At 40.9% G+C, this 71185-nt stretch overlaps 5 protein-coding genes across 8 annotated transcripts in view; all 5 read right to left on the bottom strand.

Annotated features, from left to right (window-relative positions):
* The window catches only part of LOC120112160 (mitochondrial proton/calcium exchanger protein-like), a 13035-nt gene extending 11837 nt beyond the window's left edge, over positions 1-1198 (bottom strand). The window contains exons 1-2 of the mRNA XM_039130843.1: positions 937-1198; positions 1-320 (exon numbers count right to left, since the gene is read on the bottom strand). The exon at positions 1-320 is cut by the window's left edge and continues 340 nt beyond it. Of these exons, the coding sequence (XP_038986771.1) occupies positions 1-259 (259 nt within the window). The 5' untranslated portion in view covers positions 260-320; positions 937-1198. The remainder of the gene's footprint in view (positions 321-936) is intronic.
* Positions 1199-5805: 4607 nt separating this feature from the next.
* Positions 5806-10478, bottom strand: LOC103708608 (2-alkenal reductase (NADP(+)-dependent)-like). Of its 3 annotated transcripts, none has more exons than XR_005513655.1 (6): positions 10204-10478; positions 8512-8689; positions 7723-7889; positions 6987-7069; positions 6639-6729; positions 6358-6448 (listed from the first exon to the last, which is right to left on the bottom strand). XR_005513655.1 is itself a non-coding variant. In XM_039130840.1 (5 exons), the coding sequence occupies exons 1-5, from the start codon at positions 10435-10437 to the stop codon at positions 6070-6072; spliced, it is 1041 nt and encodes a 346-aa protein (XP_038986768.1). In that variant the 5' UTR covers positions 10438-10477; the 3' UTR covers positions 5806-6069. The 3 variants fall into 3 exon arrangements, 1 of the variants encoding a protein (XP_038986768.1); XR_005513654.1 differs by having other exon boundaries at positions 6359-6448; positions 6575-6711; XM_039130840.1 differs by lacking the exon at positions 6639-6729 and having other exon boundaries at positions 5806-6448; positions 10204-10477.
* Positions 10479-12826: 2348 nt separating this feature from the next.
* Positions 12827-19864, bottom strand: LOC120112158 (2-alkenal reductase (NADP(+)-dependent)-like). Its single transcript, XM_039130839.1, has 5 exons — positions 19590-19864; positions 15448-15625; positions 14677-14843; positions 13912-13994; positions 12827-13324 (listed from the first exon to the last, which is right to left on the bottom strand). The coding sequence occupies exons 1-5, from the start codon at positions 19821-19823 to the stop codon at positions 12946-12948; spliced, it is 1041 nt and encodes a 346-aa protein (XP_038986767.1). The 5' UTR covers positions 19824-19864; the 3' UTR covers positions 12827-12945.
* A 9024-nt stretch (positions 19865-28888) lies between these two features.
* On the bottom strand, positions 28889-45713 carry LOC120112159 (2-alkenal reductase (NADP(+)-dependent)-like). Of its 2 annotated transcripts, none has more exons than XM_039130842.1 (5): positions 45470-45713; positions 44083-44260; positions 43284-43450; positions 42519-42601; positions 28889-29400 (listed from the first exon to the last, which is right to left on the bottom strand). In XM_039130842.1, the coding sequence occupies exons 1-5, from the start codon at positions 45686-45688 to the stop codon at positions 29022-29024; spliced, it is 1026 nt and encodes a 341-aa protein (XP_038986770.1). In that variant the 5' UTR covers positions 45689-45713; the 3' UTR covers positions 28889-29021. The 2 variants fall into 2 exon arrangements, with proteins under 2 accessions (XP_038986770.1, XP_038986769.1); XM_039130841.1 differs by lacking the exon at positions 28889-29400 and adding an exon at positions 41480-41931.
* A 3325-nt stretch (positions 45714-49038) lies between these two features.
* On the bottom strand, positions 49039-54803 carry LOC103724332 (2-alkenal reductase (NADP(+)-dependent)-like). The gene is made up of 5 exons (XM_008815559.4): positions 54511-54803; positions 51720-51897; positions 50915-51081; positions 50173-50255; positions 49039-49601 (listed from the first exon to the last, which is right to left on the bottom strand). The coding sequence occupies exons 1-5, from the start codon at positions 54748-54750 to the stop codon at positions 49223-49225; spliced, it is 1047 nt and encodes a 348-aa protein (XP_008813781.2). The 5' UTR covers positions 54751-54803; the 3' UTR covers positions 49039-49222.
* Between the last annotated feature and the right edge of the window lie 16382 nt (positions 54804-71185).

Raw genomic sequence — 71185 nt, 5'->3', positions numbered from 1 at the left:
TTCCACCTGGTGGATGCTTAAGAAACCCTTTTGCATAAAAGCGCAACAAATCCTCTTTGGCTATTGCCACTGCCTCCTGCTCCTTCTGACAGTCAGCATTGTCGGAATTCTGCTCGGAGACTGGATGCATAATCCTTGTATTTGCATCATGTGCAAATCTGCCGTGTCCAAAACTTGAAAAACTAGAATACGGACGAGCAGGTACATTCAAGCGCTCCAGCAGGTACTTCTTCCCTCTGGCAATCGCCCTCGAAGCCATTCTTGATTTCTTTTCCCTTTCCAAAAGGAAAGGCTATGGTCATATCTTCTCAAGAAAACCCCTGTACCAACTAGCTCTCTTCAACAGAATGATCAACAAATTACAAACATTTAATAATAGCTAACAGATTTTCTTTTCACAAATCAGCACCAAGCCCACTTGTTCTCGTCCCCGCATTAACAAAGTCAGTAATCACTTCCTATAAAAGTGACAAAATTCCCAATCCCCCCCCTCCTCCTCCTTCTTTCGCTAGTGTCTGAACAAACATTTTATACATAAATTCCAACAAAATGCATCCAGTTATCAAACATTAACTTTCCGAAATCAGAAGGTTTATCACTTCCAAGGGGCAACTAAAAAACTTAAATTAACAACTAAACATTCAGATTCTCTCTTTTTTTAAAAAAATCAGAAATATAGAAGAAAGCAGAGCAATCTTCTAACCGATCGGAACAAAGATCCAAATATTTTAATAAATTTATATAACTTTTGTCATGAATCGGTTAGCATGAATTCTACTTCAAGCCGAAGAGAGAGTAAAAAAAAAAACAATCACATACGAATGTTGCGCCAGAGCTCAAATTAATCATTTTCCGACGGATGCCCAAATCCAACACAGACGAAAAAAACAGCAAACTCCAGTCAAATAGAATCGAAACAAGCAGCAAAAACCTTACCGAAAGAACTTTGCCGCCTTCCGACGGCTCTACTTGGAAGAAGGCTTCGATTCGGCGGATCAAACTTCTCCGGCAGAATAATATCACCAAGGTGCTCGAATTTAGCCTCGAACGCTCCAACGATTCGAATCCTCGGACTCGTCCGGGATCGGAATGGATCGGCGAAGAAGTAGAAGATTTAGGGTTTTGAAGCAAGAAGAGAAGACGGAGATTAGAGGAGGGAAGCTAACGGGAATAGCGAAGGGCATCATATAAGAGGGAGGGAGCGTGCCTCCGTCTTCTGGGCTCGCGTCTTGGAGGGGAAGAAAGGGCCTTCCGATGGCTTCGTGTAAGACCATCGGAACCATTGTGTGTACAGAATCTAATCCGGATCGTTTGATCGGTGTGCCCTCGCTGTTCAGAAAACGTGACTAATTCGCATCATCCCATTTGGGAATCTGCCGGTTTCCATTCATTTCTATTTTTCCAGCTTTTTTTTTTTTAGCAGCTTTAGAAAAAAAGGGCGCCCACCAATGTAGGCATGTAGCAGCCCATACGTCATTTCAGCACCACCTCAATACCGGCAGACTAGATGGTAACTCTACCAAGCAAATCTTAGTCTCGTTTCAACCGTACTGCCACCTCAATGGTTTCTATTTTTCCAGCTTCCATCTAGTCCTGTAATTTTTGTGTAGAAAAATTTATTTATAGATTTTACAAAAAAATATTAATTTTTTTATAAAAAGTACATAGGATATTTAATACACTCTTAGGATATTCAATACATATATATGGGATATTTAGTAAACGTATCTTATACCCAAGGGCAAAATTATCCAAAATGTTCTAAATATGTAACTTTTTGCAACAAAAAGTAATTTCTTTTACAAAATCAATAATTAAGTGGATATTTTGTATATATTTTTTTTTTTTTGTCTAGTTCTTATTTGTTTAGGTAGGGGAGGTTCTTAGGTAAAGTAACTCTATTTTTCATATACCCTAAGCCTCGATAACAATATGTGAAATCAAATGGTTTAATGTAGAGGCTGCTTGATTATCTAGTTTCACTTTTTTTCACTTTTTTTTCCCTCTTTTTTCCTTTTGCACAAGTAGTATAGTTGATGATTTTTAGTCGATGTTTTTTTATCTTTATAGTGAATGCATGTATTCTTTAAATGAGCACATATATTTTTGATATGAAATGTCACCAGATCCTAGGTGCACGCACATATTATTTTGCATCAAATGGGCCAAGCCAATGTCCCAAAATTTTCAAAACTGAATTATTTTTTTCAAAAAGTAGCCAAAATCTGAAAAGGTGAAAATAAAGTGTTTTATTACTGCAAAAATCCCAATATTATTAGTTGTGCACTGTAACGTTAGCCGTAAATTCGGTGGTTCAGATGTAATCATCAGATAAGAGAAGTTGGGATTGTTTCAGGATTGCGCTTAGACTTTGTGTGGAAAAGCCCAACCTGATCCTGAGCCTGCCCCGTTGACTTTGGCGTACATCGGTTTACTTATCCTCCGGCATAACAAGTTATTCCAGAGATATTCTAAGTCCTGTCAATTATTCATTAGATTTTAATATATCTATGTATCAGTTTAGTGTATACTATACTTTCCTATTGTCAAAAAGGTAGGGATAAATGAAGTTAAGAAAACCATATTTGTTTGAAATTTACTTGGCGAGAAACTAGAAAGAAAAAGAAAAATTTCACAGAAGGGATAGACATTTTGATAAGGAAGAGGATAGATGGACAAACTGGATAGGCAAGAAAAAAATACATATGGTCTCTCTTCATGGACGATCTTTTTTGGCGCGTGTAGTTTTCTTTTTTCATTTTTTTATGTTATGAGATTAACGAACTCCGTCAGTAGGAAGAGTTCTATTCTTATTCGACTTTTGGGTTTTCTCTTTAAGATGGGCACCAGAGAAAACATGGCAAAATAAGAGTCCCGCCCTATATGATATCTATAGCACCTGCCTTATATGATTTTTATTCCATAAGATTTATTTAGTGTATAGCCAATAGATCGCACACACTACGATCAGCTCATGATCAATCCAAATAGATCGTCTTACATTATTCTCTAGTCCATATAGATAATAGACTAGATCTTCTCTAATATAATTTGTAATAATCAAGAATTTTATCAAAAAAAAAAAAACCCTACCTGAACAAGACAAGCTTACCATATGTCGGAGAGAGTATAGTATTGAACAAAGTCTCTTGTATCAATAAAGAAGACAATCAAGGCCAACTCCGAGTCTCTTGCATCAGATTTTATCAACTCAGCTAGCTGAAATGTGCATTGGGCCGGGCCAGCCCCATGGCCTGCTAAATGCAACCCGTACTGCAAGTAGCTTGGGTTAAAGTTTCTATGGGCTGAGCTTCGTTGTCAACATCTTAGCCTGATCTAGAATTGGGCCACACTTGGGCCAATGTTTCACAAGCCCAATAGCCCAGCCTGGCTTGGCACAATATTTATTTATAGTATATGCATGCATCTTAGGCATATATCTTGCACATGTATCAGTAAAAACATATGAGTATTTTTTTTTAATTACGTAATTAAGGGCTATTAGGTGTTTTAGAAAGCATTCTCCCAATTAAGCTTTATACTTAAATTAATGATTTATACTTAGAAATATAAATGTAATTGAAAAGAGGAAATGAGAGTGTTCTTTGTTCTGAATTTTGATTTAATTTTTAAAAGAAGGATCCTAAAATTCTTGCATTTCACTTTATAAACTTCAAATTTGTCAAAAGTTTGATATATATTTGGAATAGCCCGATGTGCCCAAGAAGCTTAACCCATCCAAGTTACGAACTAGCCCAATTTCAGATGGAGCTCTACACCATTTTAGGCTAAGCTGCTCATGCTTGCTCATTCTTGACCCTAAATAGGGCATGCTGCAGAGGTAAAGATTCTCGACCAACGCAGTCGTTGATCCTTTGGGAACCTTGAATCAGAAGGTGTCCAATGGGAGAAATATTGGACACCTCGATCTTGAGCCAAATCTACCTTAGTAACTTCGGACATAAACCGAAGAGAACAACTTCAGCTCCAGTTGAGTAGGCAACCAACTGATGTGAGCGACTTCAGTTTCGACTGGGAGGAGCCATTAGCCGAGGAGAACAATCAACACATGTTGACAAGGATTGACAGTTCTAACAACCGACAGCTCTACCAGTCCGTAGTTGTGGCAGCACCACGGCCTGTGCCCTACCAGCGCCGCCCACCGCCCATGCAAACTAGCTCCCATGCTGCAGCCATACTTCCAACCATTACCTAGCCATCATTGCATGCTACGTCAGGTCGTAATGACAAAGTGAGCTCCCCTATATAGAGGGATAGCCCAGGAACCTTAGGTACCCAACATACAATATATATGCAAATATTACTCATAGAATCACCCTCTATCGAAATCCTCTCTTTCATACTGTTGCCTCGTTATTCTGACTTAAGTATTAGAGGATCCCATGCTGAAAACTCTTCGACAAGCAGACTTTTTGTAGGCCAACAGTGGAGGAGACTAGCATCCGACGCATCAACCAGCCTTGCTTGGCTCACCTCCAATCGACCTTAGGGTCGACTGAGCTGCGCTCCCACCTCGGTTCGAATTTGGCAAAAACAGTGTCCATCATCACAACTTCCATGTTGCTTTCCTTACACAACCCTGTTATAAAGTTCATAAACTCCCCCCCCCCCCCCCCCCCTTCTCTCACTCAGTTGCCCGCGTATTAGAAACCTTGAGGCAATCACTTTTAATTTTTTTATTTTTACTTTTAAAAAATAAAATCACAAAAATTATGATAAAAAATATGTTTGGTTCTATTATTATTATTTTTTATTTTTAAAAAACTATTTTCATAGTTTTTAAAAAATATAAGATTTTTTTACTTTTTTAAAAACAAAAAACTTATATCTTTTATCATAACTATCGACATCCTCTCCATCGTTGCCACCACTATTGTCGTTGATCGCCGTGGCCGCCACCATCACCGTCATCTCTGCCATCATTACTGCCATCATTACTACCGCTATCGATATCCACCTCCACGGTTCTATGGTAGCCACTTCTATTGCTAGTCCACTACCACCACTTTAGTCTCTACTATCTCAACTACCACTATCATCTTAGCTACCATCATAATATTTATATTTTAAAAATAAATATTTTATTTTTAAAAGAATTTAAAAATAGAATAAAAAAAATTTCTTAAAAAAAAAAAAAACTGATCCTAGAAGCCGCCTTACCTTACTACTGGCTTTGTCAGTGTTGTTAGGGGAAAAAAAAACCAAGAAAAAGGGGGATTCACACTATAAAAAACAAGAAAAAGGGGGATTCACACTATATTTACTCTCATTTTTTCGGTAGACACTGATATCTGATATGAACGAAGGATTAGAAAAGAGAGGGAATTAGGGAGTGCATTTTGTGGACAAGCGGGTCGCGCGTATCAATATCCATAGGGAGGCGGCGCGGCGGCAAGAACACGGAGTTAAATGACTAATGTCATCAACTGTTTGCTCCGGTGAGCACGGACAGTCTTGCCCGAGCAACAGCTAACAATCAAAGTCGACCACCTTTTAACAGAGCAATGCTAAATAAACATTGATCAAGATTGGAACCATACTACTTTTTGGTTATACAAAAGTTTATCTCCATGACACCACACCCAAGATTTTTTAATCTCCAGACTGAAAGACCCCTTGATGAAAGATGGGTTGTCTTCGAAGTGTGGAGAATAATACAAGCTCTTCTATACTTTGAGAATTCCACAAGACTAATAGACTCCACAATAACCTGAACCAAACGCATTCTCCAAAATCCAGATATGCAACTCTAAAGAAAATATGCATGTCATCATGCAAATTCAGTATATGAAGTTCAAAGTCCTTTATTAAGGCACAAACAACCTCAGACTTCCATAGATACAGATGACCATAAGAGCTCTATGGACATGATTATGTGATCAACTGGAAGGAAGCAGATGGTTATTTTCCAAAAGATTGAAGTGGTCTGATGCTGACATAATTGTTCATTCATGAGAAAGTACAACCAACATGATTATGTAATCTACTCAAAAGGAACAAATGGTTATTTACCAAAAGATTGAAGTAGTCTGATGCTGACATGATTGTTCATTCATGAGAAACTACAACCAACTGTTTACCAACATTGCGGCCTGCAAAGAGCCCCACCAGTGCTGCAGGAGCATTCTCAAGTCCTTCAGCTTTATCCTCCACATAAGTGATCTTCCCATCCTTCATATACTGGGCGATAATCTCCTCAAACTGATGATATTTATGCAAAAAATCGCCAACCAGGAACCCTTCCATTCTGATGCGCTTTGTGATGAGGTAAAATAAGTTGTGCACACCCTCAGGTTTCTCGAGGTTGTATTGAGAAATCATTCCACACACCGCAATCCGACCATGGGTCCTCATGTTGATAAGAACAGCATCCAGCATCGGACCACCAACATTCTCGAAGTAGATGTCGATACCTTTGGGAAACAACCTGAAAAGAAAGACTTCATTAGATTGTTGTTGGAAAGAAATTGCGGCTGCTCTTCTTCACACTGTAAAATTAAATGACCTAACAAACTATACTCAGGGGACAGCTATCTATCTAATACCAGCTTACCACTATTTATATTACTATAACAACAGATTCTCTTTGGTCCAATATATAGAGAAATATCCACAACCTGGGTATATGACAGTCCAAATAATTTGAAGGCAACTCCATGTTCTCCAAACGACAATAACTAGATCATGGGCCTGCATTATGCAAACATCCTACATAAAAGCACCGGCCGATCACGGATCATCACAAATTCCATTGCAAAGATTTTCAGAAATCAGGACAGTTGGAATTGAAGCTAAGATGCACAACATACACAGGCGAGACCCATGCAAGATACTTGTCTGGGTCATGTAATTCCATGTATCACTAAGAGTTTAAGGCTGGATGTAGAACACTAGCTTCAAAAACCATCAGTTCCCTTGAGATATAGAAAAAAAAAGTCAGTTAAAAAAAAGAAGAAGGAACCAACCTCTTTAAAGCTGCACTCAAGTCTGGCTCCTTCTTATAATTAAAAGCCTCATCAAAACCAAACTTGTTCTTCAATAAGTTGACCTGAGTAGACAGTGCCAAAAAGGAAGTTGAGCAATCTTAAACAGCAGAGGCATAAGTAAAATGCAATGAGAACACAAAATCTCTCTCAGGACCATAGTGCCAAAAAAGAAATTGAGTGATGCTTAAACAGAAGAGGCATGAGTAATATGCATATGAGAACACAAAATCTCTCAGGACTGTTGCTTGGTTTCACTAAAGCTGAATGTGTACAATTTTCTTCTCTGCAACCACAATTATATCCGTTATACCTCTTTGATCTCATGTTAGTCATAAGAAAACAGAAAAAGAAAACATCCACCGTGAAACATTTCAGGTTATCGATGGTGCATTCTTCTAATAGGGATTAGGGACCTACAAAATTGTAGCATTTTTCAACATCTAAGCCCCTGAGGTTGCTTGCATATTAAATTGCAGCTGAAAAGGGATCTAGGGGCATTTGATGTGAAGTGCTCCCAGAAACACTCCCATTATCTGTATTCTGAAAAACAAAATTTGGGTAACCTGAATCCAATACATGAAACCTTCCTTGCCCATTTTAAATGAATCTTCATGTCCAGGTTCTAACCTCATGCCTGTTCAATTTTTGGTATTTCTTATGTGTTTCAGCAATTCCTCTTCCAAAACTTGAGAACCCGAGCCACAGTCATACAAACCTTGTCATCAGAGCCAGCACTTCCAACCACGTAACAGCCCATTAATTTGGCAAGCTGCCCAACAAGCTGTCCAACAGCACCGGATGCAGCAGACACAAAGACATATTCCCCTTTCTTTGGCGAGCAGATTTCATGAAATCCCACATAAGCTGTGAACCCTGCCATGCCTGAATATGAAAATAGTGATGTCAGAAGCCATATGACAAATTGTAAGAGAAGCATGGAAACTAAGGAACAGAACTATTCTACCAAAGTTCAGTGACATTCTTTTTCTTCACCATAGTAATTACTCGATCTAGGTCTGGTTTAGTACACTTGTCGACTCTCTTGGCTTGATGCACAAAGCTGATAAATAATCATTGAAAAAATAGATCTAATTTACACTGAGCTTCACTTGTTTGACTTTTTTTTTTCGAACATGGTTTCAGGTATCTGCCTCAACAGGCAATCCTTGATCCAGATATAATTCACACATGGCCTTACTTATCCCTGAACATTTCCATTAGCAGTAATAGGTAGTACAAAGGAAATCAAAAAAAAGAAAAAATAACATTAATATTCCATGCATGTCATGTTAGATGTTAATGATTTTCAGGATCATTTTGCCATTGTTGCAAGATCTACAACCACAGTTGTTAAACAATCATGTAATACAACTGTCAAATCAGAAAAACCTTAAAGTAATATATAACGATATCAAAGAACGACTACTTTTTAATGGTTATGTTCTCAATATATTCGGATGGCGAATACCAGATTTGTATCCATTTTGCTGAACAAACAACTTACCAAGAAGGCCGGTGTAATAGGAAAGGGGTACATCAGTGTATCTGATCTTGAAAAGCATCGCTGTTTCTGTGATGAGGCTATACTCTTCCCATCCAGTCATGCCCCACACAAAGTCACCTATCTTGAAATCTGGATGGCTAGAATCCACCACTTTACCCACACCATACCCAGTTATGACCTGTACAACGAAAGAAGAAAAAAGATGAACATGGAGAAATAGGGAACCTTAAAAGGTAAGCCCACATAAGTAGAAGTTCCATGATGGTAATATTGTCTGAAACAGCTTTAGCTTGATTGGGGAAATGGATGGCCTTTTACTTCAACAAGTTCACAAATACTAGCTACTATTCGAGCTCTAATGATGTAGCAAACATGAATTACACAGAATATGACTCTTTAACACAATGTAGGATCCATATGTATTATTTCTACAATGATAAAGATGAAGTTCTAACCATTGCTTTTCAAATTATATATCTCCTTCCACATAAATTTACTACTGACATGTTTTTCCTTTCTTGATTTGCTATTTTAGCCTTATATCTATGATTTTCCTAACCATTCCACCATAGTTTCCCATCGATCCTATTGTCTCTCTCATTCATTCTTCCAATATTCTTCCAATATTTTTCAACGGATCATCTCATGCTTTGCCATCAAACGTGCAACATGGCAACTCCAAAAAGAAAAGGAAACCCACTCTTGGATACATGACAACCTATCTTTCTCAAGTTTATGACTCCCTGAGTGCTCTATCAAACCACTGAATGCCAAAAACTGGCATCTAATCAATAGAATGACAGAATCTGCACTGTTAGACATTAACCAATCCTGATGAAAAGGGATGTGCTCTGCAGCCTCTTTTGAACCCTACACACATTTCTCCCTCCCAAATACAAGTAAACTTTATACCAAAACAAGTATTGCTGCATCCAGATCAAAGCAGTCCAACTTTCGGACGGATCGACCATTGGGCTGCAACATAGCATTCCTCAATGAATTAAAACGATCGTAAAAAACACCTAAAGACGTGCTTAAATACGTTTTATTACAGAAGGGAAAACACACACACATACACATGCACATACACACACTCCCTTCCCCCAGGACGACACGTAGCAAACAAATCCACAAGAACAAAGAAGGACTGAAAAGAACCATCAAATTCTCGGTAGTTTTGTGATCATGATTTACACTCATTTTCCTAACATTTTCCATGATTTTTTTTCCCTATAAACTTCTCTACCCAGCGCGCTCTTGCCACTTCTTGTTCAAATAACATATTCAATTGTGCTTTTTCTCAAAAGTCGTACCTACTGTACAATAGAACGAGTCGATCAGTGCGTGTGGCAATCGTAAGAAAAGCTTCATAATCCTAATCGTTACATCTAATTTAAGCAAAACTGCACCGTAAAGTTGTCCGGATACTACTTAATGTAAACAAAAATAAATCACTGGATGTTCTGACTTCGAACCTTGTCTCCGCCTCATCCACTAAAAAAATCCAATTATTTTTTTTAAATATAAAATATATAAATAAATCTGCCTCATTCTACCTGATCATGACATAAGCACCAATTCAACCCAAAAAAAAGAGAAATAAGAGAACATAAGAGAAATAAATTGCAGAAAAAAAAAAAACTGTGGGTGAGAGAGAGGGGTCTTATTATATATTATATTTATATGGTATACCGAGCCAGGGACGAAGTCGGGGACGTAGGAGGGCTCGTCGTGCTTGCTCATACGCGACCGCATATAAGGGTCGCAGGAGAGGTACAGGTTCTCGAGCAGCACCGCCTTCGATCCCTCGGGGACCTTCAATCGGACGGTGTCCGTCGTCACGACCTCCATGTCGCTCTCCTTGGGGAAACCCGCCGTTATGAAGTCCTTCAACACAACCTTCTTGTTCGCCCTCACCTCCGCCATCGCGCTCTCTCTCTCTCTCTCGCGCTCCCTCTCCCTTAGCGGGCTTTAGAGAAGGCCTATAGACGAGGATTCCTGATATCAAGTACTTCACGTAGAAGTCTCAGAAAAATAGCAATTATATGCATTTATTATTTTATGCAAAAGCTAGATATTTTTAAAAGTCAGGTTGGGTACAAATTTTTCTTAAGAAAATTACATCATCTAAAGAAAAAAAAATTAATTGGTTATAATGCCATTATAAATAGTCTTTACTATAGTTATTGCTATAGTATTAAAAGTTTAACAGTAACAATATTTATTATAACTATTGTAATTATGGTTGCTGTAAATTAACATGATTTTTTTTTTAGTATGAAAATAGCGAGATCACTTTGTCAAAGGAGTGGATAGTTTGTGTCAATTTCCGCGTTTTTCCTACGGGAGGAGGCATAGTCCATCACGACAATTGGAGGGCAACGCCTGGACGGCAAAGCTCTACGTGAGACGATGTCGTCCAAGCATCATTTTTTTTTTTTTGCAAGAAATAATCATCGTCCTTTTCTGTATGGAAAAGAAGGAATTTTTTTTAAAAAATTTTCTCGAGTAAAGAACTTTGAGCCAAACTTGACTCTCAACTTCACATCTATTCTGCATTATTTTGGTTGATGGCTGAGAAAATCGAAGTGATTTGGTCCTTTCCAAACTGTAGTCACCGCCACGCGCGAGTGACATATATGCAATTCTCCATGCATCCTTCCTAGCTCTTGCACCTTCTTTGAAAGATCCAATCCAAAGAAAAACTTTGCCACGAAATTCCACCAAGTAGCCCCTCTCAACTTGGCCTTGAAGGTTCCAAGAATCATCAGCCAGGTTTTTTACGTCAACTCTCGACACAGAAAGGCCGAGAGAAAGAACATTGATGTCAGAAGTGACATCAAAATGATGCACTTGCAAGGCATGCATGCGCCACATTTATAAGAAGTATTCTTGGCGTTTTCCAAATTAAAATTCATCTATATGTATTTTCACAAATCATCACATGCTAGGTTCGGTTTTGGTGCCAGACAGTTCATAAAACAACTGGAGCTGGGATCATAACAGGTTTTCTTCAAGATTGTTCAGCCAAAAATTGCCAAAAAATGAGCCAAGCTCATGCATCTTCTCAAGTTCCACACATAACTAAGCCAAGTTTGAGAGTTTTGGAAATGCAAAGACATATAGAAGCTTAACTTGGTGAAGGCCAGACTAGTGGCGGCTGGGGGGCAGCGTATTTTTGACCAGACCTCTGTCGAGGCCGAGGTTAGGGCCGCTTGGAAGGGTGTTTTCTATGCGAGATAGGTGTTGGATGCGGATCACATCATTCTTGAGGAGGATTCTGCCACGGTGATCGAGGAGATCCTGAGCTCTGGGTGGTCTAATGGGAGCATGCGGTTGATTCAGGATACTCACCGCCTTCTAGGTGACTGTATTGTATTCCGAGCTACTCATGTGTACAGAGAAGCCAACTGTGCTGTGGACTGGGTGGCCTTCTATACGGCCCAACATTCCGGAGATATTATCTGGGATGGACGTGGCTCGGTCCCAGACTTTTTGCAGTTTTTGCTTCTTTCTGACTTTTTGGGCTATACTCACACATGTTGTGCGTGAGGCGCCGATACAAAAAAAAAAAGAAAAAAAGAAAAGAAGAAAAGAAAAGAAAAAAAAAAAGAGGCCGCGGTGGCCGCTCCAGAATAATCCCGTCCTGTTTTTAATCATTTATTTTAGGGGAAGCCACTGCTGTTCGCAAAGATCACCCGCAGGGGAGACCGAAATATAAGAAGGGAAAGGCGAGCCCGGATTGTAATATAGAAGGTGGGCTAGACTCCTAGTTTCATTATCACTGGTCCTGGTATTGATTGATGCCGATCAGAAGACTCTTCATGAAATTGTTCCCAAATACCAATGAGAAGAGTATTAAATGAGGACATCTCATTTCAGTCTTTCATCATCTAAGCGTGAGAGTTTACATGGCTCTTATCTACATCGTCAGCTTAATCTCCATGAATTCCTATCTTCATGATAAGAGGTTGATTTCCAAAAGCTCAACTTTTGTGGGATAGCATGTCAGTCAAAGAATCCCTGATCTTTCATAGCAGAAACAATGGCATTTTATGCTGATTTTAGCCAGTACTATTTGTTGGTGCACTTTCCTTGACAAGGATGAAAAGGGTCATTCATTGAAGATGGGACTATTTATAAGAACACGGAGGGAAGACATCCAAAAGTATAATTGTGACAGACCGGACCAGCTTGCAAATATCCAACCAAATTCACTTCCTGTAGAATGAGCAGCAACATTTACCCCAAAAATGTCTTTCTAAACGAAAGACCTCAAAAAGAACTTCCCAACCAAAATATGACATCATAGCAATTGCGCATATAAAATTCAGTCGTTCATTTCATAGAGGCACAATACAATCTACTCGAAAAGAGCAGATGGTTATTTTTTGGGAAGGTTTACAGAAGTAGTCTGATGCTCACACTGATTGTTCATTCATGAGAAATTACAACCAACTGTTTACCAACATTGCGGCCTGCAAAGAGCCCCACCAGTGCTGCAGGAGCATTCTCAAGTCCTTCAGCTTTATCCTCCACATAAGTGATCTTCCCATCCTTTATATACCGGGCAATGATCTCCTCAAACTGATGATATTTATGCAAAAAATCGCCAATATTGAACCCTTCCATTCTGATGCGCTTTGCAATCACGCACAATAAGTTGTGCACGCCCTCAGGTTTCTCGAGACTGTATTGAGAAATCATTCCACACACTGCGATCCGACCATGGTTCCTCATGTTGATAAGAACAGCGTCCAGCATCGGACCACCAACATTCTCGAAGTAGATATCGATACCTTCGGGAAACAACCTGAAAGGAAAGACTTCGTTAGATTGTTGTTGGAAAGTAATTGCTGGTGCTCTTCTTCACCTTGCGGCAATGGAGCATATATGGTTCACACTGTAAAATTAAATGACCGAACAAACTATACTCAGGGGACAGAGCTATCTATCTAATACCAGCTTGCCACTATTTATATTATTATAACAACAGATTCTCTTTGGTTCAATATATAGAGAAGAAATCTCCACAACCAGGGTATATGACAGTCCAAATAATTTGAAGGCAACTCCATGTTCTCCAAACTACAATAACTAGACCATGGATGGACCTGCATTATGCAAACATCCTACATAAAAGCGCCCGCCAATCACGGATCATCACAAATTCCATTGCAGAGATTTTCAGAAATCAGGACAGTTGGAATTGAAGCTAAGATGCATATCATACACAGGCGAGACCCATGCCACATACTTGTCTCAGTTGTCTGTGTCATGTAATTCCATGCATCACTAAGAGTTTAAGGCTGGATGCAGAACACTAGTTTCATAAACCATCAGTTCTCTCGAGATAAAAAAAAAAAAAAAAGTCAGTTAAAAAAAGAAGAAGCAACCAACCTCTTTAAAGCTGCACTCAAGTCTGGCTCCTTCTTATAATTAAAAGCCTCATCAAAACCAAACTTGTTCTTCAATAAGTTAACCTGAGTAGACAGTGCCAAAAAGGAAGTTGAGCAATCTTAAACAGAAGAGGCATAGGTAAAATGCAATGAGAACACAAAATCTCTCTCAGGACTGTAGTGCCAAAAAAGAAATTGAGTGATGCTTAAACAGAAGAGGCATGAGTAATATGCATACGATAACACAAAATCTCTCAGGACTAGTGCTTTGTTTCACTAAAGCTGAATATGTACAATTTTCTTCTCTGCAACCACAATCATATCCATTATACCTCTTCGACCTCATGTTAGTCATAAGAAAACAGAAAAAGAACACATCCACTGTGAAACATTTCAGGTTATCGATGGTGCATTCTTCTAATAGGGATTGGGGACCTACAAAATTGTAGCATTTTTCAATATCTAAGCCCCTGAGGTTGTTTGCATAATAAATTGCAGGTGAAAAGGGATCTAAGGAAATTTGATGTGAAGTGCTCCCAGAAACACTCCCATTATCTATATTCTGAAAAACAAAATTTGGGTAAACTGAATCCAATACATGAAACCTCAAGTAAACAACTAATAGGTGTACTCTGTTAAAAATTCCTCTTATCAATTTTTATGTGCAGGTTCTAACCTCATGCCTGATCAATTTTTTGTATTTCTTATGTGTTTCAGAAATTCTTCTTATCCAAAATTTGAGAACTCAAGTCACAGTCTTACAAACCTTTTCATCAGAACCAGCACTTCCAACCACGTAACAGCCCATTAATTTGGCAAGCTGCCCAACAAGCTGTCCAACGGCACCTGATGCAGCAGAGACAAAGACATATTCCCCTTTCTTTGGCGAGCTGATCTCATGAAATCCAATATAAGCTGTGAACCCTGCCATGCCTGAATATGAAAATAGTGATGTCAGAAGCCATATGACAAATTGCACGGGAAGCACGGAAACTAAGGAACAGAACTATTCTACCAAAGTTCAGTGACATTCTTTTTCTTCACCATAGTGATTACTTGATCTACATCTGGTTTAGTACACTTGTGGACTCTGTTAATCATTGAAACCACCTTAATCATTGAAAAAATAAATCTAATTTACACTGAGCTTTTCACTTGTTTGACTTTTTTTTTCCTGAACATGGTTTCAGGTATCTGCCTCAACAGGCAATCTTTGATCCAGATGATATAATTCACATATGGCCTTACTTATCCCTGAACATTTCCATTATCATTAATAGGTAATACCAAGGATTTTTTGATAAAAAAACTAACATTGATATTCCATATTCCATACCATGTTAGATGTTAATGATTTTCAGTATCATTTTGCCATTGTTGCAAGATTTACAACCACAGTTGTTAAACAACAATGTAGCACAACTGTCAAATCAGAAGAACCTTAAAGTAGCATATAACGATATCAAAGAATGACTACTGTTTAATGGTTATGTACTCAACATATTCGGATAGGCATTTTGCTGAACAAACAACTTACCAAGAAGGCCAGTGTAATAGGAAAGGGGAACATCAGTGTATCTGATCTTGAAAAGCATCTCTGTTTCTGTGATGAGGCTATACTCTTCCCATCCAGTCATGCCCCACACAAAGTCACCTACCTTGAAATCTGGATGGCTAGAATCCACCACTTTACCTACACCAAAACCAGTTATGACCTGTACAACGAAAGAAGAAAAAAGATGAACTTGGAGAAACAGGGAACCTTAAAATGTAAGCTTACATAAGTAGAAGTTCCATAATGGTAATATTGTCCGAAACAGCTTTAGCTTGATTGGGGAAATGGATGGCCTTTTACTTCGTCAAGTTCAAAAATACTAGCTGTTATTTGAGCTCTAATGATGTAGCAAACATGAATTACACAGAATATGACTATTTAACACAATGTAGGATCCATATGTATTATTTCTACAATTATAAAGATGAAATTCTAACCATTGCTTTTCAAAGTATATATCTCCTTGTCACGCCGCCACCTCTGCGAGGCACGTGAGGCACCTAGTGCCCACGTGGGGGCCATATGAGGGGGGAACACGGGGCTCCCCTGTCCGATATTGTCCGGTTATGGGGCTTCACGCAAGCTCCTTCACCCCTCCCCGGTTTTGTTTTCCTCCCAAAATGCGTCTGCAGGATTTGGAGACACCCGCCTCATATGCCCAGGCTCTAGAACGAGTCTTTCCGATGTGGGACTATTGGGCCTCACACCCTTCCCACCATCGGACAAGAGCCGTCCTCGGCTCTGATACCAAATGTCACACCTCCACCTCTGCGCGGAGCCTGGGCATATGAGGCGGGTGTCTCCAAATCCTGCAAACGCGTTTTGGGAGGAAAACAAAACCGGGGAGGGGTGAAGGACGCTTGCGTGAAGCCTCAGAACCGGACAATATCTGGCAGGGGAGCCCCGTGTTTCCCCCCTCATGTGGCCCCCACGTGAGCACTAGGTGCCTCACGTGCCTCGCAGAGGCGGCGGCGTGACATTTGGTATTAGAGCCGAGGACGGCTCTTGTCCGATGGTGGAAAGGGTGTGAGGCCCAATAGTCCCACATCGGAAAGACTCGTTCTAGAGCCTGGACATATGAGGCGGGTGTCTCCAAATCCTGCAGACGCGTTTTGGGAGGAAAATAAAACCAGGAAGGGATGAAGGACGCTTGCGTAAAGCCCCAGAACCGGACAATATCTGGCAGGGGAGCCCCGTGTTTCCCCCTCATGTGGCCCCCATGTGGGCACTAGGTGCCTCATGTGCCTCGCAGAGGCGGGGGCGTGACATTTGGTATCAAAGCCGAGGACGGATCTTGTCCGATGGTGGGAAGGGTGTGAGGCCCAATAGTCCCACATCGGAAAGACTCGTTCCAGAGCCTGGGCATATGAGGCGGGTGTCTCCAAATCCTGCAGACGCGTTTTGGGTGGAAAACAAAACCGGGGAGGGGTGAAGGACGCTTGCGTGAAGCCCCAGAACCGGACAATATCTGGCAGGGGATTCCCGCGGTCCCCCCTTATGTGGCCCCCACGTGGGCACTAGGTGCCTCACGTGCCTCGCAGAGGCGGGGGCGTGACATGCCTCGCAGAGGCGGCGGCGTGACATTTGGTATCAAAGCCTTGTCCGATGGTGGGAAGGGTGTGAGGCCCAATAGTCCCACATCGGAAAGACTCGTTCTAGAATTTGGGCATATGAGGCGGGTGTCTCCAAATCCTGCGACGCGTTTTGGGAGGAAAACAAAACCGAGGAGGGATGAAGGACGCTTGCGTGAAGCCCCAGAACCGGACAATATCTGGCAGGGGAGCCCCGTGTTTCCCCCTCATGTAGCCCCCACGTGGGCACTAGGTGCCTCATGTGCCTCGCAGAGGTGGGGGCGTGACACTCCTTCCACATAAATTTACCACTGACATGTTTTTCCTCTCTTGACTTGCTATTTTAGCCTTATATCTATGATTTTCCTAGCCATTCCACCATAGTTTCCCATCGATTCTATTGTCTCTCCCAGTCTCTCTCATTCCCTCTTCCAATATTCTTCCAATATTTTTCAACTGATCATCTCATGCTTTGCCTTCAGACGTGCAACATGGCAACTCCAAAAGAGAAGGAAACCCACTCTTGGATACATAACAACCTATCTTTCTCAAGTTTATGATCGTACAAGACCACACTCCCTGAGTGCCCCATCAAATGACTGAATGCAAAAACTAACATCTAATCAAAAGAATGACAGAAGCTGCACTGTTAGACACTATTTGCTTTCTTCCTGCTCTGCAGCCTCTTTTGAACCCTATACACATTTCTCACTTCCAAATACACGTATTGCACGTTTTCCATAGTAAACTTTATACCAAAACTAGTATTGCTGCATCCAGATCAAAGCAGTCCAATTTTCAGACGGATCGACTATTGGGCTGCAACATAGCATTTCTCAATGAGTTACAACTATCATAAGAACACCTAAAGACGTGCTAAAAATACTTTTTATTAGAGAAGGGAAAACACACACATATACTGTCACACTCCTGACCCGAGATCGCGAGCCAAAGGTCGCGTCAACCGCCGCATACTCATAGAAAACTCTCCTCACAAATATGCATGCCATCTCAACACAATATCATAAATATGCAGCAGAATTAATTTAACTAATTATATGTAAACTTTGTTTTATTAACTAACTTAAATTACAATGTCTCGCAACTCTAACATTACTTTAAGGTAAAACATTAATTTAAATAAACTCTAATTTAAGATAACTTGTGCCACATTTCTTCTAGTCGCTCTTCCATATTGAAAATCTCGGTAGGTTAGTTCTCTGAATCTGTTAAAAAAATAAAAAATCGTATAACGAGCTAAACAACCCAATAAGCAATGATCACTTTAGCTAAGTAAATCAGGTAATCAGATAGTTAATAATTTGTAGAAAATAAGCACATATACAATATCAATATATGAATCACATTCTTCTTAAAATTTTAAAATTCTTTTCATGGATTCAAATTCTTTCAAATATTCATTTTATTTTATCGATCCTGAGCTATGACCACGTCTTTCCAGTGGCAGGGTCATAACACCGATTAATCTTTTTGCGGTGAGCTGCGTATTATCTAGCAGCAAAGTCCTTCAGCATTGCTTGTCTGCCGACGGTACATCACTAATCATCTTGGACACAACCTTCAGGACAAATCATATGCCAACGTAATAGCCCCTATTGGCAGAGTTCTTAATACAGTCAGGTCGAAATTCAAATAGTTTTAGGTTTCATATTCCAATTCCAAAATTATGAAGTGTCAAATTCATCAAATTCATAAAAAGATCATATATTGTCATAATATTCCAAAACAATATATTATCCATCAAATTTATGCATCATGAATAATACTGTTCAAAATCATGAATATAAAATATTTAATGATTCCTGATAAATTTAGAAAAATAAAATATTACTTGTCTTGCAAATGCAATCCAACTAACAGATCCAATTAATTTGGAAAATTCTTCTTAGAGCCTAATATCCAAAAATTGTATTTTCAATCAGAATTTATCATGATTATTCCAAGAATAAAACTCTATTCTCAATGCCCTCATAGGACTGACAAAGCGGGAGTGCCCGACACCTCGGTCGGTCTGATCAAAGTAAAATTCATCGAATCATGCTTGGAAAAGAACCATCAAATTCGCCGTAGTTTTGTGATCATGTTTCACCCTCATTTTCCTAACATTTTCCATGATTTTTTTTTCCTATAAACTTCTCTACCCAGCCCTCTCTTGCCATTTCGTGCTCAAATAACATATTTAATTGTGCTTTTTCTCCAAAGTTGTAACTACTGTACAACAGAATGAGTCGGTGCGTGTAGTAAACGTAAGAGAAGCCCCATAATCTTAATCGTCGCATCTAATTTAAGCAAAACTGTACCATGAAGTTGTCCAAGTTCAAACCCCAAGCCCCCATAAAATTTCCGACCCTATCAGCTACCGTTCCATCTCTTCACCCTCCTCCGAAACCAGGGCTTAAAAACTTAGACCGAAGACTCCATGAACAGCTACCATAACTCCTAAGAAAACATAAGAGAAATAAGTTGTAGGAACAAAAAAAAAACTGAGAGGGAGAGAGGGGTCTTATTATATATTGTATTTATAAGGTATACCGAGCCGGGGACGAAGTCGGGGACGAAGGAGGGCTCGTCGTGCTTTCTCATACGCCATAGCATATAAGGGTCGCAGGAGAGGTACAGGGTCTTGAGCAGCACCGCCTTCGATCCCTCGGGGACCTTCAATCGGACGGTGTCCGTCGTCACGACCTCCATGTCGCTCTCCTTGGGGAAACCCGCCGTTATGAAGTCCTTCAACACAACCTTCTTGTTCGCCCTCACCTCCGCCATCGCGCTCTCTCGCTCTCTCGCGGGCTTTAGAGAAGGCCTATAGACGAGGATTCCTGATATTAAGTACTTCACGTAGAAGGCTCCGAAAAATAGCAATTATGTGCATTTATTATTTTATGCAAAAGATATTTTTAAAAGTCAGGTTGGGTACAAATTTTTCTTAAGAAAATTACATCATCTACAGAAAAAATAAATTGGTTATAATGCCATTATAAATAAGCTTTACTGTAGTTATTGCTATAGTATTAAAAGTTTAACAATAACAATATTTATTATAACTATTGTAATGGTTGCTGTAAATTAACATGATTTTGTTTTTAGTATGAAAATAGCGAGATCACTTTGTCAAAGGAGTGGATAGTTTGGGTCAATTTCCGCGTTTTTCCTACGGGAGGAGGCATGGTCCATCACGACAATTGGAGGGCAACGCCTGGACGGCAAAGCTCTACGTGAAACGATGTCGTCCAAGCATCATTTTTTTTTTTTGCAAGAAATAATCATCGTCTTTTTCTGTATGGAAAAGAAGGAAATTTTTCTTTAAAATTTTCTCCAGTAAAGAACTTTGAGCCAAACGTGACTCTCAACTTCACATCTGTTGCTGGAAATTGGACCCGGGGGCCGTCACGAAGCCAGGGGAAGGAGGGGCTCCGCCGCAGGGACGGTGGATGACCGTGCGCCGGCTGGTGGCGTCCTCCTGGAGGGGTGCAAGTCCGCCGTAGGAGCGGTGGTCGATGGCGTGCCGGCGGGTGGCGTCCTCCTGGGGGGCGTAAGTCCTGCAAGAAAACCGGTGGCCGGGCTCCCCGGCGCCGGCCCTCCGATGCTTAAGTCAGAGGGGGGCTTAACTTTGAAGAAGAGAGAGGGATTGTATGTGGAAGTCCGAAAAAATCCCCTTGGGAGGAAGAGGCCTCTCCCCTTTTAGAGGGAGAAGCTCCCCTTTTATAGGGAGAGTGGCAGGGTTACATGTGATGTGACTGGGCGAATTAATGGGTTACCGTCACTGTCAGGGAGCTGTCACGATTGATCGGACCCGTTGGGGTGGTTGAACCGCCGGCCGTGGTGGGCCTGGGGTCCGTAGATGACAAGTGCATTGATTGCTGAGTGAACCGGTGGTCAGAAAGAGCCATACGCTTTGATGGTTCAGTGATCCGGAGATCATATTGAGCCGTGTTCATTTAATGACTGAGTGCATCGGAGGCCTGAGGGTGTGCCGAATGCCTGCGGAGATCTTGTGCCTTAATGACTTGGGAATGGTGGCAGATTGAAGTGGAGTCATATATTTAGTTGTCAGATCCTTTGGAGGGTTAGGCGGAGATTGGATATTTGGCTAAGGCATGGGCTCGGCGGGGTTGCCTTTCTGGTCGGCGCTCTCTGGTCTCGGCCTTCTGGCCTCGGCTCTCTGGTCTCGGCTCTCTGGTCTCGGCCTTCTGTGCTCGGTCTTCTGTGCTCGGCAGCCTTCTGTGCTCGGCCTTCTGTGCTTGGCCTTCTGTGCTCGGCTCGGCCTATGAGCTCGATCACTTAGATGAGCTCGAGAGCGGAAGAGCTCGATCACTTGGATGAGCTCGAGAGCGGAAGAGCCCGATCACTTGATGAGCTTGAGAGCGGAAGAGCTCGATCACTTGGATGAGCTCAAGAGCGGAAGAGCCCGATCACTTGATGAGCTCGAGAGCGGAAGAGCCCGATCACTTGGATGAGCTCGAGAGCAGACGGATTTGGGTGCTATAATTGCATTTGTGGGGTGGTCCATTTTCCACCAACACTACCCCCCGACTTCCGAGTTCGAGCTGCCTTTTGGCTCGGACGAAGGAAGTAGTCCAGTCGTCGATCATCCTGCAATATAGCCAAATATATATGGAGATGTGCGTGCCAAGCAGGATGTACCTTTCATGCAGTTAGAGTTATAGTGCTTTAGGTCGACTCAGCGGCCTTCTTTGGCTTGTGGTCAACTCAGCAGGGTGCCCCCACTCAGATCGGGGCGTGTTGTCGTAGGAGGCGTCGAATGGCGTTGAAAGGCGTCGAATGGCGTTGAATGGCGTCGAATGGCGTCGAAGTGTCGTCGAATGGCGTCGAATGTCGTCGAATGGCGTCGAATCGGCGTCCCGAGCTTAGCTAGAGCATCATTGGAGACGCATACAGGAGACGGACTTCGTCCGTTGGCGATCGTGCGCCCTATTCGGGGCGACGTTGGTCGTTTTTTGGATTCTCCGACCTGAAAATAGATAAAATATTGAAATTATTTGAAGCCAAAGTGGCGTCCTGTACCTTTTGGAGATATTTTGATGGCTTCCGAGCTTCGAAGTCCCTTAGGACTTAGCTTGGCACTAGCTTTCTTTGGCTCGATTTTCTGGGGGAGGTGTTCTGCATTCGGGCTTCGGAGCTTCTGGTGCCTCTAGTTGCCCGCCCTCTGATGGTATTGATGATGCCCGTGAGAGGTCAGTTGTCATTCTGCTCCTTATGCGGCACTGGATTTTGTTCCTCGGGCTCTCTCCTGTAGGCATGATCACGGACAAAATAACTCAACCGACCTCGGCGGACAAGTGCCTCGATCTCATCACGAAGCTCGTAGCAATCCTCCGTATCATGGCCGCGATCTCGGTGGAAGCGGCAGTACTTTTTTGAGTGCTTCCGCGACTCTGTCGGACGCATTCTCAATGGAGGTCGGAGGTAGCCCCGACCCTCAATCTCCATGAGGATTTCTGCTCGGGTGGATGTGAGAGGAGTGTATGTCTGAAATTTTTGGAGGGGAGACCCCGGGCGAGCTAGGCTCTTGGGCCAAGGAGGCTCTTTCTCATGCCAGGGGAATCTGCTACTTGGTTGGGAGTGCTCCTGGTGCTTCTTCTGCATCTTGGCAGGTCGTTCGGCTTCCTCCCGCCGAGAGGCCATGGCTTCCTCAGCCTTGGCGTACTTGCGAGCTCGGGTCAACATTTCGGTGAGGTCCGCAGGAAAGTTCTTCTCGATAGAGAAGAGGAACCTGTAAGACCGGGATCCAGTCTTTAGTGCCGACATGGCGATTGACTGGTCCAGCTCCCGGACTTCCCATGTTGCGGCAGTAAACCGATCCAAGTACTCCTTGAAGGACTCTCCCTCCTCTTGTTTGATGTCAAGGAGGGAGTCCGACGTCCGCCGCTGGGGCTGGCTAGCGGCAAAATTACTGGCAAACTGCCTGCCGAGCTGCTCAAAGGAGGAGACAGTACTCGGCTTCAACCCGGTGAACCAAAGCCGGGCCGGTCCTCGGAGCGTTGCTGGAAAGGCTTTGCACATCATGGCCTCCGAGGCTCCTTGTAGGGCCATTAAGACCTGATAACTTTCCAGGTGGTCAAGGGGGTCAGCCCTGCCGTTGTAAGGCTCCACCTGGGGCATCTTGAACCGCGGTGGGACTGGTTCGTCATCAATTTGCTGGGAGAAGGGGGACTTTGTGGTGAACTCAAAGTCACCATCACGTCCCGGTTTCCTTCCATGGAGTGCCTGGATCTGGCGCTCCAGCTCCTCGACCTTCTTGTCGAGTTCATCATTCTGGGGGATCGCTGCAGCGGTCCGTTCTGGTACAAGTTGCCCTGGAACTGACTCGGCCTCTGAGGGTTGGGGCCAGCCACCAGGGCCTCTAGCTGGGTGTTCTCTCCAGAGGGAGGCCTGGACTTGAGAGTCCTGACCTCGAAAGGGAAGTCCGCTTGTAGGAGGCTCCGGTTGAACTGGGGCCGGAGGGGGCGGTACCGTCGGGGCGCCCCTAGGTTGCAAGCCTTGGACAACGGTAGCCAAGGCCTGCACCTGTTGCACCAGGGCATGAAACTGCTCCGGTCAAACTTGAGGCGCTGACTCGGCCGGAGGTGGTGAGTTCCGAACGGAACGTTCTGGACTTGATGGAGGACGTCGGGAGGCGTTGGAAGCCCCTTTGCTTCTTAGCTTCATGGCAGCGAACTCGGGCCCTTCCTCTAGCGCCAACTGTTGCTGGAAATTGGTCCCGGGGGCCGTCACGAAGCCAGGGGAAGGAGGGGCTCCGCCGCAGGGACGGTGGATGACTGTGCGCCGGCTGGTGGCGTCCTCCTGGAGGGGTGCAAGTCCGCCGTAGGAGCGGTGGTCGATGGCGTGCCGGCGGGTGGCGTCCTCCTGGGGGGCGTAAGTCCTGCAAGAAAACCGGTGGCCGGGCTCCCCGGCGCCGGCCCTCCGATGCTTAAGTCAGAGGGGGGCTTAACTTTGAAGAAGAGAGAGGGATTGTATGTGGAAGTCCGAAAAAATCCCCTTGGGAGGAAGAGGCCTCTCTCCTTTTAGAGGGAGAAGCTCCCCTTTTATAGGAAGAGTGGCAGGATTACCTGTGATGTGACTGGGCGAATTAATGGGTTACCGTCACTGTCAGGGAGCTGTCACGATTGATCGGACCCGTTGGGGTGGTTGAACCGCCGGCCGTGGTGGGCCTGGGGTCCGTAGATAACAAGTGCATTGATTGCTGAGTGAACCGGTGGTCAGAAAGAGCCATACGCTTTGATGGTTCAGTGATCCGGAGATCATCTTGAGCCGTATTCATTTAATGACTGAGTGCATCGGAGGCCTGAGGGTGTGCCGAATGCCTGCGGAGATCTTGTGCCTTAATGACTTGGGAATGGTGGCAGATTGAAGTGGAGTCATATATTTAGTTGTCAGATCCTTTGGAGGGTTAGGCGGAGATTGGATATTTGGCTAAGGCATGGGCTCGGCGGGGTTGCCTTTCTGGTCGGCGCTCTCTGGTCTCGGCCTTCTGGCCTCGGCTCTCTGGTCTCGGCTCTCTGGTCTCGGCCTTCTGTGCTCGGCCTTCTGTGCTCGGCAGCCTTCTGTGCTCGGCCTTCTGTGCTCGGCCTTCTGTGCTCGGCAGCCTTCTGTGCTTGGCCTTCTGTGCTCGGCTCGGCCTATGAGCTCGATCACTTAGATGAGCTCGAGAGCGGAAGAGCTCGATCACTTGGATGAGCTCGAGAGCGGAAGAGCCCGATCACTTGATGAGCTTGAGAGCGGAAGAGCTCGATCACTTGGATGAGCTCGAGAGCGGAAGAGCCCGATCACTTGATGAGCTCGAGAGCGGAAGAGCTCGATCACTTGGATGAGCTCGAGAGCGGAAGAGCCCGATCACTTGGATGAGCTCGAGAGCAGACGGATTTGGGTGCTATAATTGCATTTGTGGGGTGGTCCATTTTTCCACCAACAACATCTATTCTGCATTATTTTGGTTGATGGCTGAGAAAATCGAAGTGATTTGGTCCTTTCCAAACTGTAATCACCGCCACGAGTGACATATATATATATATATATATATATATATATATATATATATATATATATATATATATATATATATATATATATATATATGCAATTCTCCATGCATCCTTCCTAGCTCTTACACCTTCTTTGAAAGATCCAATCCAAAGAAAAACTTTGCCACGAAATTCCACCAAGTAGCCCCTCTCAACTTGGCCTTGAAGGTTCCAAGAATCATCAGCCAGGTTTTTTACGTCACTCTCAACATAGAAAGGCCGAGAGAAAGAACATTGATGTCAGAAGTGACATCAAAATGATGCACTTGCAAGGCATGCACCACATATATAAGAAGTATTCTTGGCGTTTTCTGATGGGGGCAAAATGGATTGTCCAGCCCATATCAAAAAGGCCACCCAATTTCGGCCCAACAGGCACCAACGCCAGCCAAATGTGTTCTCGGTCTAACCCAGAATTAACCTGGCCTCGGACTTCGCCGAAGGCCTCTTCACCCTCCTTATTCGCCGACGCATTTGACCAAGCTCGGGCGCCCTTCTTATTCGCCGACGCACCCGACCAAGCTCGGGCGCCGTCTCCAGCACTACACCCCGACCCTTGAGCTTGGGGCGCTCTTCTAAGCACACCCCAGAATCCGAAATGCAAACCTGGCCTCAACACCCGTCTAACCAACTTCTCGACAAGCTCGGCCTCGCCAACAACCGCACCCGTGTGTGTGCCTTCGCCCTTCTATGAGGCCATGCGTTACGACGCCGCCACGCCGTGCTTCGCTCAATGGCTTACGATAGCCAAGGGCAACACCTTACCGTTTCCAAGAACAAACTCCACTGCATACTGTAGGTAAGCTCAAGCTGCGCGCTACTCCCGCTCATGATAAGAATGGGCCATACCCTGCAACGGCTGTTAGCGTCTCACCATTCCCTAGGATGGACTCCACTGCGCGCTACAAGCAAGCTCAGACTGCGCGCCACTCCCTCTCATGATGGGAACGGGCCATACCTTCGCCACCTAAGCGCTCCTACCAGGGCTATAAAGGACCCCAATAGGTAACCCTCGGGCGGAATTCTATTCTCGTGCTCTTCAACAACTCCCCGTTAACGCTGCAGGGCGCCCCCCACTCAGATCAAGGGTGCACATTATAGAGTACAGCGGATGGGGGTGCACTTCAATGGCTCTCCTTTGACGTCGCAGGGCGCCCCCCACTCAGATCAAGGGCGCGCTTTATAAAGTACTGCGGATGAGGATGCTCTTCAACGGCTCCCCGTTGACGCTGCAGGGCGCCCCCCACTCAGATCAGGGGTGCGCTTTATAGAGTACTGTGGATGGGGGTGCTCTGCAACGGCTCTCCGTTGACGCCACAGGGCGTCCCCCACTCAGATCAGGAGCGACTTTATAAACAGATCATGCGGTCGCGAGGCCCTTTGGCTCTCAATCGATGCTGCAGAGCGTCTTGAGCCGAGCTCGAGGGATGACTTTGTCGATCGATCCTGCAGTCGTGAGGCCCTTTGGCTCTCAATCGGTGCTGCAGGGCATCCCGAGCCGAGGGACGACTTTATCGATACATCCTGCAGTCATAATGCCCGTTGGCTCTCAATCGATGTTGCAGGGCGTCCCGAGCCGAGCTTGAGGAACGACTTTGTCGATAGATCCTGCAGTCATGAGGCCCTTTGGCTCTCAATCGATGCTGCAAGGGACGGGGCATTAATAGTCGTCCCCTTTTCTATTCCACTCAGCAACCCCTTTGAAAAAAGATACATATGTGGAAGACAAAGAAATCTCCATGACGGATTCTGTTCACGGGGACGTGGCAGCTCAAGCCAGCTAAGCTCGACTCCAAAAGCCAGATTCAAAGCCTTCAGCTGTAAAATGCTCCAAGTGTCCCCTACTCGGCGCGTGCGTCTTCATAAGCGCTGAAGCACACTGCCGAATGACCAACCATCCGACTACTTCCTTCGCTCGAGCTGAAGAGCGACTCGACCTCGAAAATCAAGGGACAAATGATAAGGGGCAAAATGGATCGTCCAGCCCACATCAAAAGGGCCACCCAATTTTGGCCCAACAGACACCAACGCCAAACAGATGTGTCCTCGGTCTAGCCCATAATTAACCTGGCCTCAGACTTCACCGAAGGCCCCTTCAACCTCCATATTCACCGACGCGCCCGACCAAGCTCGGGCGCCCTCCTTATTCGCCGTCGCGTCCGATCAAGCTCGGGCGCCCTCTTCAGCACTACACCCTGACCCTCGAGCTTGGGGCGCTCCACCAAGCACACCCCGAAACCCGAAATGCTAACCTTGCCTCAGCACCCGTTTACCAACTTCTCGACAAGCTCAACGTCGCCAACAACTGCACCTGTGCCGTGCCTTCGCCCTCCTACGAGGCCATGCGTTACGATGCTGCAACACCGTGCTTCGCTCACTAGCCCATGACAGCCAAGGGCAACACTTTACCGTTCCCAAGAACGGACTCCACTGCGCGCTGCAGGCGAGCTCAAGTTGCACGCCACTCCCGCTCATGATAAGCATGGGCCATATCCTGCAACGGCTGTCAGCGTCTCACCATTTCCCAGGACGGACTCCACCGCGCGCCACAAGCAAGCTCAGGCTGCACGCCACTTTCTTTCATGATGGAAATGGGCCATACCTCCTCCACCTAAACGCTCCTACTAGGACTATAAAGGACCCCAACATGTAATGCCAAAGGGATTTTTTTGGCCGATCTATTAAGCTCCACTCTAACTTGAGCATCGGAGGGCCCTCACTGGAAGCACCGGTGAGGATTCGTGTAAGTATACTGTTGGTCGCAGGAGGCGGCTCTCCCCGACTTCTTCCACACTCCGGCAGCTTCCCCCAACTCCTCAGGCGTGGTCACCCTTGGGCCAGATTTGAACCACAACATTTTCCAAATTAAAATTCATCTATATGTATTTTTACAAATCATCACATGCTAGGTTCGGTTTTGGTGCCAGACTGTTCATAAAACAACTGAGCTGGGATCATAACAGGTTTTCTTTAAGATTGTTCAGCCAAAAATTGCCCAAAAATGAGCCAAGCTCATGCATCTTCTCAAGTTCCACACATAACTAAGCCAAGTTTGAGAGTTTTGGAAATGCAAAGACATATAGAAGCTTAACTTGGTGAAGGCCGCGGTCGCCGCTCCAGAAGAATCCCATCCTGTTTTTAATCATTTATTTTAAGGGAAGCCACTGCTGTTCGCAAAGATCACCCGCAGGGGAGACCGAAATATATGCAGGGAAAGGAGCCGGGATTGCAATATAGAAGGTGGGCTAGACTCCTAGTTTCATTATCACTGGTCCTGGTATTGATTGATGCCTATCAGAAGACTCTTCATGAAATTGTTCTCAAATACCAATGAGAAGAGTATTAAATGAGGATATCTCATTGCAGTCTTTCATCATCTAAGCGTGAGAGTTTACATGGCTCTTATCTACATCGATCATCAGCTTAATCTCCATGAATTCCTATCTTCATGATAAGAGGTTGATTTCCAAAAGCTCAACTTTTGTGGGATAGCATGTCAGTCAAAGAATCCCTGATCTTTCATAGCAGAAACAATGGCATTTTATGCTGATTTTAGCCAGTACTTTTTGTTGGTGCACTTTCCTTGACAAGGATGAAAAGGGTCATTCATTGAAGATGGGACTATTTATAAGAACACGGAGGGAAGACATCCAAAAGTATAATTGTGACAGACCGGACCAGCTTGCAAATATGCAACCAAATTCACTCCCTGTAGAATGAGCAGCAACATATACCCCAAAAATGTCTCTCTAAACGAAAGACATCAAAAAGAACATCCCAACCAAAATATGACATCATAGCAATTGCGCATATAAAATTCAGTCGTTCATTTCATAGAGGCACAATACAATCTACTCGAAAAGAGCAGATGGTTATTTTTTGGGAAGGTTTACAGAAGTAGTCTGATGCTCACACTGATTGTTCATTCATGAGAAATTACAACCAACTGTTTACCAACATTGCGGCCTCCAAAGAGCCCCAACAGTGCTGCTGGAGCATTCTCAAGTCCTTCAGCTTTATCCTCCACATAAGTGATCTTCCCATCCTTTATATACTCGCCAATAATCTCCTCAAACTGATGATATTTATGAAAAAAATCGCTAAACAGGAACCCTTCCATTCTGATGCGCTTTGTGACGAGGTATAATGAGTTGTGCACACCCTCAGGTTTCTCGAGGTTGTATTGAGAAATCATTCCACATCCTGCGATCCGACCATGGGTCCTCATGTTGATAAGAACAGCATCCAGCATTGGACCACCAACATTCTCGAAGTAGATGTCGATACCTTCGGGAAACAACCTGAAAAGAAAGACTTCATTAGATTGTTGTTGGAAAGAAATTGTTACTGCTCTTCTTCACACTGTAAAATTAAATGACCTAACAAACAATACTCAGGGGACAGAGCTATCTATCTAATACCAGCTTGCCACTATTTATATTTGGATTTTTTGTATGAGTATTCTTCCAAAATTGATATTTGCATGTATACCCTCGTAAAACTCTGTTATTGTACAGATGCCCGTAATATAATAGTTGTTTTAACGGTGTTAAGAAAAATTATATTTATATTAATTAAAAATAAAAAAATTTTTAAAATTACGCAATTGTTCCTGTGTTATTCCTCTGCTATCGGAATCGCGATCTATTTGCATGTCTACCCATTAAGGATATTTTAATTATTTTAATTTGAAACCGTTAATTTTTTAACGTCGTTAAATAGCATTGGTACATATGCAAAAACAAAAAGAAAAAAAAAGGGTTGGATGGCAAAACAAGTATTTTATGACGGTATACATGCAAATATCAATTTTGGAAGGATATTCAAGCAAAATTTGATATTTAAGAAGCTATTCATGCAAAAAACCCTGTACATTATTATAACAACAGATTCTCTTTGGTCCAATATATGGATCCACAACCTGGGTAAATGATAGTCCAAATAAATTGAAGGCAACTCCATGTTCTCCGAACTACAATAACTAGACCATGGATGGACCTGCATTATGCAAACATCCTACATAAAAGCGCCCGCCAATCACGGATCATCACAAATTCCATCGCAGAGATTTTCAGAAATCAGGACAGTTGGAATTGAAGCTAAGATGCATATCAAGTTAGTCATAAGAAAACAGAAAAAGAACACATCCACTGTGAAACATTTCGGGTTATCGATGGTGCATTATTCTAATAGGGATTGGGGACCTACAAAATTGCAGCATTTTTCAATATCTAAGCCCCGGAGGTTGCTTGCATAATAAATTGCAGCTGAAAAGATATCTAAGGAAATTTGATGTGAAGTGCTCCCAGAAACACTCCCATTCTCTATATTCTGAAAAACAAAATTTGGGTAACCTGAATCCAATGCATGAAACCTGAAGTTAACAAATAATATATAGGTGCACTCTGTTAAGAATTCCTTGCCCATTTTAAATGAATCTTCATGTGCAGGTTCTAGCCTCATGCCTAATCAATTTTTTGTATTTCTTATGTGTTTCAGCAATTCCTCCTATCCAAAATTTGAGAACCCAAGTCACAGTCTTACAAACCTTTTCATCAGAACCAGCACTTCCAACCACGTAACAGCCCATTAATTTGGCAAGCTGCCCAACAAGCTGTCCAACGGCACCTGATGCAGCAGAGACAAAGACATATTCCCCTTTCTTTGGCGAGCTGATCTCATGAAATCCAATATAAGCTGTGAACCCTGCCATGCCTGAATATGAAAATAGTGATGTCAGAAGCCATATGACAAATTGCACGGGAAGCACGGAAACTAAGGAACAGAACTATTCTACCAAAGTTCAGTGACATTCTTTTTCTTCACCATAGTGATTACTTGATCTACATCTGGTTTAGTACACTTGTGGACTCTGTTAATCATTGAAACCACCTTAATCATTGAAAAAATAAATCTAATTTACACTGAGCTTTTCACTTGTTTGACTTTTTTTTCTTTTCTGAACACGGTTTCAGGTATCTGCCTCAGCAGGCAATCCTTGATCCAGATGATATAATTCACATATGGCCTTACTCATCCCTGAACATTTCCATTATCATTAATAGGTAATACCAAGGATTTTTTTTGATAAAAAAACTAACACTGATATTCCATATTCCATACCATGTTAGATGTTAATGATTTTCAGTATCATTTTGCCATTGTTGCAAGATTTACAACCACAGTTGTTAAACAACAATGTAGCACAACTGTCAAATCAGAAGAACCTTAAAGTAGCATATAACGATATCAAAGAATGACTACTGTTTAATGGTTATGTATTCAACATATTCGGATGGCGAATACCAGATTTGTAGGCATTTTGCTGAACAAACAACTTACCAAGAAGGCCAGTGTAATAGGAAAGGGGAACATCAGTGTATCTGATCTTGAAAAGCATCTCTGTTTCTGTGATGAGGCTATACTCTTCCCATCCAGTCATGCCCCACACAAAGTCACCTACCTTGAAATCTGGATGGCTAGAATCCACCACTTTACCTACACCAAAACCAGTTATGACCTGTACAACGAAAGAAGAAAAAAGATGAACATGGAGAAACAGGGAACCTTAAAATGTAAGCTTACATAAGTAGAAGTTCCATAATGGTAATATTGTCCGAAACAGCTTTAGCTTGATTGGGGAAATGGATGGCCTTTTACTTCATCAAGTTCAAAAATACTAGCTGTTATTTGAGCTCTAATGATGTAGCAAACATGAATTACAGAGAATATGACTTTTTACACAGGATTAAGAAACTCAAATAATACTTTCCGGCTAGTCATTTTGGATGAGATCTTGGGTTGTTATAATATTACTATAGAACTAGCAATATAATATGAGACAAATTTCCCAGTGGATTAAAAAGATCGTAAAAACATCTAAAGACGTGCTAAAAATACTTTTTATTAGAGAAGGGAAAAACATACACATACACATACACACACTCCCTTCCCCCAGGACGACACGCAGCAAACAAATCCACAAGAACAAACAAGTACTGAAAAGAACCATCAAATTCTCGGTAGTTTTGTGCCTTTTCTAAAAGGTCGTAACCACTGTACAATAGAACGAGTCAGTGCGTGCAATAATCGTAAGAAAAACTGCAGCACAAGGTTGTCGGATACTACTTTATTCGAATAATCAAGTATACGACGCAAGCAACAAACAAAAGGACCAATTCAACCCCAAAACCGGGGCTAAAAAACTTAGATCCAAGATTCCATAAAACAGCTACCATAACTCCAATGAAAACATAAGAGAAATAAGTTGTAGGAACAAAAAAAAAAGCTGAGAGAGGGAGGGGGGTCTTATACTCTTATTATATATTATATTTATATGGTATACCGAGCCGGGGACGAAGTCGGGGACGTAGGAGGGCTCGTCGTGCTTGCTCATACGCGATCGCATATAAGGGTCGCAGGAGAGGTACAGGTTCTTGAGCAGCACCGCCTTCGATTCCTCGGGGACCTTCAATCGGACGGTGTCCGTCGTCACGACCTCCATGTCGCTCTCCTTGGGGAAACCCGCCGTTATGAAGTCCTTCAACACAACCTTCTTGTTCGCCCTCACCTCCGCCATCGCGCTCTCTCTCTGTCACTCCCTCTCCCTCTGCGGGCTTTAGAGAAGGCCTATGGACGAGGATTCGTGATATTAAGTGCTTCACGTAGGAGGCTCTAGATATTTACTATCGTAATGCTTATAATATTATAATATTTAGTATAACTATTGTAATGGTTGCTGTAAATTAACTAATCGTAAATTTGTAATGATTGGGCAGCCGGTGTAAAATATATGTATATATAATATTATAATATTTATTATAATTATTGTAACAGTTGCTGTAAATTAGCTACTATGATGATTGCGCAGCCTGTGTGATATATATATATATATATATATAATATTATAATATTTATTATAACTATAGATGGAAATTCGTGATATTATGTATTATAATATTTATTATAATTATTGTAATGGTTGCTGTAACTTAACTATTGTAATGATTGAGCGACCGGTGTAATATATAAATATAAATATATATAATATTATTATATTTATTGTAACTATAGATGAGGATACGTGATTTTATGTATTATAATATTTATTATAATTATTATAATGGTTGCTGTAACTTAACTATTGTAATGATTGAGCGACCGGTGTAATATATAAATATAAATATATATATATATATAATATTATTATATTTATTGTAACTATAGATGAGGATACGTGATTTTATGTATTATAATATTTATTATAATTATTATAATGGTTGCTGTACCTTAACTATTGTAATGATTGAGCGACCGGTGTAATATATAAATATAAATATATATATATATATATATAATATTATTATATTTATTGTAACTATAGATGAGGATTCGTGATATTATGTATTATAATATTTATTATAATTATTGTAATGGTTGCTGCACCACTTAACTATTGTAATGATTGAGCGGCCGGTGTAATATATATATATATATATATATATATATATATATATATATATATATATATATATATATATATATATATATATATATATATATATGTTGTGGTTCAAATTTAGCCCGAGGGTAACTACGCTGGAGGAGTCAAGGGAGCTGCCGGCTTGAGTGGAGAAACGAGAGCCACCTCCCGTGCGACGGCATACCTGCACAAGGCTTCACTGGTGGTTCCGGTGAGGGCCCTTCGTCGACGCTCAAGTTAGAGTAGATCTTAGTTGGTCCAGAAGTCTCCTTAGGTGTTACCTGATGGGGCTATTTATAGTCTCTGTTGAGGTATCCAAATGACGGAGATATGGCCCGTCTTCATCATGGGAGAAGATGGATTTTAGACAAATGGCGCGTAGCTAGAGCTTGCTTGAGGCGCGCAGTGTAGGCCGTTCCTATGAACGATAAGGCGTTGATAGATATTATAGGGTACGGTTGGAGGAGCATGGCGTTGTCCTTGGCTGTCGTTGGCCAGCAAGCAAAGTATGGCGCGGTGAAGTTGTAATATACGGCCATGTAGGCGGGCGTGGGCACGCGCGTGGATGCGATCGTGGGCGAGGCCGAGCTCGATAAGAGGTCGCATCATATATTCGGCGAGGTTGGCTTGGCGAGTGCCGAGGTTGGCCTAACTTCCCTAATTCCGAAGTTTGCTCGGCAGGGCACCCCAAGCTTGAATGTCGGGGGGCGTTGTTGGATGGGGCGCCCCGAACTTAGTCGGGGCGTATCGTTGAATATAAAGGGCGCCCTAAAGCACGGCCAAGGCGCATCGGCGAATATAAAGGCACCCTAAGCTCGGCCAGGGCGCGTCGGTGAATATAAGGGCACCCTGAGCTCGACTAGGGTGCGTCGGCGAGTATAAAAGGCGCCCTGAGCTTGATCGTGGCGCGTCGGCGCATAGTCCTGCGGTCGAGGAGCTCTTGGGCTCGCCGCTAGCACAACAGGGTGTCCCGGGCTTAGGCTCGGAACGTCATTATAGGCATTAGAAGAAGTTACGACAGGTCATAGTAGTGGGGAGGTCTGGCCGGGTCAACTGAATCTTCAGCGAAGTTCGAGGCCGGGCTGATTCTGAGCATGAGCAAGGTCCTGCCTGGTCGATGTTGTGGTTTGCCCGGCTGGGGCAGGATGATCCTTTACCCTAAGCAGGACGATCAATTTCGCTCCCCATCAATATATATATATATATATATATATATATATATATATATATATATATATATATATATATATATATATATATATATATATATATATTACACTGGCTGCTCAACCATTACAATAATTAATTTACAGCAACCATTACAATAGTTATACTAAATATTATAATACATAATATCACGTAACTCAACCATAGTTATATTAAATATGATAATATTTTATATATATATATATAATTATAATATTTATCATAACTATAGATGAGGAATCGTGATATTATGTATCATAATATTTATTATAATTATTGTAATGGTTGTTGTAACTTGATTACTGTAATGAGTGAGCAGCCGGTGTAAAATAAAAAAAGAGTATAATATTATAATATTTATTATAGCTATAGATGAGGATTCGTAATATTATATATTATAATATTTATTATAACTATTGTAATGATTACTGTAAATTAGCCTGATTTGCTTTTTTGAGAGTATGAAAATAGCGAGACTTTGTCAAAGCAGTGGATATTGCTGGTGCACCGTAGTGTATGTCGATTTCCACATTTTTCCTACGGGAGGAGGCATCACGACGCCTGGACGGCAAAGCTAAACGTCAAACGATGTCGTCCGAGCATCAATTTTTCTTTTTTTTTTTGTTTTTTTTGTCTAAGTATCAGCTTTTAGCGTCATGCTAAATAAGAATTGGGACGGACCTACAGGCATTATTTTAAATTCTAGCAAAAAATGGAGGGCATCATGACCATCCTACAATAAAATGGGGACGAACTTTGAAACTATCTGTATGGAAAAGAAGGGGGAGAAAAAGAAAAAATTTAAAAATTTTCTCGAGTAAAGAACTTTTAAACTTGACTCTCAACTGTAATCACCACCACAAGTGACATATATGCAATTCTCCATGCATCCTTCCTAGCTCATACACCTTTGAAACATCCCATCCAAAGAAAAAACTTTGCCATGAAATTCCACAAGTAGCCCCTCTCAACTTGGCCTTGAAGGTTCCAAGAATCATTCAGCCAGGTTTTTTACGTCAACTCTCGACATAGAAAGGCCGAGAGAAACAACATTGATGTCTGCAGAAGTGACATCAAAATTAAATGATGCACTTGCAAGGCATGCACCACAATTATATGAAGTATTCTTGGTGTTTTCCAAATTAAAATTCATCTATATTTATTTTTACAAATCATCACATGCTAGGTTATAAGGTTTTGGTGCCAGACAGTTCATAAAACAACTGAAGCTGGGATCATAACAGGATTTCTTCAAGATTGTTCAGCCAAAAAATGCGCCAAGGCACTACAGGAAAATGGAGATTTCCCGACGCTTTTTTTCCGACGCTAGGGAGAAGCGTCGGGAAATCCCCCTCCCCGCCGAACTTTGCCGACGCTTTTGAAAAGCGTCGGTACAGCTTGGGAATCAACGACGCTTAAAAGCGTCGTTAATGGTTGGTCCTACGACGACGCTTATAAGCGTAGTCGGAGGCCAAATTCCCTCAAATATCAGCCTCCCATCAAGATGCCCTAGCTGTTATCCCTCTCCTCTCCTCTCCCCCTCTCCTCTCCTCTCCTCCTCCATACGGCGCCGACAATCCACCGCCTCCCCCCCTCTCTCACCTCCATCCCGAACCCCAATCTGGAGGAAAGATGACTTCAGGTGAAGAGGAGGAAAAGGAGGAGGGAAGATGGTGAGGGGGAAGACGAAGATGAATCTCCAGCACCAGGTTCGGCATCACCTCTCCCTTCTTTTCTAGCTTATAACCCTCTCGATCCTCTCCTCTCCTCCCTACAGCGCCGACAATCCACCGCGTTCAGATGACTCCAGGCAAGTGAGGAGGAGGAAAGATGACTCCAGGTTAGGGTTCTCTCTCGATCTACTCCCTCTTCCTCCGCCTTACCTCTCGCCTTCTTACTCTCCGGGGGGCCTGTTGTTTTTCTTGGATGGAAATATTCTGAGAGGAAAGCGAGGAAAAATAAATTAATTTAGAGATGGAACTTCGAGTGATATTAATGGCGATTCTGTTCATCTCATCGGTAGCTACTGGAATTGGAGCTGGAATAGGGGAGGATTACGTCCGGCCCAAGCCCCGGAAAGCCCTAACTTTTCCATGGAAGCGGAAGCAGTCCTCGGAGCCCCAGCAAGTGAGTTTTCGATCACCTTCTGCGGATAATTTAGAAAAAAAATTGTTTTGTTTGAGGTTTGGATCGTGATCTGATCCTATTTAGGAACGTCGCTCGCCGGATCTGTTGCTCTCATTGTTTCTAGTTTGTGGAACAAGTCGCTGATTGATGGTTTTAGTGTAGTTTGTTGGCTATTTTTAGAATGTTTTGATGGAAAATACCTAATTGGTTCTGGTGCTATTTATCCAGGAACTGCTTCGAACTCAAAATTCCCAGTTTCAATGTACTGAGGGCAGATTTTTCCTCTTCTTATGTAAGTATTAGATTCTATTTGTTTCTTTTTCTTTAATTCCTCTTCTTGCTTTCGATAAAGTCTTGAATTCTTGATTCCATTTCAGGGCATTTTTTCGCTGCTCAATCTGGTGGTCTTCCCTCTCGCCTACACTCGGTCCCCAGTGAAGAAAATAATTTTTTTTTAATAATTGAAGGCTAAAGCCGACGCTTATAAGCGTCGGCTTTGAGGATTTTAGCGACGCTTTTAAGCGTCGCTAGAAAGCGTTGCTAAAAACCTACCTTTCACGACGCTTTCCCAAAGCGTCGGGAAAAACTTTTCCCACGCAGGAATAAACAACGCTTTGGTGACGCTTTTAGAAGCGTCGGCTGGACTTTAGCCGACGCTTATAAGCGTCGCTAAAGGTCGAAAAATGCGTCGGGATAGGTGGGTTTTCCTGTAGTGAGGTCATGCATCTTCTCAAGTACCACACATAACTAAGCCAAGATTGATAGGTATAGAAGCTTAACTTAGTTTGATAAGAAGTTCATTCACACCGTTGGGACAACTAGTGATCTGAGCTATGTTGTTGAGCTTGGCTTGAGCCCGATTATTTATTTGATACTACGAGTTGAACCTGGGCAGCGTATTTCTTGACCTAGGTTGGTCAATTTGCATCTGCAGCTGCTTGAAAAGAATTTGAATTAATACAAAGGCAAAATTGGACGTGTACTAGAAGTGTGAAATCACATTTTCTGAAAATAGCTCTTTCTTATTGTGTGACAAGCACGGGGAACCCTCAACCCTTATCCAGCTTCATCTTATAAAGGTAATGAGATAGAAAAGTTGTATCCTAAGTAGCTACTAACACAACAAAGAGAAATTATATCATACACTATGGCTGTGCACCATGCCAATCAGGTCGCCTCATTCCCGTAGGCCTCATTCTTCATACGGACATGATTGGTGTGGTGCATGGCTATATTGGTGCATGCGGTGCAAGATATAATTTGCCCACAACGAAGCAAGGTAGTCCATTTGCATCTCCAAGGTTAAGATGAGCAGCCCATTGGGCCTGCTTGGGGTGGGGTGCCTCCAATCATATTCTGTAGCTTACTGCTCTCTTATTGGTTGATATCAAAAAAAATAAAAAAATATGCTTCATGTAAAGGCAAAAATATTTACAATCTTCCTATCGACATTAATGAGCTCTTAATTCCTTTTGGTTTTAAAGATATTGAGTCTGACTTGAATCTGAGCCAGCAGGAATCCTAAAATAGTCCAAGTAAACCCTTTAGGGTTCAAACCCTTATTCATTAAGCATGAATACAGCTTAAGTCTCTGGGTTTGTTGATTTTAAGTAGATTCTGAAATTACCCAATCCAATCAGTTGACGCAATTTTTAGTTTTCTTCACAAAAAATAATTTTCCATCTCAAAGCTCTATCCCAGTAACATGAGTGTTTTGGGTTGGAGTTGTAGCCAATTTTATGGGAAATAAGATGCCACCAAAAGACCATGTGGAATTTGAGCTTGGGGCCTATGATTCAGGAGGATCACCTGACTCAATATAGACCAGTTTGGCCATTACGAGTATTCAGGAGGAACACCAAACTCGATGTCGAATACTTTGGCTACTATAAGTATTTAAGAGGATTACTAGACTCGATGTGAAACATTTTAGCTACTACGAGTATTCAAGAGGATCACTAAACTCGATATGGAATATCTTGGCCACTACGAGTATTCAGGAAGATCACTATACTCAATGTGGAATACTTTAATCCCTTCGACTATTCAGGATGATCACCAGACTTAGTATGGAATACTATGACTACTACGAGCAAGGTTGGATACAGTTCAAAAGCAAGATCCGCCACATCAGGAAGGCGAGTCCTTTCGGAGCCCATAACTGGTCATATGATGCTCGATCTTTTCGAGATCTACAATATTGGGCCAAACATTGAATCGGGCTAAAATTCTATCATTTGGGCCCTAAAACGGACTGGTCAAACCAAAAATTTCTTTTTCGGATAAGATTTTGACCGAGAGTAGCTCTTTATATGAGAAGAACAGGCGAAGCGACAGAAGGCAGAGTTAATATAGAAGTTGAGATCTACCTTTTCAAAAAAATTTAACTTTTTTTAAAATATTTGTATTAATTATATTTATTTTAGAATATCTAGTTCTATTCGAACTAGGAGAGAAATCCAACCTAAATTGTGAAAAGTGGAACCTCATTAATATTATAAATGGGAGCTATATACCTCAGTTTAAGAGGTGGGATGGATTAATAAAAGAAAAAGGACTTAAAGTCCTACTTTCAAGATTTTTCCATCTTCTTTTAGTTTTCTTTTGAGAGATTTGGGTTGAGTGGGTTAAATAAAATCTTTCTTCTCTCCAATCGGATCAAGTTGATATTAGAGCCATGCTCATACATGGAGGAATTCCAACTTGAACCGATCAGATCTAGTTGATATCAGAGCTATGCTCTTATATAGTGGAATTCTAACTTGATCTGATCAAATCAAGTTGGTATCAGAGCTTCGGTCCTCTACATCTATATGAGCCTTAGTACACAATCCAGATGCATGAGCAGTACAAGTAATTAGGAGAAGGGCTATTCGTGCTTGAAGTATATTGAAGTACAAAAGCGACTATGGATGTTACTTCTACCTCGGCGAATGATGAGATGATGAAACATCTTACACAACTAAAGAAGAAGATAGCCTAACTCAAATCGTGTCTCGATTGGCTACGCTTTCAACACAAGCACTAATAACTCTATCTTTGAGCAAAACCAAATAGTTCAGCCGTAAGGCAGGAAAACAAGCATTTTTTCATCTTTATTTCTAATTTAGCGGAAGCTAAATCCTCTAAACAATGGAAAATCTGATCCAGGAGAATCACCGAACTCGATGTAGATTAGTTTGGTTACTAAACTCTAAAGTATTTAGGAGGATCACCAAACTCAATATAGACCACTTTGGTCGCCGGTTGTTCACCATCTCTGGCTGCCAACCAAGTCCCCTAGCATGACCACTGAAGGTCCCGACCTCTCTTTCCTCCTTCTCTCTAGTTTCTCTCTCTTCTCCCTCTTTCTCTTTCTATGAAGACCCATAGAACCAAGTATCGAGTCCCATCTTCCTATCCTATGAATCCGAGTTGACCTTTGCAAAGAGATCCTGAACCGCCTTGGTGCTCCGAAAGCCTACTGGACCGATTACTCTAGCCTTATAGAGTGTCTTTAAAACCCACTGATAATGAACCCCTTTGAATCATTTTGGCCATGATCGAGTCTGTGCCCATGATTTATTGATCAAATCGCTTAAATCTAACCCGTCTGGAACCATTGCACACCCGGTCAAACATCCTTTCCTCTTGTTATTTTAAGACTATAAAAGTTATTTGACAAGAATTAATTTTACTTTTAATATTTTAAATATATTTAATAGATTCATCTAATGATAATTTAATATATTCATCTAATGAATTAATTTTGCTTTTAGATATTTTAATAAATTTAATAGTCCTTGTCTCTTTATTATTTTCAGATTATCATGTTTTTCATGCATATGGTTTGTTAGTGAAGATATCATATTATTCTTACAATTATGGATCAACAAATATTAAGAAAATTTTGCTTTGTTATGAAAAGCGGTTCTATGAGTGGTTTTAATGAAGATAATATATTTATGAAATATAAATCTGATCATGCAATTTAATATTTTTTTATCTACTTATGTGTATGTTTTAAGAAAAAAATATGAATATTTCGAAAGTTCAATTAAGTATATATATCTCGTAGAATTGGAGAAGATCCACACCCGAAGCTATCATCCGCACGAACACAGGCCCTACCAACTGGTATAAAGTTGGCATATCAAACATTATACTCCGTTGATTACGAATACATGTCGAGAGTCTAAAATAATCTTAGCATGAATATCTATATGGTAGAAAAATGATTTATTAATTTATTTGTAATATAAATTTGGCGGAGGAGGAGGAGGAGGAGGCGGCGGTGGGAGGAGAGAAAGAAAGCGGAGGTGCGGGAGAAGTGAAGAAGAGACGGTGGTGCATGGAAACCCATGCCTCGTCTGCTTCCCCCAGCCCCGAGGTCCACGGCGAAGGCTGCGGTCGCCGCTCCAGAAGAATCCCATCCTGTTTTTAATCATTTAATTGATGGGAAGCCACTGCCGTATACCCCAAAAATGCCTTTCTAAACGAAAAACCTAAAAAACAGCTTCCCAAACAAAATATGAGATCATAGCAATTGCGCACATAAGATTCAATCCTTCATAGAGGTACAATACAATCTACTCGAAAAGAGCAGTTGGTTATTTTTTGGGAAGGTTTAAAGAAGTAGTCTGATGCTCACACAGCTATTCATTCATGAGAAACTACAACCAACTGTTTACCAACATTGCGGCCTGCAAAGAGCCCCACCAGTGCTGCAGGAGCATTCTCAAGTCCTTCAGCTTTATCCTCCACATAAGTGATCTTCCCATCCTTTATATACTCGCCAATAATCTCCTCAAACTGATGATATTTATGCAAAAAATCGCCAATATTGAACCCTTCCATTCTGATGCGCTTTGCAATGACGTACAATAAGTTGTGCACGCCCTCAGGTTTCTCGAGACTGTATTGAGAAATCATTCCACACACTGCGATCCGACCATGGTTCCTCATGTTGATAAGAACAGCGTCCAGCATCGGACCACCAACATTCTCGAAGTAGATATCGATACCTTCGGGAAACAACCTGAAAGGAAAGACTTCGTTAGATTGTTGTTGGAAAGTAATTGCTGGTGCTCTTCTTCACCTTGCTGCAATGGAGCATATATGGTTCACACTGTAAAATTAAATGACCGAACAAACTATACTCAGGGGACAGAGCTATCTATCTAATACCAGCTTGCCACTATTTATATTATTATAACAACAGATTCTCTTTGGTTCAATATATAGAGAAGAAATCTCCACAACCAGGGTATATGACAGTCCAAATAATTTGAAGGCAACTCCATGTTCTCCAAACTACAATAACTAGACCATGGATGGACCTGCATTATGCAAACATCCTACATAAAAGCGCCCGCCAATCACGGATCATCACAAATTCCATTGCAGAGATTTTCAGAAATCAGGACAGTTGGAATTGAAGCTAAGATGCATATCATACACAGGCGAGACCCATGCCACATACTTGTCTCAGTTGTCTGTGTCATGTAATTCCATGCATCACTAAGAGTTTAAGGCTGGATGCAGAACACTAGTTTCATAAACCATCAGTTCTCTCGAGATAAAAAAAAAAAAAAAAGTCAGTTAAAAAAAGAAGAAGCAACCAACCTCTTTAAAGCTGCACTCAAGTCTGGCTCCTTCTTATAATTAAAAGCCTCATCAAAACCAAACTTGTTCTTCAATAAGTTAACCTGAGTAGACAGTGCCAAAAAGGAAGTTGAGCAATCTTAAACAGAAGAGGCATAGGTAAAATGCAATGAGAACACAAAATCTCTCTCAGGACTGTAGTGCCAAAAAAGAAATTGAGTGATGCTTAAACAGAAGAGGCATGAGTAATATGCATACGATAACACAAAATCTCTCAGGACTAGTGCTTTGTTTCACTAAAGCTGAATATGTACAATTTTCTTCTCTGCAACCACAATCATATCCATTATACCTCTTCGACCTCATGTTAGTCATAAGAAAACAGAAAAAGAACACATCCACTGTGAAACATTTCAGGTTATCGATGGTGCATTCTTCTAATAGGGATTGGGGACCTACAAAATTGTAGCATTTTTCAATATCTAAGCCCCTGAGGTTGTTTGCATAATAAATTGCAGGTGAAAAGGGATCTAAGGAAATTTGATGTGAAGTGCTCCCAGAAACACTCCCATTATCTATATTCTGAAAAACAAAATTTGGGTAAACTGAATCCAATACATGAAACCTCAAGTAAACAACTAATAGGTGTACTCTGTTAAAAATTCCTCTTATCAATTTTTATGTGCAGGTTCTAACCTCATGCCTGATCAATTTTTTGTATTTCTTATGTGTTTCAGAAATTCTTCTTATCCAAAATTTGAGAACTCAAGTCACAGTCTTACAAACCTTTTCATCAGAACCAGCACTTCCAACCACGTAACAGCCCATTAATTTGGCAAGCTGCCCAACAAGCTGTCCAACGGCACCTGATGCAGCAGACACAAAGACATATTCCCCTTTCTTTGGCGAGCTAATCTCATGAAATCCAATATAAGCTGTGAACCCTGCCATGCCTGAATATGAAAATAGTGATGTCAGAAGCCATATGACATATTGCACGGGGGAAACTAAGGAACAGAACTATTCTACCAAAGTTCAGTGACATTCTTTTTCTTCACCATAGTGATTACTTGATCTACATCTGGTTTAGTACACTTGTGGACTCTCTCGGCTTGATGCACAAAGCTGATAATTGAAACCACCTTAATCACTGAAATAATAAATCTAATTTACACTGAGCTTTTCACTTGTTTGACTTTTTTTTTTTTCTGAACATGGTTTCAGGTATCTGCCTCAGCAGGCAATCCTTGATCCAGATGGTATAATTCACATATGGCCTTACTTATCCCTGAACATTTCCATTATCATTAATAGGTAATACCAAAGAATAAAAAAAATAAATAAATAAATATTCCATAGTCCATACAATGTTCGATGTTAATGATTTTCAGTATCATTTTGCCATTCTTGCAAGATTTACAACCACAGTTGTTAAACAATAATGTAATACAACTGTCAAATCAGAAGAACCTTAAAGTAACATATTGCGATATCAAAGAACGGCTACTGTTTAATGGTTATGTACTCAACATATTCGGATGGCGAATACCAGATTTGTAGGCATTTTGCTGAACAAACAACTTACCAAGAAGGCCAGTGTAATAGGAAAGGGGTACATCAGTGTATCTGATCTTGAAAAGCATCTCTGTTTCTGTGATGAGGCTATACTCTTCCCATCCAGTCATGCCCCACACAAAGTCACCTACCTTGAAATCTGGATGGCTAGAATCCACCACTTTACCTACACCAAAACCAGTTATGACCTGTACAACGAAAGAAGAAAAAAGATGAACTTGGAGAAACAGGGAACCTCAAAATGTAAGCCCACATAAGTAGAAGTTCCATAATGGTAATATTGTCCGAAACAGCTTTAGCTTGATTGGGGAAATGGATGGCCTTTTACTTCATCAAGTTCAAAAATACTAGCTGTTATTTGAGCTCTAATGATGTAGCAAACATGAATTACAGAGAATATGACTCTTTAACACAATGTAGGATCCATATGTATTATTTCTACAATTATAAAGATGAAATTCTAACCATTGCTTTTCAAATTATATATGTCCTTCCGCATAAATTTACTACTGACATGTTTTTCCTCTCTTGACCTGCCAATTTAGCCTTATCATCTGACCCAAGCATCTAAGTTATATTGCTATAGAACTAACAATATAATATGAGCCAAATTTTTGCATGGTAAAAGCTTAAATAACTAGAAATCAAAGATTCATATGTGCTGCAACCGTGCTGCTGGCGCGTGACACTACGCCATGACATGTCACGTACTGTCACACCCCCGATCCGAGATCGTGAGCGGGGGTCGCGTCAACTGCTACATACTTATAGTGAACTCTCTCCACAAGCAGCCATCTCAAATGATATCATGAATATGAAACGGAATTTTAACTAATAATATGCAAACTTAAATATGATTCACACTCATAATTCATTATCCTAACATTTTCTATGATTTTTTTCCTATAAACTTCTCTACCCAGCGCGCTCTTGCCATTTCTTGTTCAAATAACATATTTAATTGTGCTTTTTTTCAAAAGTCGTAACTACTGGACTGCAGAACGAGTCAGTGCGTGTAGTATATGATACAGGTAACAAACAAAACTGTACAATAATCTTAATGGCATCTAATTTAAGCACAACTGTACCATGAAGTTGTCGGATACTACTTTATTCGAATAATCAAGTATATGACCCCGGTCACAAACAAAAGGACCAATTAATTCAAACCCCAAACCCCCATAACATTACCGACCCTATCAGCTACCATTCCATCTCTTCATCCTCCAAAACCAGGCCTTAAAAACTTAGATCGAAGATTCCATAAACAGCTACCATAACTCTTAAGAAAACATAAGAGAAATAAGTTGTAGAAACGAACAAAAAAAATAAAAAAATTGAAAGAGAGAGAGAGAGAGAAGAGGAGTCTTATTGTATATTATATTTATAAGGTATACCGAGCCGGGGACGGAGGGGGGCTCGTCGTGCTTTCTCATACGCCATAGCGTATAAGGGTCGCAGGAGAGGTACATGTTCTTGAGCAGCACCGCCTTGGATCCCTCGGGGACCTTCAATCGGACGGTGTCCGTCGTCACGATCTCCATGTCACTCTCCTTGGGGAAACCCGTTATGAAGTCCTTGAGCACAACCTTCTTGTTCGCCCTCACCTCCGCCATCGCGCTCTCTCTCTCGCTTCCTCTCCCTTTGCGGGCTTTAGATAGAAGCCTATGGCCGAGGATTCCTGATATTAAATACTCCACGTAGAAGGCTCTAGAAAGACTAAACCATGCATAAATGTATCAATTCACCAAAATCTGAAAGACTAAACAATAAATATTGAGGTCACTGCGCATGTCACTGCATCAAGCCCGTTTGAAACTCTTACGAGAGTCCAAGGGCCTCACGTTTTGGAAAAGTGTCTAATAACAATATCAATGGAAATTACAAGAAAGTCTAATAATGTCTGTGCTGGTTTCCATCACGACGCTTGGAAGGCAACGCCTCGACCCAAAGCTATACGGGAAATGATGTCGTCCAAGCATCAATTTTTTTTTTTGCAAGAAATAACAAGGATGCAAAAACTCCTCCTGAGGTATTTTTTGAAGGGCAAAACTATGAAGAAAGCTTCTACCTGCCCGAAAACGGACTATACCTTTTGTAGGGACGCATCCTCTTTTCCTGCTCTAATAGATGGTGTGGTGAGCATAGACCCTCCATAGATTCCGCACGAATTCTTTCCGCTGGAGAGCTAGTGTTGGGGGTAGAGAGGGTCAGAAACTTAGTCCCACATCGATTGAGTAGCAGAAAGGATTGAGCAAAAAAAATTTTCTTTAAAAAGCGTTTTTTAAAAGATAAAACCGTAAGAGAGTTTTCCATCTGCCCTAAAGCAGATATCTCCCATAGGGATGCATCTCCTTTTTCAACGCTAACCCCTTTTGTTTTGTCGAAGTATTAACTTTTAGCGTCATGCTAACTTTTTTGTCCTGTAGGGATGCTGCGGCCGCCATTGTGGAACGTGACCATAGACCTTGTTGTAGGAAATGCGTAAGCCTATACCGCAGAATCATAATATGGCAAGTGGTCACCGATTTAAGAAATAGATTTTGTGGGGTCCAAGAAAATGATGTCAGAAGTGACATCAAAATTAAAATTCATCTATATGTATTTTTACAAATCACCGCATGCTAGGTTATGAGGTTTTGGTGCCAGACGGTTCATAAAACAACTGAAGCTGGGATCATAACAGGTTTTCTTCAACATTGTTCAGCCAAAAATTGAGCCAAGCTCATGCATTTTCTCAAGTTCCACACATAACTAAGCCAAGTTTGAGGGTTTTGGAAATGCAAAGACATATAGAAGCTTAACTTAGTTTGATAAGAAGCTCATTCACACCGTTGGGACAACTAGTGACCTGAGCTATGTTGTTGAGCTTGGCTTGAGCCCGATTATTTATTTGATACTACGAGTTCAGCCTGGGCAACTTATTTCTTGTCCTAGGTCGATCAATTTGCATCCACAGCTGCTTGAAAAGAATTTGAATTAATACAAAGCCAAAATTGAATCCGTACTAAAAGTGTGAAATCACATATTCTCATAATAGCTCTTTCTTATTGTGTGAGAAGCATGGGGAACCCTCAACCCTTATCTAGTTTCATCTCATAAAGATAATGAAGACCTATTCTCATTTTCACATATCCTCATTTTCTTTTTATGAAGACCTATGGATCTAAGTATCAAGTCCCATCTCCTTGTCCTTGGACCCCAATTGACCTCTGCAAAGATCTCCTGAACCGCCTTGGTGCTCGGGCAACCAATGGACCGATTACTCTAGTCTTGTAGAGTGTCTTTAAAACCCACTAATAATGAACCTCTTTGAACGATTTTAGCCTTGACCGAGTCCATGCCCATGATTTATTGATCAAATCGCTTAAATCTAACCCATCCGGAACCATCGCACGCCCGGTCAAACTTCCTTTTCTCTTATTATTTTAAGACTATTAGAGTTATTTGATAGAAATTAATTTTGCTTTTAATATTTAAAATAGTTTGACAAATTCATGTAAGGAAGTTTGACGATTTAAGGTGAAAGAAGTAAGTAAATCTTACACTCCTTATTATTTTCAAATTATCATATTTTTAATGCATATGGTTTGCTATGAGTGGTTTTAATAAAAATAACATGTTTATAGAATATGAATCTGATCATGCAATTTAGTAATTTTTCATCTACTTATGCGTATGTTTTAAAAAAAAATATTTGAAAACTCTCAGATAACTATTTACAAACCTAAAGAATTGGAGAAAATCAACATCCGAAGCTAGTATCTATATGAACAGAGGCTCTGCTAAAAGATACAAAATTGACATACGAAACATAATATTGCATTGATTATGGACACATGCCCAGGATATAAAATAACCTTAGCATGAATATCGATGCGTAATATTTTGAACTATTATATATATGACTAAATGGTAGAAGAATGATTTATAAATTTATTGCCAATATGAACTTGGCGGAGGAGGAAGAGGGGGGTGAGAGGAGAGCCTTCTCAAGGAGGGAAAGGGAGCGGAGATGCAGGAAAAGTAGATTGGGGAGAGGAGGAAGAAGAGGCGGTGATGCTGGAAGCGAAGATCTCCTCTTCTTCTTCCTCCTCTCCCCACTCATCATCTTGGACTGGAGCCCCATGATCCGTGCCATCCCACATGGCGTCCGAGCCCTTTAGCGATGACAATGTCCGTCCTCCTAGCTTTCTCCCACCCTCCGTCTTATCTCCAAATCCGAAGCTCCTTCATTGCCTCCTCCACTCCCTATCTCCTCCTTTGCCTCGTCTGCTCCCCCCCGCCCCGAGGTCCACGGTGAAGGCCGCGGTCGCCGCTCGAGAAGAATCGCATCCTGTTTTTAATCATTTATTTGAGGGAAAGCCACTGCTGTTCGCCAAGATCACCCGCAAGGGAGAACGAAATATATGAAGGGAAAGGGGAGCCCGGATTGCAATATAGAAGGTGGGCTAGACTCCTAGTTTCATTATCACTGGCATTGATTGATGCCTATCAGAAAACTCTTCATGAAATTGTTCTCAAATACCAATGAGAAGAGTATTAAATGAGGATATCTCATTTCAGTCTTTCATCATCTACGTGTAAGAGTTTGCATGGCTCTTATCTACATCATCCGTTTAATTCCATGAATTCCTATCTTCATGATAAGAGGTTAATTTCCATAAGCTCTTAACTTTTGTGGGCTAGCATGTCAGTCATATAATCCCTGATCTTTTTTTTGCTGAGAATATAATCCCTGATCTTTCATAGGAGAAACAATGGCATCTTATGCTGATTTTAGCAAGGACTTTTTGTTGGTGCACTTTCATTGAAAAGGATCAAAAGAGGCATTCATGGAAGATGGGACTGTTCATAAGAGCACGGAGGGGAGACATTCAAAAGAATAATTGTGACAGACTAGACTAGACCAGACCAGCCTGCAAATATCCAGCCAAAATCACTCCCAGTAGAATGAGCAGCAACATTTACCCCAAAAATGTCTTTCTAAACGAAAAACCTCAAAAACAGCTTCTCAAACAAAATATGACATCATAGCAATTGCGCAAGTAAAATTCAGTCCTTCATAGAGGCACAATACAATCTACTTGAAAAGAGAAGATGGTTATTTTTTAGGAAGGTTTAAAGTAGTCTGATGCGGACACGATTGTTCATTCATGAGAAACTACAACCAACTTTTTACCAACATTGTGGCCTGCAAAGAGCCCCACCAGTGCTGCTGGAGCATTCTCGAGTCCTTCAGCTTTATCCTCCACATAAGTGATCTTCCCATCCTTTATATACTGGGCAATGATCTCCTCAAACTGATGATATTTATGAAAAAAATCGAAAACCAGGAACCCTTCCATTCTGATGCGCTTTGCGACGAGGTAGAATAAGTTGTGCACACCCTCAGGTTTCTCAAGATTGTATTGAGAAATCATTCCACACACTGCAATCCGACCATGGGTCCTCATGTTGATAAGAACAGCGTCCAGCATTGGACCACCAACATTCTCGAAGTAGATATCGATACCTTCGGGAAACAACCTGAAAAAAAAGACTTCGTTAGATTGTTGTTGGAAAGAAATTGCTGGTGCTCTTCTTCATCTTGCTGCAATGGAGCATATATGGTTCACATTGTAAAATTAAATGACCGAACAAACTATACTCAGGGGACAGAGCTATCTATCTAATACCAGCTTACCACTATTTATATTATTATAATAACAGGTTCTCTTTGGCCCAATATATAGATAAATATCCACAACCTGGGTATATGACAGTCCAAATAATTTGAAGGCAACTGCATGTTCTCCAAACTACAATAACCAGACCATGGGCCTGCAATTATGCAAACATCCTACATAAAAGCGCCCGCCAATCACGGATCATCACAAATTCCATTGCAGAGATTTTCAGAAATCAGGACACTTGAATTGAAGCTAAGATGCATAACATACACAGGCAAGACCCATGCCAGATACTTGTTCGTGTCATGTAATTCCATGTATCACTAAGAGTTTAAGGCTGGATGCAGAACACTAGTTTCATAAACCATCAGTTCTCTCGGGATATATAAAAAAAAATAATCAAGTTAAAAAAAGAAAAAGCAACCAACCTCTTTAAAGCTGCACTCAAGTCTGGCTCTTTCTTATAATTAAAAGCCTCATCAAAACCAAACTTGTTCTTCAATAAGTTAACCTGAGTAGACAGTGCCAAAAAGGAAGTTGAGCAATCTTAAACAGAAGAGGCAAAAGTAAAATGCAATGAGAACACAAAATCTCTCTCAGGACTATAGTGCCAAAAAAGAAATTGAGTGATGCTTAAACAGAAGAGGCATGAGTAATATGCATATGAGAACACAAAATCTCTCAGGACTAGTGCTTTGTTTCACTAAAGCTGAATGTGTACAATTTTCTTCTCTGCAACCACAATCATATCCATTATACCTCTTCGACCTCATGTTGGTCATAAGAAAACAGAAAAAGAACACATGCACTGTGAAACATTTCAGGTTATCAATGGTGCATTCTTCTAATAGGGATTGGGGACCTACAAAATTGTAGCATTTTTCAATATCTAAGCCCCTGAGGTTGCTTGCATAATAAATTGCAGCTGAAAAGGGATCTAAAGAAATTTGATGTGAAGTGCTCCCAGAAACACTCCCATTATCCATATTATGGAAAGCACAATTTGGGTAACCTGAACCCAATACATGAAACCTCAAGTTAACAACTAATAGGTGTATTCTGTTAAAAATTCCTTGCCCATTTTAAATGAATCTTCATGTGCAGGTTCTTATGTGTTTCAGCAATTCCTCTTATCCAAAATTTGAGAACCTGAGTCACAGTCATACAAACCTTGTCATCAGAGCCAGCACTTCCAACCACGTAACAGCCCATTAATTTGGCGAACTGCCCAACAAGCTGTCCAACAGCACCTGATGCAGCAGACACAAAGACATATTCCCCTTTCTTTGGTGCGCATATCTCATGAAATCCGACATAAGCTGTGAACCCTGCCATGCCTGAATATGAAATAGTGATGTCAGAAACCATACAACAAATTGTATGGGAAGCACGGAAACTAAGAAACAGAACTATTCTACCAAAGTTCAGTGACATTCTTTTTCTTCACCATAGTAACAACTTGATCTTGGCCTGGTTTAGTACACTTGTGGACTCTCTCAGCTTGATGCTCAAAGCTGATAATTGAAACCACCTTAATCATTGAAAAAATATATCTAATTTACACCGAGTTTTCCACTTGTTTGACTTTTTTTTTTCTGAACATGGTTTCAGGTATCTGCCTCAACAGGCAATCCTTGATCCAGATGATATAATTCACATATGGCCTTACTTATCCCTGAACATTTCCATTATCAGTAATAGATAATACCAAGGAATTAAAAAAAATAAAAAAATAACATTGACATTCCATACCATGTTAGATGTTAATGATTCATTGATTTTCAATATCATTTTGCCATTGTTGCAAGATTTACAACCACAGTTGTTAAACAATCATGTAATACAACTGTCAAATCAGACCTTAAAGAAACATATAACGATATCAAAGAACGACTACTGTTTAATGGTTATGTACTCAACATAGTCAGATGGCGAATACCAGATTTGTAGGCATTTTGCTGAACAAGCAACTTACCAAGAAGGCCAGTGTAATAGGAAAGGGGTACATCAGTGTATCTGATTTTGAAAAGCATCTCTGTTTCTGTGATGAGGCTATACTCTTCCCATCCAGTCATGCCCCACACAAAGTCACCTACCTTGAAATCTGGATGGCTAGAATCCACCACTTTACCCACACCGAAACCAGTTATGACCTGTACAACGAAAGAAGAAAAAAGATGAACATGGAGAAATAGGGAACCTTAAAATGTAAGCCCACATAACTAGAAGTTCCATGATGGTAATATTGTCCGAAACAGCTTTAACTTGATTGGGGAAATGGATCGCCTTTTACTTTATCAAGTTCAAAAATACTAGCTATTATTTTGAGCTCTAATGATGTAGCAAACATGAATTACAGAGAATATGACTATTTAACACAATGTAGGATCCATATGTATTATTTCTACAATGATAAAGATTTTTCAAATTATATATGTCCTTCCACATAAATTTACTACTGACTTGTTTTTCCTCTCTTGACTTGCTATTTTAGCCTTATCATCCGACCCCAAGTACTAAGTTATATTACTATAGAACTAGTAATATAATATGAGCCAAATTTTTGCATGGTAAAAGCTCAAATAACTAGAAATCGAAGATTCATGTGTGCTGCAATCATGCTAGTGACGCGTGACACTATGCCGTGACATGTCATGCCATATTGTGCCAATCATGCACCCAGTCATGTGCCAAGTTCAAGATAGGAAAAAATGAACTTGTGTCAGTTTGTATCAACTCAAGATGGTCCATGTAGTGCCAACAAACATTCATGATATATGGTACCTAACCCTTATATTGTTCTTGCATCTAGCAAGCCTAGTACATACCGTCTGGCACAAACCATCACTGTGCAACACTTTGAATCTGTGATAAAAAATGTAGTTGTAGAAGTCAACTTTGGGCAACATCGGAGATAACACATAGAAGACAAACAGTTGTAATATATATATATATATATATATATATATATATATATATGATTTTCCTAGCCATTCCACTATAGTTTCCCATTGACCCTATTTTCTCTCATTCCCTCTTCCAATATTTTTCAACTGATCATCTCATGATTTGCCCTCAAACGTTCAACATGGCAACTCCAAAAGAAAAGGAAAACCCACTCTTGGATGCATAACAACCTATCTTTCTCAAGTTTATGATCGTACAAGACCACACTCCCCGAGTGGCCTATCAAACCACTGAATGCCAAAAACTGACATCTAATCAATAGAATGACAGAATATGCACTGTTATACATTAACCAATCTTGATGAAAAGGGATGTGGACACTATTTGCTTTCTTCCAGCTCTGCAGCCTCTTTTGAACCCTATACACATTTCTCACTCCCAAATAAAAGTATTGTTGCACGTTTTCCATAGTAAACTTTGTACCGAAACAAGTATTGCTGCATCCAGATCAAAGCAGTCCAATTTCGGACGGATCAACCATTGGGTTGCAACATAGCATTTCTCAATGAATTAAAATGATCGTAAAAACACCTAAAGATGTGCTAAAAATATTTTCTATAACAGAAGGGAAAAACACACACATACACACACTCCCTTCCCCTAGGACGACAGGTAGCAAACAAATCCACAAGAACAAAGAAGAAGTGAAAAGAACCATCAAATTCCCGGTAGTTTGTGATCATGATTCACACTCATTTTCCTAACATTTTCCAAGAATTTTTTCCTATAAACTTCTCTACCTAGTGCTCTTTTGCCATTTCTTGTTTAAATAACATATTTAATTGTGCTTTTTTCTAAAAAGTCATAACTACTATACAGCAGAACGAGCTAGTGCGTTTGGTAATCGTAAGAGAAGCTCCATAATTAGCTCGGGACACCTGGAGCTCTACTTCTGCTTGTGTAGCGCCTTGGATAGTGTTTTTCACCTGAAAGCCCCCACCCCCAAGTTTTTTTAAGATCAATTTCGATGGCTGCGTGCTAGATGGCGACGAGGAGAGGTGCAAGCCTTGTCATCAGAGATCCGGATTCCAAGATGATTGTGGTTGGTGGTTACCAGATCTTCGACATCTCAATCTCGGGAGCTGAGTTGAGGACGGCGTGGGCCGGACTGGACCATGCTTGGCATGTGTTGCGGGCTAAAGCAATACACCGTGAGGGTGATTCGGCTACGATTATTGGCTAGATCTAGGGAGGCGCCGACAGTATGGGTAGGTGCCACCCCTTACTTCGAGACATTCTGATCATCGTCTGTGGTAATGTGGCCTTTCAAGCCAAGCACATCTGCAAAGAGGCCAACGGGGCTGCGGACTGGATGGCTTCGTACGTGGCCAACCACTCCAGAGATGCTTTTTCAGTCTGGAAGAGAGAGTTGCCTAGAGTGCTTCGGAATTTGTTATGTTTTAACCTTTTTGGATATGTCCGGATTAGAATTGTATGAATCATCCCTTTTAGCAAAAAAAAAAAAAAAACATAATCCTAATCGTGACATCTAATTTGAGCAAAACTGCATCATAAAGTCGTCAGATACTACTTTATTCGAATAATCAAGTATATGACACAAGCAACAAAGAAAACGACCAATTCAACACCAAAACCCCCATAAAATTACCGATCCTATCAGCTACCATTCCATCTCCTCACCCTCCAAAACCAGACCTAAAAAATTTAGATCCAAGATTCCATAAACAGTTACGATAACTCCAAAGAAAACATAAGAGAAATAAGTCGCAGGAAAAAAAAAAGTGGCTGAGAGAGAGAGAGAGGGGGGTCTTATTATATATTATATTTATATGGTATACCGAGCCGGGGACGAAGTCGGGGACGTAGGAGGGCTCGTCGTGCTTGCTCATACGCGACCGCATATAAGGGTCGCAGGAGAGGTACAGGTTCTTGAGCAGCACCGCCTTCGATCCCTCGGGGACCTTCAATCGGACGGTGTCCGTCGTCACGACCTCCATGTCGCTCTCCTTGGGGAAACCCGCCGTTATGAAGTCCTTCAGCACAACCTTCTTGTTCGCCTTCGCCCTCACCTCCGCCATCGCGCTCCCTCTCTCGCACTCCCTCTCCCTCTCCCTCCCTTTCCGGGCTTTAAGAACTCCGGGTTGTCAAGAGAAAAATAAAGTAAAATGTGTCAATTAATCGGTAAATTACTTTCTCATCCCTCTAAAGGCCCCACTGTAACAGGAGGTCCCGGTTGGCAACTTCCCCTTATTAATTCGGTAAATTACTTTCCCATCCCTCTAAAGACCCCACTGCAACTTCCCCTTATTAATTTATGCAAAAAGATTTTTTTTGAAAGTCAGGTTGGTACAAATTTTTCTTAAAAAAATTACATCATCTAAAGAAAAAAATAAATTTTAATCGGTTATAATGCCGTTATAAATAGCCTTTACTATAGTTATTGCCATAGCATTAAAAGTTTAGCAATATTATTGCCTGCACGGCGAGTATTGCAGGCTAGTTTCATTATTATGGAGGATGACTCTGGCCACTATTATAGGTTGGATCCAGAAAAATCCAAATGTGTCGGAGTGGGATCATCCTCTACTTCGAGATATTTGAGCTATTGGTCGAGATGGGGATACCTTCCTAGCTAAGCATTTTTATAGAAAGGGTAATGGGGCCACTAATTGGATGGCCTCTTATGTGATCAGTCATTCAGGCGGCACTATGTGGATGCATGGAGGAGAGTTGTCTACGCTCTCTGTGATATAGTATTTTCTGATTTTATTGGGCGTCTCCATACTCGTGTACTGTGGGATGCCCGCTTAAGCCAAAAAAAAAAAAAAAGCAATAAAAATCATAGAGTATGCAATATTTATTATAACTATTGTAATGATTGCTGTAAATTAACATGATTTTTTTTTTTCTTGAGAGTACGAAAATAGCACAATTATTGAGCCTTTGTCAAAAACGTGGATCTTGTTGGTGGATTGCAGTGTATGTCCACGTTTTTCTCACGGGAGGAGGCGTGGTGCATCACGACGCTCGGATGGACCTACAGGCATTATTTTAAATTCTGGCATCGTGATCATGGAGCTAGAATGGAGATAACTTTGAAACTAACTGTATGGAAAAGAAGGAAAAAAAAATTTAAAATTTTCTCGAGTAAAGAAGTTCAGCCAAACTTGACTCTCAACTTCACGTCTATTCTGCAGTATTATGGTTGATGGCTGAGCAAAACCAAGTAATTTGGTCCTTTCCAAACTGTAATCGCCACCACGAGCGACATATATGCAATTCTCTATGCATCCTTCCTAGCTCTTACACCTTCTTTGAAAGATCCAATCCACAGAAAGAACTTTGCCATGAAATTCCACCAAGTAGCCCCTCTCAACTTGGCTTTGAAGGTTCCAAGAATCATTAGCCAGGTTGTTTACGTCAACTCTCGACATATAAAATGTGAGAACCTCGTGCGGGCGTGTGTTTAGTTTCCCATCAGTTATTGGCTAGACAAATCTTGAGTACTTATACAGGATCAATGAGCCTAAATAATACCTTCCGGCTAGCCATTTAGGATAAGTTTCTGGATTGTTACAAATGGTATCAGAGCGAATCCGAGCCATAACCTATGTAAACTAGGAAATACTGCAGTACAGATCCATTGGGGCTAACCACGAGCCGATCGTGGTATTTGTGATTAGATTTGAATATATATGAATCTTTAGCCAGACAAGGATGTCCAAGCTTGAATGAGAAGAATATGTGAAGATTCCGTACGGGCATGTGTGTAGTCCCACATCGATTATTCGCTGGATAGATCTTGGGTACTTATACATTATCAAGAAACCAAAATAATACCTTTCGGCTAGTTATTTTGGATGAGGTTCTGGGTTGTACAGAAAGATTGAGAGAAAGAACGTGGACGATGAAAATATTGGCTAAAAACACAAATTATATATGATTTTTATAAAGCTAACTCGGAGTACTAATTATCATGTTGCATTTTGTGCAATATTCTTTGATTGCTCAGGTTGAACACTTGCCCGGTGCGCCTTCCTGTGGCAGTTGACGAATGCGACGTCACTTCATCTGTTCTCAGGAGGTAAAGTATCCTCTTGGCTCTCTGGTTCCATAATAAATTTTCTCTCATGATGTTGAACCTTGTCGTACTAAATGCGCAAGCCCATACCGCAGAATCATAATAGATATTGTGACACGTCCGAATCATGGACCACCTAATAGAAAATGAAGTAAACTGGAAAACATGTACGATGAACTCTCTTTTTATTTTTCAACTTGTTTATAAAATCCTTGGAGCATTTGTTACCAAAAGTTCATTGCTTTCAAAAAAATGTAAAAAAAATAAAGAATAATAGAAGTTTTTTTTTTTTTTGTAAATACTATCTTCAACATCAATATGCACGCGTTATATAATATAGGCCTATGTGATAAGGTATGTAATCAAAGATTATAAGTCCTAATGGGACGAGAGGCATCTTGACCATCCCATTTCGTTCATGCCACAAAAAAGAAAAAAAAAAGAAAAGAAGTAACAAAGAAAAGAAAGAAAGAAAGAAAGAAAGAAAGAAAGAAAGAAGATAAAAAAAAAAAAAAGCTAAGCGAGACAGAAGGGTGCTTATAGAACCCTCTTGTTTATGATATCTGCCATCTTGTAGGAGAGGTGGAATCGTTTCGCGTTACGCTTGTCTTTCGGAAGGCAAACAGTGCGGCGGACTGGATCGCCTCTTTTGCAGCACACCACTCTGAAAGTATCTTTTAAGGGAGGATTGGAGCACGTGCCAGTGGCACTAAAGCGTGTTTTGTAATGTGATCACTCTGGACGTACTCACGACTGATGTAGTAGGTCGTCGGTACACCAAAAAAAAGGAACTCTCAACCAAAACTGCCGCCGGAACAAGGTGGGATGGTGAGCATTCTATTCATGGAGAAACTAGGACACTCTCAAGTCTCATCCTATGAGATTTAAAACCTCGGTGCAATCTCTTAAATTTTCATGTTAATATTCTTTTCCATTGGTGAGCTGGGCTGAATTCTAGTTGTTGTAATGATTTGAAAAACCATATGAGATAAGTTTCTTTTTGTTAGGCATCATGCTTGTGAAGAATTACTGGTACTGACGGCAGTTTCGTTTCAATTCTCAAAAATGCGATGCAGGTTCTCTGCTCAAATAAGAACAAGTGGCATTGCAATTCAATTTCAATAATTTTGTTCCAAGTAATTTGCTGGTGAACATGGTTTGAGAGCAAAATCTCAAGGAAGGGTGATTGTTTGCTGATGTACCATTTTCTTGTTGGAGATTTCCATTTTCTTGTTCCATATCATCCATTGGCAGGCTCTTTGGAAGCCTGCAACATGATCTTTACCTGTCAGTTTGCATGAAAGAATTTGGAAGTCGGGATTTGCAATCTCATACAACATTACAAATATTCTTATCGAGTGAGAGCACATTCTTAGTCATTCATATTACAGACATTTGAATTTATTGAAGCAGATGCTTTATTTTCCACGCAGAGTTGGGTGACACAAAATGGCAGTCAAGAAACTTCGTGCATCACTCAGGAGCAACAAGGACAACCTGTTTGCCAACATTGCGGCCTGCAAAGAGGCCAATGAGGGCAGATGGAGCCTTGTCTATGCCTTCAACAACATCTTCAACATAAACAACCTTCCCTTCCCTGATGTACTGAATGGCCATTTCTAAGAACTGAGGATATAAATGCCTGTAATCAGGTTCAATGAAACCTTGCATCCGAATGCGCTTTGCTACGAGGCAGAATAAGTTGTGGACACCCTCCTGCTGGGTGAGATTGTATTGCGATATCAGCCCACAAACAGCAATTCGACCATGTACTTTCATGTTCAATAGAACTGCATCAAGCATTCGCCCCCCGACATTTTCAAAGTAGATGTCTATTCCATCAGGGAAAGACCTGGTAACAGTCATGCACTCAAGTTATCTTCAAATGTGAAATTTTGATAGGCAGATATCAGTGAAACAAGCAAGTCATCAACAAAAGGTACTACAGAAAAAAGAACTGCAGATAACATAATATTCTGAGGACAGAAGGATCAACTCGATAGCGAGATACAATTTTTTTTAAAAGTTTTTCTTTTGGTAATTTCTTGTGTTCATGGGCAACTGATGGAAGTCGCTAAATTTTCTAATTTAGCTCATTTGGATGCTTGAGAGCACAGGGGACTAACCGTAGATATGAGCTCAAATACCATGAGAAGAGTATTAAATGTGGATATTTCATTCAAGTCTTTCATCACCTGAGAGTAATTGTTTTAGCACAATGTATGAGTTTACATGGTTCATATCTAGATCATTGGCTTAATTACATGATAAGGGGTTAGTTTCCATAACCTCTTAACTTTTATGGGATAACATGTTAGTCCAAGAATCCCTCATCTTCCATAGGAGAAACAATGGCACATGAAAGTTTAGGCGGAAGAAGAGATGGAAGCAGGTGTCTGGGAAATATTTTGTTCTTTTTTCAGTTGGGGGGAGGGGAGGGAGGGGCTGAGGTGTCTCAAAAATGTACATCAAGAATCTGGCCTCTAAAATTTGCAGGTGGTGATGTTGGTATTGGTACCACTAGGTTCTCAATTATTGATCCTTTAAGATATTTAATTGATATATAAACATCTGAGGGTGACTATTTATATTAAATAAGAAATTCTAGGACTTGGATTTCTGATGGCTCTAGTTAGATTAGTCTGTCAAACATCATGCTTTTAGAGTAATTCCTTGAGCTCTCAGACCTGGTAACATAACACCACCTCAATGGAACAATTAAGATCAAGATGCAAAGAGAACATTCATCAGAATTTATACACCGACCTTTTTAATGCAGCAGCAAGATCATGCTCTTCCTTGTAGTTAAATGCATCATCGAACCCAAACTTATTCTTTAAGAGATCAACCTGAGCAGCCACAGGAATCCAAAATATTATTAGTGCTTTCATAGCTAAAATTTTCTATGAAGTAACACATACTTGCAACCCAACCCTTGAAGGTTCAGAATATGATAGTACCTTCTCTTTGGTACCAGCACTCCCAACTACATAGCAACCCATCAACTTTGCAAACTGGCCAACAAGTTGGCCAACTGCTCCAGATGCTGCTGACACATATACCGTTTCCCCTTTCTTCGGGGAACATACTTCATGAAATCCAGCATAAGCTGCGAGCCCAGGCATTCCTGAAAATGATGCACAAATAGCTTGAACTTTGTAAGAAATTCTTATTCACGGATTACGTGCTACTCATAACGAATGATGCATAAGTCTCCATCAAACACATACAAGATTTATTCCTAACAATCTCCATCTATGTTAATACAGAGGTGGCTCAAACAATATTTAGAAGCCATGTTAGGGTAAATACTCGAATTATGCTTTCGATCTGTAAAGAATCCTTGAGCAATAGTATGAGCGTAATGATTCATTACTATGAAACTGTAACATTAACTGAACTATTTATCATAGTTTAGTCACCCTACTATCACCAACAGCACTTAATTTCTTCATCAATGTAAAGCAACTGCCTATTGATTCCCATTGTATCAGAATTGTCAAAATATCAGAAGGTACCTAGAATGCCTGTGTAGTAGGAAAGTGGTACATCAGTGTACTTGATTTTGGTCAGGGCTTGGGGCATTGTAATCAGGCTATACTCTTCCCATCCAGTTATTCCCCAGACAAAGTCTCCAGCGTTGAACTCTGGATGACCAGAATCAAGAACTTTAGCCACACCATAACCATTAAGGACCTGCAAATGTATGACCCAGTTAGACTTATGTTCTGGTTCAGAAGTAAATAAAAGACAATTATATCATCAGGTTATCAAAATTATGTGCACAATTGTACAACAACTTAAATAATCTTTTGACATACAAGCAAAAGTTAGAAGTATGAACATGTGGGATGCAAACAGTGTAAAAGATGAACTAAATGACCAAACATGACTGGTAGAAAATAAGAGTGCACGGTTAAGCCTTCATGCTGCAAGTGGATAAATGACAACTCATCCTTCTGATGTCTGAAAATTTTCAGATAGGATTTATAAGGGCAAAGAAGCCACTAAAAGTAAGAATAACTGAAAGATCCTTCTAGTTTCCCAAATTTCAATGTCTAGCACTGTTATACTTTCATGGATCAATATATTAATGAAGAAAATTATTGCAGAGCTAGCATAGATCTGACAGAACAATTATCACCATATTCAGAACCGAAAAATTCCACATAATCTTCGTCTTTGCAAATCAAACACTCTATCCTTTCAGGCAGACCTGATCACATTTTCCAGCAGGTCATCTTACTCTTTGTTTTATATAATCAAACCATCATAATTCATTCCTCACATTCTTATCCTCTATTTGTGATGCTCTTAAGCCTCCCACAGACTTACTACATCCTGACAGTCACATTCACACCTCAACTTGTTCATCTTTGTGGTGCTCCTCATTCTGCATATTTTCTTTCTTTTCTCTTTTTTCCAGGAAAAGGTGGAAGATCCACCACCATACTTTTGCCCCATTTTTCTTTTCTGTACAACAAAACTTAGTGTTGTTGCAGTAAGTACCCAGTCCAGAACATCGATTATTAATAATACTGACTTGCTGATTCCATGCGGATAAGTTGATTTCAAGCAGTCTAACTCTAATTTAGAGAATAAAGCCCAAGTATATGGTTTTATCTAGAAAAATTCTGTTTCAGTATTCATAGCACACTATAATATGGTACAGTTTGGGACTGAACAGAGAAAAAGTCCTCCTTCTTCTGTACACTAGAAATTGAAAGGAAAACAATGGCGAAGTAGAAACAAATCAACGACAACACCCTCCCTAAATATACTTAAAAATACTGTCGCTAATGCCATTGATGAAGTAAAAGTTCATTCAGGAACAAAGTGTCTAAGATGGTAGATCTGGAATTAAAAGAAAACACGACTAACTCACCCAAAATTCAGAAAGGAAAAGATTACATAAACATCAAGAACAGTAGAAAATGCGAGATCACTGACATATTTACGCATATAACCATTCAAACAAAGACAAATTTAGCAAATATTATCCTTCACCTGAATAGCCAACAATAAACACCCATACATTTGAGATCATACAAAAAACTCATTCGAATAAAATAACTGAAAATTTTTTATTCAAACTATCTATCTCAAGAACCATTTAGATCCGAAACATCATAGCATTCTCCAAACAAAAAAAAGGTAGAATGGGAATTAGAAAGAGATGGGCTCACAGAGCCAGGAGTGTAAGGGGTGGTATAGCTTTCAGTAACGGGCTTGGACATGCGCCACCTCATGTAAGGGTCGCAGGAGAGGTAGAGGTTCTTGACGAGGACGGCCTGTGATCCATGGCGGACCTTTGATCCGATGGTGGAGGTGACGAGAACCATGTCCTCCTCCTTGGGGTACCCTGTCACGTAGTCCTTGAGGATGATCCGCTTGTTGCTCAGTTCCACTGTCGCCATCTTTGCTTCTGATTGCTCTTCTTTTTCTTCTCTCTGGAGAATAGGAATGGGAGTCCGAAGAGCACTCACTCTCACTCTGTTTTCTAGCAAGAAAGAAAAAGGATACTCAATGGCTGGTCAGTTTGGATTTTGGATATAAATTTTGAATGGCTCAACTGATCTGACTCAATTAAATCGGTGCAATTTCGGGTCAAGGGGTCGAGCGAACCGATCTAGCTCGAATCAAATCATTCTATATGTATCATATGTAAATTGGATCAAGTCCTGGTCCAAAATTAGGACCGAATAAAGAACCAAGTTAGGTTGTCGGATTGGATTTGGATCGGGTCCACCGCTACAATTTTTAACTTAATGGGTCATTCGGGTCGAATCGAGTCCATGTACAACTCGGATCCAATCCAAAAAATTCGGATCCGATTCGAGTTCAGATCGGGTCAATCCATTCATAACTTCAGAACTTGTTTGCACCCCCATGGACCCAAATAATTTTATAGATTCGGATCGGGATGTATGGTTGAAAATCTAAAATTATCCAAATTTTAAATGGGTCGGGTTGGCTTTGAATTTAGTAAACTCAGATCCAACGCAAAAAATAAAACGAGTCCAAATTTAAGACCCAACCCAGCCCTACGGGTCCTTCAAAACGAGCCGGATTGGGTCACAAATCAACCTGAGCCATTTGCAGCCTTAATGCCAATATATAATACATTGTTAAAGCTAAGATAACAGATTACACAGTATAGCTGGATACGACAAATACTAGTTATCATTATTTTTAGAAATATTATATCATAGATATTATATACTTTTAAAATTTTATTGTTGATTAAACTAAAGGCTAGCTCGTTAGTAAGTTTTATCTCGGTTTGGAATATGGTAATGAAATTCCAACATGTTTCACAAAAGTAAAAACTATATAATAGTTTTTATTACTTTTATTTATTTTTATGTAAGTTTTCTATAATGATTATTTTATTAAAATATATATATATTTTATTTGGATAATTTGAGAGTTGTACCAATCCAACCCTATCCTTTCATAACTCTGGATTGGCTTCGGATTGTAATGTTCACATGTTCAATGATGGTTATAAGAATTGAAATTGATTACAACCTTATGGAATTTGGGTGCCCAGAAACTTTAGGATTTTTTTTTCCCTAATGGGGGGAGTGGCTTTGCCTGTCCTAATCCGTCATTATTGCATCCTTCAATAATTACATCAAAAATAGGTACATTTTGAGAGTGATATATATATATATATATATATATATATATTGTGTCACTTCCAAATCTGCAAGTTGATAGCGTGGGGCCCAAGAAAATGATGTCAGAAGTAACATGAAAATGATGCTCTAGGAAGGCATGAGCCACATTTATAAAAAAGTATTTTTAGCGTTTTCCAAATTAAAATGCATCTATGCGTATCATCATATGCTACGTTAGGTTTTGGCGCCAGGCAGTTCATAAAACAACTGGAGCTGGGATCATAGCAGGTTTTCTTCAAGATATATTGTTCAGCCAAAAATGAGCCAAGCTCATGCATCTTCTCAAATTCCACCCATATCTAAGCCAAGTTTGAGAGTTTTGGAAATGCAAAGACATATAGAAGCTTAACTTAGTTTGATAAGAAGCTCATTCACACTGTTGAGACTAGTGATCTGAGCTATGTTGTTGAGCTTGGTTCGAGCCCGATCATTCCTTTGATACTACGAGTTTAGCCTGTTGAGCTTGGTTCGAGCCCGATTATTTCTTTGATACTACAAGTTTAGCCTGAGCAACTTATTTGTGTGAGAAGCATGGGGAACCCTCGACCCTTAGGCCTTATCCAGCTTCATCTCATAAAGGTAATGAAATAGAAAGTGTATCCCAAGTAGTTACCAACATGACAAGGAGAAATTATATCATACACCGTTGCTGTGCATGATGCCTATCCGGTCGTCGTATTTCTGTAGGCCTCATTCATCATGCAGAAATAATCAGCATGGTGCATGGCCATATTGGTGCATGCTGTGTAAGATATAAATTGCCCACAATAAAGCAGAGTGGTCCATTTGCATCTCTGAGGTTAGGATAAGCAGCCTATTGAGCCTGCTTGGGGTAGGATGCCTGCAATCCTATTCCGTAGCTTACTATTCTCTTACTGGTTGATATAAAAAAATTAAAAAAATGTGCTTCATCTAAAGGAAAAAATGTTTACAATCTTCCTATCGACATTAATGGGCTCTTAATTCCTTTTGGTTTTAAAGATACCAAGAAGTCTGACTTGAATCTGAGCCAGCAGCAATCCTAACATGGCCCAAGTAAACCCTTTAGAGTTCAAACCCTTATTCATTAAGCATGAATCCGGCTTAAGTCTCTGGGTTTGTTGATTTTAAGTAGATTATGAAATTACCCATTCCAATCAGTCGAAGCAGTTTTTAGTTTTCTTCACGGAAAATAATTTTCGATCTCAAAGCTCTAGCTCAGTAACATGACTATTTTGGGCTGGAGTTGTATCCAAACTTTTGGGGGCCATAAGATGCCACCATAGGACCATGTGGAGTTTGAGCTTGGGCCTAATATTTTAGATTTGATAGGCTAGGTCCCAGTTCAAAAATTTTATCCAGATTTAAAATAGGTTAGAAAAATCTTGAGTGCGTCTCAGACCACCAGACTTATTTTATTTATGTCTATTATTTTTTATGTTTTCAAGAAATAAAGTAGGGATGCTACTATAAGGGAAGTCAGGATCATCCATGCTGCATGTTTTGCACCGCAGAAGGCTTTGTATCCTCAATCGCTGCGATATCATCCAATCACAAAGATGAACAGCTATCAAACATGGCACAACATATTGCATGCCGAACATGACATATCACCATTGGATGCTAAAAAGCCGTCCGTCTCTGCTATCGAACAACATTGAGGAGAGCTGATACCAAACTCACATATCCAAACTCCGGACCTTTCTCAGAGTAAAGAAGAATGTCAACTAGCTATGCCAATGCTCAGTGCTTCATGTTAAAAGTCATCCCACCAACTGCTTAGATGCTTCATTATTATTTATCCATCACTTAATTTTAATGGTAAATTCTATCCATATATGTGCATGCAAGGCTATGCACCAATTTGTGGATTGTGAGGATTCTACCGTGTCAATTTATACCGACAATTCATTACATTCATATCTTGAAAATGCACGGAGTAAAAGGAGATTTCACCCTCTGAATTTTCAAGATATGAATGTAATGAATTGTCTGTAAAAATTGATACCATAGAATTTAATGAATTGTTGGTAAAAATTCATATCTTGGAAATTCAGGAATCTCCTCCTAGGTCACCAAAAAAAAAAAAAATCTCCTCTTAGATTCTTTACAAGCAATCTATTTTAGATGTAATTAATCTTAGTTCACATGTGGGGAGAGGAGGGAGATTAGAATAAACACTTGACCTTTAAGAATATTTCTAAGCCAATGTCTTAAAACCGATACAACTAACCTTACAACTACCTTTCAATGTCCTAGAGCACCAAACTCGGAGTTTGCCATGTGCACAGGGAGAAAAAGGGATCATTTGAGGCGTACAAGAAACCACTCTAAACAAACTTGTCTAATGTTTGTAACCATTGGGTAAAAACTAATTAAGTGGTCTGGCTAACCAATTTGTTTTTGTTTAGTATAAAGAATTCACACCTACATCTAGATTCCTCGGTACATGGTTATGAGTATGTGTACCATGAATAATATAATCTATTGCTAATTGCTTGGTGCTTTATGTAAAGTCGATCTACTTTACAAATATCATCGACCTATATGTCTTGCAATGTTATACTATGATTGCTAGAATTTATGATCAAACTCATTAGGATCATAATGAATATGTCGTTAGTTGTAGGTCAGACAAGAATTAAAAAATGGCATCATCATGCTAAGGTAGCTTGTCATAGATGCTGAAATCTTTTTTCTCTTAAGCAATATAGATGTTGAAATTTTCGATCTCTTGCATTGACTTAAATGTATGTGTGATATCACTACAAGAATAGTGGTCATTAGCGACGCTTTGTTTGGCCTTTAACGACGCTTTTAAGCGTCGCTAAAAACCATCCCGACGCTTTCGTAAGCGTCGGCAAAGCGTCGCCTATGCTACAGTGGAGAAAATGATTTCCGACGCTTGCAAAAGCGTCGGAAATTAGCGACGCTTTTTAGCGACGCTTTAAAGCGTCGTTAAATGTCATTTTAACGACGCTTTAAAGCGTCGTTAGAATATTTTTTTTTAAAAAAAAATTTCGTGATTTTAACGACGCTTTAAAGCGTCGTTAGAATATTATTTTTTTTAAAAAAAATTTCGTGATTTCAACGACGCTTTAAAGCGTCGTTAGAATATTTTTTTTTAAAAAAAAAATTTATGGCATTAAATATTATGATTCGGCATTTATGGCAATGCTAGGAAAATGGTTAATTGCTCAAAACCAACAAAATCCCAACCTATCATCCGTCGTATGAATTTAAAAACATTTAAACGATGCATGCCAACATTCACATGAAGTGCAGGGTAACAATTAATGGTCAATGGGTACCTGAGAGATGAAATGATGCTGCACTCCATGAACCAGCTGCTCCTTAGATGGATTGGGATTACTGCTGACCTGAAATTTCCTTCTGATGTTAGTTCTGCAAAGAAATTCATAGCTTCCGGGAAGAGGTGTGGCTAGAATCTGATTGGAAAGTGACTGATGATATAACTCACCAAATTGGAAAGTGTCTGAGGTATGGTTAATTGCTCAAAACAATGCACCAAAAAAAGGTGAACACCCACAAGATCAAAGTACAAATCAACCAAACATCTACTTCCAAACATCTACCCATACAAACAGAGAAACAGCAACATCAAAGAAGGTTGTTGAATAAGTGGAGCTTGAGATCTCATCAGAGAATGCCAATGATGCTCCTTGAATTTGTCATAAGAAACCGGTTCTAAGCATAGCTATAGATTTTAAAGGAGTAGCTAGAAAGTTGATAAAACTGCGATAAAAATAAATACCCCATTACATTTTGTACTGAGTTGCGAATACCTCTTGCATTTTGTATTGCTGCATATCAACCTTCTGTTTTTCATTTTGCTCAAATAGGTCCAAAATCTACTCAATTTACAAGTGCCACCTCATAGAAATCCCTTGTAAGCATGCAATTGCTACAATATATGCATCAAAACAGTAGTCATAGATGTATATTAGTTATTATTATATGCAATTGCTACGAGCTATTTCATATACGATTTAGAAAGTAACCAAATTTTTTAAGTAAAAAAATGCTCAAGAAACAAATTGGGCAACAGCCCAATAGTTTGCACCTCTTCATTTGGGTGAGGCATCATGTTTAAAGCTTGAGAGGTGGTTCCCCCCGGTATGTCATCTGGCTGTTTCTCCCATTACTTTTCTCAACTCTTGGTCCCCTTTCCTATTATCAAAAAGAAATTGAACAGAAGAAGCAAAACAAAAGAAAAGCTATCAAGTAGGTCATGGCTAGCTGTTGAATCATAAATATATGCTGTAAGAAAAAAGAAGTATTAGATCTGAAAAGCTAGGAAATCGCAACAGTAAAGATACTTGGATCATAGGACATACTAAGAAAAGAATATATAATTTTTATTTTCAACATAGTAGGGAACTAAAAGAACAGTAGCGCACTTACCTGTGTCAGTGTTGTTGCATCTGCAATAACAAACGGCACATTCACAAAGCGAGCTAATGTTTTTGCAAGTAATGTCTTTCCTGTCCTTACAGACAACACAAGAATTTATATGTAGGTCAGACCATCAATCAATAAAATCCAGTAGATAATTCCTTTTTAGTTCTCATGGTGATAGATAGGACATAACAAGTGCCAGCATGTTCAGCAAAACCATCACATGATAAAAATGTAACAAATAAAAAGAAAAACATTATACCTGAGCCAGTAAGGCCCATCAAGAGCACATTGCTTTTCTCTAACTCTACATTATCATCATCATTTTCAGCCTCAAAATTCCCTGAATCAGCTCCAGATCTGTGTATTTTCAGTAAATTCAGCTCAGCATAACCATCAGAAGACCATCACAAGAACAAGCAAATTTTCGATGCTTATAAATGCAAGTCAACAATCTAGATATGCTTAAACTTAAAGAAACAATATATAACAAGACAAGATCAACATAAGCCATAGCATTATAGCGGAAAACTGAAATAGATATAAAGGTCACATGAAAACATACACTTTCTGTAAAGATGCATGATAGATTCTTTTATAGTGGTTGTACACAGCCACAGATAGCACCTGCAATTTTTAAGTGGATTACTAATCATAAAACAAAAATTCTAGAAATAATTAAAAGCATGATAAACAAATAAGACAATTATTATAAGAAAAATAAATTAATTCTCATTATTGGTTTAAAGCGTCGTCATAATTTTTTTTAAAGAAAAAAAATATATAAAAATATATTTTCTTACCGCAGGGGAAAACCGACCCGGGCCTCGTCGCGCCACCGGATGGCGGTCTGGAGCTTGGACTGGGTTTCTTTGAGGGAGATGAGGATGGATCGGAAGGAGCCGTAGGCGTCAGCGAAGCGGAGGAAGTTGTCGAGGAGGCGGTCGGTCCAGGGGGTGGAGGAGCGGCGGTGGAGGGTGTCCTGGGCCTGGGGGAGCTGGTGGAGGTCATCGAGGGAGGCGTGGAGGAACTCGATCCGGGCGAGGCCGGCGCAGATCCAGTCCGGGGAGCCCGACTCTGGCTCCGGGCAGGACTGCCAGATCCGGAGGGCGCGGATCTCGTCCTCGAGCAAGGCGAGAAGGCTTCGGCGATCTGCTTCACGGTCAGCGGGACGGCGCCCTGAGCCCTGCGAATCCATGATCCAAATGGATTGCTTTCTAGGTGGAAGCATTGAAGAGACACATATGCACATTGTCTACAATCTTGATGCCAGTTTTGTCCACACAGAGAGAGAGAGAGAGGCAATGGGTACCTTGGCGGGGGAGAAGGAGGAGGGATCGGGGGCCTGGGTGGCCTAAGAAGGCATGAAGCCGACGCCGGAGAAGAGGGAAGAAGCTCCATCGAACTGTCTATGAAGCATGGCCGCTCTCTCTCTCTCTCTCGCTTCTTGGAAGGGGGCGAGCGGCGGCAAGCAGCGGAGAGAGAAGGGGAGGGGGTTAGAGATTTGTAAGGGAGGGGGTTTGAGGGATTGGGAGGGTGGAGGGGAGGGGGGAGGGGATTTGTAGAGAGGAGGGGGGAGGGGGCGAGCGGCGGAGAGAGAAGAGGAGGGGGGAGGGGGCGAGCGGCGGAGAGAGAAGAGGAGGGGGGAGGGGATTTGTAGAGAGGAGGGGGCGAGCGGCGGAGAGAGAAGGGGAGGGGATTTGTAGAGAGGAGGGGGGAGGGGGCGAGCGGCGGAGAGAGAAGGGGAGGGGGGCGGCTGGATGGGTTGGGATCGGGAGGGATTTGCAGCGAGGAGGGGGGAGGGGGGATATGGCCTCCGACGACGCTTTCTAAAGCGTCGTTGGAAGGAAGAAAAAAGAAAAAAAAAAAGGAGATGGCTTTTGGCTGGAAAGTTTTCGGCTTACGCCGACGCTTAAAAGCGTCGGCGTAATCTTATAATTTTTGCGACGCTTATAAGCGTCGTTAAATTACCGACGCTTTTACTTAGCGTCGGCAGGGAAAAGTCGCGAAAAGTACTTTTTACTGTAGTGTATTTAATTGAGAAGTTCAACTTTCCTTCATATTCAAAGAGTTTACATTTAATTTTCCTCAGGCCAAAGGCAGGGATCAGTTGCAATTTGAGTTTCGTGGCAGTGCCATATAAGCAGTGTTTGAATAAAATTAATTTAAATTAAATTAAGAAAACCTAGTCCAAACTAATATTTGGACAGGTCAATTTATAGTGCACAACAATTTATAGACAATGTGGCCATCTTTGATTTATATGAATTGCAAAATCTCTTGCTTATGTTATTGCGATTCCCTTGTTAGGATCCATGGATATTATATGCAGACCTAGCATGGCTCCTCCATGAAATGGATGTGGACTTTCTCCTGTACCAACTGAACAAATAGAAGATATGTGGTGGCATTAAGTTCAAGATCTTGTTTCTCTTTGTTTCAAATCCTTCACATAGCAAACATGGCACCATATTCTAATAAGAAATCCATGGAACCTTTGATAACATCACTATGTGCTACCATGGAAAGCTTAATAAGAAATGCATGATCACTCCTTTAATTCTTTTTAATATAAGCACCGGTCTCTAGATCTAAGAAATTGTCACACAAGTATAGATCAATCAAAAATCCATGATAAGCCTTCAAACTCCAAAACCATTTTCATTGAATTCATCAACAACAAATATCGGACCCAAGACCGTCGCCCAATATAACTGGGCAGAAGGTATTATTTGGAATCTTACATATATATTAGGGGGTGGCAATCGGGTCGGGTCAGATCATAAACGGGTCGGGTCACATGCAGGTCGGGTCAGAAAATCATAAACCTGAACCCGACCTGTTTATTAAACAGGTCAGAAATTACAACCTGAACCTGACCTGTTTATTAAACAGGTAACCCGACCCGACCCGTTTAACCTGTTTAATAAACAGGTAACCTGTTTACCTAACCCGATCCGACCTGTTTAACCTGTTTGCCTAACCTGACCCGTTTAACTTGTTTAGACCTGTTTAACCTGCCCAACCCAACCTGTTTAACCTGCCCAACCCGACCTGTTTAGACCTGTTTAACCCGTTTAACCTGTTTAGACCCGTTTAACCTACTCAACAGTTAAACGGGTTAAATGGTTTAAACGGGTCAGACATCTAAAACCCGTATCCGACTCAATTAATAAACAGGTTAAACGGGTCGACCTGTTTACGACCCAAACCTGTTTAGGCCAAACCCAAACCTGTTTATGGCGGGTCGAACATGGGTCGGGTTGGCGGATCGGGTCATATTTTGCCACCCCTAATATATATCCAAGATCGACCCAGTGCATAACCGACAGGCTTGGAAACGCTCCAAGT

The sequence above is a fragment of the Phoenix dactylifera genome, chromosome 10 (genome assembly GCF_009389715.1).
Source record: "Phoenix dactylifera cultivar Barhee BC4 chromosome 10, palm_55x_up_171113_PBpolish2nd_filt_p, whole genome shotgun sequence".
Lineage (NCBI taxonomy): Eukaryota > Viridiplantae > Streptophyta > Magnoliopsida > Arecales > Arecaceae > Phoenix > Phoenix dactylifera.
Note: the sequence above shows the minus strand (reverse complement) of the source record. Positions and strands in the feature narration are given on the sequence as shown.

What these genes read in the sequence shown, in the direction of transcription:
- LOC103708608 (XM_039130840.1), bottom strand. Translation starts at nt 10,437, where the DNA reads ATGGCGGAGGTGAGGGCGAACAAGAAGGTTGTGTTGAAGGACTTCATA. An exon ending in CTATTACACCGGCCTTCTTG is followed by an intron (nt 7,890 to 8,511) that starts GTAAGTTGTTTG and finishes TTTCATATTCAG; the next exon opens with GCATGGCAGGGTTCACAGCT. An exon ending in TTGAGTGCAGCTTTAAAGAG is followed by an intron (nt 6,449 to 6,986) that starts GTTGGTTCCTTC and finishes CTTTCTTTTCAG; the next exon opens with GTTGTTTCCCAAAGGTATCG.
- LOC120112158 (XM_039130839.1), bottom strand. Translation starts at nt 19,823, where the DNA reads ATGGCGGAGGTGAGGGCGAACAAGAAGGTTGTGTTGAAGGACTTCATA. An exon ending in CCGACTTCGTCCCCGGCTCG is followed by an intron (nt 15,626 to 19,589) that starts GTATACCTTATA and finishes TTCGTTGTACAG; the next exon opens with GTCATAACTGGTTTTGGTGT. An exon ending in CTATTACACTGGCCTTCTTG is followed by an intron (nt 14,844 to 15,447) that starts GTAAGTTGTTTG and finishes TTTCATATTCAG; the next exon opens with GCATGGCAGGGTTCACAGCT.
- LOC120112159 (XM_039130842.1), bottom strand. Translation starts at nt 45,688, where the DNA reads ATGGCGGAGGTGAGGGCGAACAAGAAGGTTGTGCTCAAGGACTTCATA. An exon ending in CTATTACACTGGCCTTCTTG is followed by an intron (nt 43,451 to 44,082) that starts GTAAGTTGTTTG and finishes TTTCATATTCAG; the next exon opens with GCATGGCAGGGTTCACAGCT. An exon ending in GTGCTGGTTCTGATGAAAAG is followed by an intron (nt 42,602 to 43,283) that starts GTTTGTAAGACT and finishes CTGTCTACTCAG; the next exon opens with GTTAACTTATTGAAGAACAA.
- LOC103724332 (XM_008815559.4), bottom strand. Translation starts at nt 54,750, where the DNA reads ATGGCGGAGGTGAGGGCGAAGGCGAACAAGAAGGTTGTGCTGAAGGAC. An exon ending in CCGACTTCGTCCCCGGCTCG is followed by an intron (nt 51,898 to 54,510) that starts GTATACCATATA and finishes TTCGTTGTACAG; the next exon opens with GTCATAACTGGTTTCGGTGT. An exon ending in CTATTACACTGGCCTTCTTG is followed by an intron (nt 51,082 to 51,719) that starts GTAAGTTGCTTG and finishes TTTCATATTCAG; the next exon opens with GCATGGCAGGGTTCACAGCT.